General features: G+C 33.6%; 1 protein-coding gene across 1 annotated transcript; it reads left to right on the forward strand.

Annotated features, from left to right (window-relative positions):
• Positions 1–18870: 18870 nt before the first annotated feature.
• Positions 18871–56663, forward strand: MS3_00011109 (uncharacterized protein). Its single transcript, XM_012939199.3, has 3 exons — positions 18871–19664; positions 53744–53939; positions 55238–56663. The coding sequence occupies exons 1-3, from the start codon at positions 19013–19015 to the stop codon at positions 56253–56255; spliced, it is 1866 nt and encodes a 621-aa protein (XP_012794653.3). The 5' UTR covers positions 18871–19012; the 3' UTR covers positions 56256–56663.
• Positions 56664–60948: the final 4285 nt, after the last annotated feature.

The following is a 60948-nucleotide window of genomic DNA, read 5'->3' on the forward strand; positions in this document are numbered from 1 at the left end:
CTGTAGTTAGATGGATAGAACGCTTAGCCGATACAAATAGATTAGTAACTAACACATAGTGTAAACATTGATTGATCTAACAGTGTAAATAACTCGTTCGTGAAATGTGTCCTTTACAACCAAGAAAGCTTATTGACGATGTCTGTGATATTTGATTGTGTGGATCACAACCATACTACCAGAATCAATCGATACGAATTGCGGTTACGCCTCGATATCAAGTGTTAACCAGCACGAAATATCGATGAAGGCTTAGCTTCTGAAAGTTTTGAGAAGCCGAAAGTCAGATATCTGAATTGCAGTGTATTCTGAATACCTGACCCAAAGAAAAACATTAAATGTGGCAGAATAACAATGATTCACCATAGTTTACGGTTTCTCGTCAGCTACTTTCAACTTTAGGTCATAGCATTGAAATGGCTCTGATTAGTGAAGACTAACGAACTTAGAAATAATTTAGAGTGAACGTTAAGAGATGTTTTTATGTTCATTTTGTGAAAATTTATAGGCTAAAAATAAAAATATTCCGGAATACGCAAATCAGAAAATAGAAACAGAATTACTTATGAAAACCATATTAATGATATTATTATATAAGACTTGTGAAAATATTTATTAACTGGGTATAGTACATGGACATAAATGTATTTTAGAGCAGTATTTAGTCAGAGTAAGTTGTGACTGCTAAAGAATAGTTGCAGGTGTTTTGGGCTTGTTACACCCCAAAGCTGATGAAGCTAGTCTCTGGTTGTTAAAGCTGAGAGTCCTGAACATTTTTCTTTCATGTGATTTGCCTTCTTAATACACAAGATGGCTTAGCGTCGAATTTACCTAATATCCAGTGTAACGCCGAGTACAGCTAATTTTGTATGCTTAGTAGAGTAACTAGAAAGTTGAGGCCCTCTGAAAAATCCATAATTTCGAATTTTATATGAAAATTCTCTACTTTGACTGCCAGCTTATGCAAGGTTTCTGCGCCGTATTTCATACTAGAGTCCTTGGGCGAATTCTTTAACAAATTTAGGCTAACCTCGTGTGTCCTGAAAATTAACCGTTCTAGTATACCATATACTCTACGATAACCAGACAGTGGTGGAAGCATGATGCATCTCTCCATGGCTCCTCGATCCTTCCCTTTGCATTAACTTGTCGAGAATAGGTGTCGATGACTGTTATCTTCTACTTTAGAATCCACAAATATTTCAATCTACTTGACAATCTTTCAGTGGTTTGCATGTTGCCTATCAAAACTATATCGTTCTGCCTTCGGAATCTCAGGAATGGATAGTGAAATGACAAAAATATTTCTGGTGGTTGTGATCACAGTCGAGAACAAATGATACTTTACAAAATATTTTCACTTTTAGCACTCAGAAGCTAAACTTTATCTGGGGGTGCAAAAGTTGTTTGCACTGCCTATCCTTTAGCTTTTCAATTTCTAATATTCGTCTTTCCCATAACCGTCATTCTTTCGACACGGCTAAGGAAGACGTAGAATCAAATTATGTGTCTAACATGACTCGTCCTAGAATATCAAACAAAACAAATCATATTTAAAGTGCAATATACATCAAACGGTATAGATTGTGTTATGCAATAAAACGTTATCCTAACAAAAAAACAATTCACAACATATCCAAAGGGATTGTTACTAATTAAATGCTTGATACCTGAAAGTCAATGAATGTATTGCCCACAAGACTGAGTCAAATATCTATCTAAAGGAATTCAAGAAACCATATTCAGAAGGCTTTATTATTATTCATAAACATCTTATGGGCACATAAGAAACCGTGTTGGGTTTCTTCAAAAATGCAATAATATACAAGTTTCGATTACGTTATCATCATATTTTCCATACTTGAAAGAAGGAAAAAGATTATAATAAGAATACGACAGTAATAATAAATCAGGTTCTGTATAATTGAGAAAAACATTGAGTTGACTTTTGGGAAGGAAAGGGGGAAAATAAGGGAATAGAAACATAAGAGACATGAGTAGTTTCATAAGCGTGTTTGTGAATACAGAACAAGAATAAACGACTATTTATGTATCACTAAATGAGTGACAATAGCTTATTAATGCACTAAGATATGGAGCTAGGACAAGTGTTTGTGCAGTCATAGTTTGAAGTGATTCCATAAAAGTCTCAATCAAGCGCAAAGTATAACTAAGTATTAATATGTACCAGTCATATGTACATAGTGAAGATAAAACGAGCTTGAAAAGTTAATTTAAGTGTAACACAATTTGTTGTCTTTATTCCAAACTTTGCAATTTTAAGAACAGTATTTATTTAAAACGAAAAAAGGGGGAAAACAAACACCCACTGAAGACAATCAACCATGAGAGTGTAGTGAATATCAGCCTTTGAAGCAAACCATCAATCTTGTAGTTTTTCAGTGCACACGGGTGAATAAATGTAAAGTTATGTAATAGGATTCAGAGTTAATCTTGATATTGATATAAACATTTGTGCAATAATAATTTAGAATGACGCTATGAAAGTCACAGTCAGTTGCAAAGGATAATGAAATATAAATTGCTATGTGATTTATATATGTGTGTGGTGGTGGTAAAATGAATCTGGGAAGTTGATTTTTTAAGCGTAAAATAAAATAATCTAATCTTAGTTATAGACTTTGAATGTCAAGGAATAAAATGTGTTTAGACGGAAAAGAAGGGGCGAGAACAATAACGATAATAGATAGAAAGAATATAAAATGAACGTGTAAAATTTTAAAGCCTTCAATTTGCTTTTCAGTCAATCACATAGATGGCGGACCATATTTGTATAAATCATTATTAAACACATTGGTATCCAATAATAACACAATCCGCTTTCGGAAAGAAAATCATCGAGGAGACTTGTGAACCGGGTTGTAGTTTTGGAGCAGCGGAAGTTCACCGGCAGTCTGTTCCACATGTTTGAGAATCAAAAAACAAAAAAATTCTGTGATAAGTTTGTTTAGGCTCTTGGAATCGCTAGAATATTTTTCTTATTGCGTATATTGTGGAATGATGTCATACAGTATGAGGAGATGGATACCGAAGTATAGTAAATACCAGTAATAAGCCATTAGATGACGACAAGTTTTAATTTGATGGGCCTGATCCAGAGAGGTTGACAGAGAGTTGTTGACATATTTGTTAATAATACTTGTTGTCGGAACACGCCAAAACAGCTTTGGTGTACCTTCTTTGAATACCTTCATTTTTAATCACGTCACTGTGCCTGCAATCGGTGTAAAGTGAAACACCGTAATCAAGGGTGGGTGAGACATATTTTCTGCATAATAATAATAATCTCGACTCAATATTATTGAAGTTTATCGTTATGAATTCAATGAGCATTAGAGCTTTGAATACTTGAGATGCAATTCGCTCGGGAAAGTTCAAATTGTCGATATATTTCAAGCACAAGTCACAGACAGTGTTCAGAGGTTTCAGTGTATGTCTGCGTATAGCCAGATTTAGGTAGTCTATGTATCGAGGAAACATATCCAAAATGTATTGCAAAGGTCGGGCTCGAAATTTAGCAATAATCTTTCATTCATCAGAAAAGATTGTGCGAGATAAGTATAATTGTATGTGGAGTGTGAATAATGTAAAAACGCTTTTACGAGACATAACGGAGTTAACGAGCTTCGAATGATCCTGGAGTCTAGTTGTGTTGAGTTCATTCTATCATTTCCTTTTACAACTAAAAATAACGGTTTTGTGAATAAAGTTTTATCGCTTTAATCCTTCTCTCGGATTCTGAGCGTGATCAAATTAAATTTCATCTTTGCAACCAAAAACTGCGGTTTTCTTTTTATCAATCAAATGTGTCTACGTCACTTCTTCATGTAATTCAATAGTTGCGTTACGATGCCTGCCAAGTCGGCTGTTTATAAGAGTGAACACAAACCAGTGAGTACTAAAGCATCAAGCGAAAACCAGTCCTGTGCACTTATTTTCAAAGAGTTCTTCAAGAAATACCAAACAACGACACCGAAGCGATTACGTATTTTGGATGCATATCTTATATATATACTTCTAACCGGCATTATTCAGTTCGTGTACTGCTGCTTAGCTGGAACTTTTCCTTTCAATTCGTTCCTATCTGGATTTATATCTTGTGTTGCTTCGTTCGTTTTGGCCGTTTGCCTAAGAATGCACGCAAACCCTCAAAACAAGAATGTATTTGTCCCATTCTGTCCTGAAAGTGCTTATGCGGACTTTATTTTTGCTCATATTATTTTACACCTCGTCGTTTTTAACTTCATTGGGTGAACATTTTGTCTTCCATCAACATAGGAATCTGATGGAATTGTAATCTAATGTGTTCTTTAATTAGTTTCTTTGTAAATTGCTTTTTCGTGATTGATTTTTCGAACGTATCAATTAGTGTGTGCATTTCCAAGCAGATTCATGTTTAATTTTTTGAGTGTAATTGAACCACATTTCCTAAAGTATTCTGTGTTCTCCTCGTAACGTGTGGAAGGCCACAATTTTGTTGTATACGCGTTAAAAAAATAATAATCACTCAGTTATATTTGGTTCAGTATGTAAATTATTTGAAGTCTGTTCAGACTACCGTTTAGAAATTACTCAATTAATGTTTACGTAAGCTGTCTAGGGATTCAATTGGGACCTTCGTTACTCGTGCCAAACCACTAGTTCCATATTCTGGGTATATTCGTAGTAATTTAGAAAAAGGACTAGGAGCTGATTAGTCGAAACATACCATTATTCAATAATTGTATTGGCCATTGGTCCAAGTCTTTTCAACTAAGTTTATCACAATGGCTCAGCTGTAATATATTTCCCTTTAAAGGTTGATTTATTACTAATCTTGCCTTACGTTTAAGTTATCTTTCTCATTTCTTCCTCATGGAAAGCTCGTGTTTTGTTTTTTATTATAGTCTATGACGTTGTCTCTTATCACAACTTGCATTTAATGCAACTTCATAGGTTTCGTTCGACTGCTCAATACACATTCGTCCTCTGTAATGCCTTAAGTATGACTAACTAATGAAAGCTTTTATGAAAGGGAGTTTTTAAATTGGTCTGCCTAACTGCATAATGTTGCAAATGTTTGTGTGCCCTTGTCACTTAATTTTTATCATTTGTAAAGATGACTTTTAATTTACAAAAAACCCGTATATGCTTACTGAAAATCACTTTTATTTATGGTTGTTTCGGTGTTGTATTCACTGAGCCAATTAACTTAATTACATAGCTTTGTTCCTCTGGATGACACCTGCTTCGTGTTCAAGTTAACTTTATAGTTATTCCACAGTCGTTATAGTATTTCTATCGAACAATTAGAAAACGGATTTGATCTAAAAGATGTGTACGTACTCTATACATTTCGAACACTCAGGTCATATATTTATTTAAAAATTTCTATGTGGAAGCTAACAAAGGTCAATTAAGTATACGTGTGTTGAGGTTGTCCGAAGTGTATCGCGCAAATAGGTCATATTTTTCGAATGAAGTCTGACTTCTCATTGTTCTGCAAAATTTACGAAACGGACTGACTGGTTCATATTATTTCGTTCTGATGTCATTGTGTTTGTAGTTGAGTCTTCATCGGCGTTGTTGTTCTTTTTATCCTTTTGTTCATTCTGACAGTCTCAATTGCTATATGGCTTTGTTATTAACTAACGTATACTAATTTAAAACCTTTATTCAATTAGTAGTCGCGTTATCATGATTATAATTGTCTGGTTGAAAATGGGTTGGCCTTTGTAACTTAAGATTTCTTGTCCCTTAGTTTACATTTTATTCAGCTACTTATCTTCCAGACATTGTGGTATTTTTTATTGACAGAAATTGCCTCAGTTTTTACAGAAACTCACATTTGATTACCAACCTATTGGTTCTGGCGGTAAACCTGCAAAGTTATCTGTTAATTCGACTGTGGGATTTAGCCTCACGCTGTGTTGTGCCATAAAAATCAGGCCATGTGGAAGTGTCTGGTGGTTAATCCAAGTTTACGATTAGAATCGTGTTTAGAAGTGATTTTTTTCCGATTCATACTTTCCGTTTGTTGATACAATAAATCTGCTATTTTTGGGCTACGGAGAATAAGGAAAATGACTTTCATATGAAAAATTGATTTTCAACCAAGGGAATATATTCTCTTAAATCTGAAATAAATCACTGAGACGTTATCTAAATTAAGAGTAATAACTCAAGAATTGTTGGGTCGAGTTGACTTAAAATATGAACTATAATAGAAACAGGGTTATGAGATCAGATTTTTGTCGCTAGAGATACTATGTATTCTGCTAACGACCTTCGTACTAACGAAAATTAACTGTAAATCCATCGTTTCAGAGTCATATGTTTATCTGGTTTGTTCAACTTTGTGGTCGACGTACTTTTAGAGATAACACTCTTCTCATCTAAATTTCCAGGGGTTGAACGTCTACCGGGAGGTTCACTTGTTGACTTAGAATATGCTGATGACATAGTTTTATTTGTTGAAGACGCTGACAGAATGCAGAGTCTTCTGACCTTTCTAAGCAACAATGCAAGCATGTTCGGCATGCGATTCTCTCCCTCGAAATGCAAAATGTTGCTTCAGGATTGGGTTACATCGACACCCGAACTAGTGATAGGGAGTGAAGTAGTTGGGCGTGTCGACCGCTTCACTTATCTTGGGAGTCTCATCAGCCCTTGTGGTCTGGTGTGTGACGAAATCTCAGCACGGATACATAAGGCTCGACTAGCTTTTGCCAACTTACGTCATTTATGGCGTAAGCGAGATATCCGTCAATCAATCAATGGACGTGTTTACTGCACAACAGTTCGTTCCGTCCTACTTTATGACAGTGAAACATGGCCGGTAAGAGTAGAGGATATTCGTAGGTTACTAGTATTCGATCATAGGTGTCTTCGAAACATTGCTCGTATATCCTGGGACTATCGAGTAAGTAATGCAGTTGTTAGGAAACGGGTACTAGGTAAGGATGGCAAATCACTTGATGAAGTAGTGAAACTTCATCAGTTGAGATGGCTGGGACACGTTTTATGTATACCCAACAACCGACTGCCTCGACGTGCCATGTTCAATGGTATAGGAGTGGATTGAAAGAAAGCTAGAGGCAGCCAGACCAAAACATGGCACAAATCTAATGAAGTCACTGACAAGTGGACTGAATCATGTTGGTAGGTGTGGACTACCTGGTTGGGGACCACGAGATGATAGCGGCCGATGGTTAGACCCTGGATGACATGGCTCAAAATCGTTTGCAATGGCGCAGGTGCATACACTCTTTGTGTTCTCCCAAATTCTAATCTTCTGGATTCTTCATGTTCCTTTTTTCCTCTTTCCAAATTTATTTCACTGGATTATACTCTTTAAATAACATCTTCAAACCCTAATCTTCCCGATTAGTGCTTATACTCTTGCTACCTCTACCACCACGGGATTTGAATCGACAACTGCATCTCTGTGTTAAGGTGGTATGGCAACTCGAACTGATGTACGTACGTACGAAGTTCTACGTTGTTACTGACTGACTGGTTTGTTAAATGATGTCATCATTTTTAGAACAATTGACAATATGAATAACAATTGCCAGATTACCATTAGTAAATCTCAAGACATCATGGGGTAACGAGTAGATTTACAAGCCGTTGGATATGATCCTATTATGTACAATATCGATTCTAAAGCTGCAGTTTCAAATTCTTCGCATTCAGTCTAACTGAACGTTTATAGACTGGTACGGCTAATATGTGAATCCTGCTATATATAACTTAATTATCCGATATAACTTTAATTTAGAGATTTAGGTATCTGACTAGTAAATCATAAATTTGAGTGTTGTTTCATTGTTGCTTAAGAAAATATGCATCATCTCTAGCTTTTTCTCTGTGTGATTCCAAGCCTTACATATCGAATTAAATCCGGTTACACAGTTCTTACTGCTATCGTCAAAGCTTTTTCCAGCTAATTAACATTAATATACCATCTACTTATTAAGCAACTAGCTTTTTAGGTGTAATGTCCTGATTGATCATCATCGTTATCCCGTCGATCTGTACTATTTCAACACTGATTCTGAGACGTTAATACAAATAAATTCATACTACTTTAATTTAGATATAATCTAGGGAACCAACACTGGTAAATAACATTATATATTAGCAAGAAAATATCGACAATGTTTCACTTGTATACGATTATCCTGACTTGCCTATACATAGAACTAATAACTGCAGATTGTTGCGTAATAAATACTAAGGTTGTTAATTATACAGAAAGAATTTGTAAAACAAATCAGTTCATCTGTAATAGAAGCTTAGTTTGATTTCATTACAATTTCATCTGACAACAGGACGTACATTCTATTTCTCCTTTATGTAAATTTACTTGTTAAAAAATACACCTGAACCTGTTGTGGTCCATAAACGTTTCCTGATATGATTTCATTTCAGTTAACTTTCCATCATTATTTTATACTAATATTATTTTTACTTTATAACTGACATTGAGAACAATCTCAATCCAATAATAATATTAAAGACAAAGATATTAGTGGCTAGCAGTGGAGTCCAGGACGCGCGTTTCGTCCTACTTGGGACTCGTCAGCTGGGTGTACCTGCATCTGAGTTGATGTTCACCCTGGGACTCGAACTCAGTACCGTTCGCTCCAAACGCCATCGCGTTATCCACTCATCTACTGAGTCGTGATAGCCACTTACTTGTGCAATGGGGTGAATTTAAATTCACTTGGTATTGTTTGGCTTGTATCTTCCCATTGAGGTTTAAGACTGTAATTGATCAGTCTGTTATTGGCATATGTGTGATGGCATTTGAAGCGAATGGTGCTGGGTTCGAGTCCCAGCGTGAACATCAACTCTGAGGTGCACGTACATCCAGCTGACGAGTCTCAAATAGGACGAAACGCGCGTCCTGGATTCCACTGCTAGCCACTATCCATCATTGCTTACAAAAATCTTGGGAATCAAGGCAATATCGAGGCATACTCACAGTATGCACATATGCCAATATAACAGACTGATCAATTGCAGTCTTAAACCTCAATGGGAAGATACAAGACAAACAATACCGAGTGAGCTCAAGGATATTTATAAAAATAATGATGAGTAATTAAGAACTTGATTCAAATAGTGAAGTGAAGATAATCATTATGGTGTTGATAGAAAACCTTTGATAAATAAGTTTACAAATGTTGATATGAAATTGACAGATTACGTAATGGCAAGTAAATGAATCTAGAAGTTGTGATATCCGATCAAACAATCACACGGGTTACGTATTAAAGAGGTGACTATGTAATCTGTTACTTGAAACTAAAGAAGAAAAAAAACCAGTACAATTCTATGCATTAATGATGCGTTATTTTAACTTAAACTGCCTCAAATCAGCTAATATTAAACACAGACCATGTGTTATTGAATTATTCAGACTAGTGTTTAAATTACAATTTAATCGATAGGATTCAATTAGGTGCTAAGGCCTGGACAAAAATAAAGTTGGTCGTCATTCAACAACTAACTAACATATTTTACAGGTTGAAATCATGAGTCAGTTGAAGCTAGACCACCATTGAAAACCTGGAAGCACTGGACGGCCGTTTCGTCCTGGTATGGGACTCCTCAGCAGTGCGTATCCACGACCCCGCACCACGCGGGGCTCGAACCCAGGACCTACTGGCTTTGCGCGCTAGCACTTAGCCACTAGACCAGTGAGCCGGTATCCAACGGTGTTAATGTCTAACTTCAACCAATCCACGAAGTTGCGCCACCGTACCCCATTGTCTTCAGTGAGTTGTTATCTCACAACAGACCGGTTGAACTCCACTGGTAACGGCTTCTCACTAGAACTTCAGGAGTTTTTCCTGAAGTCAGTCACTAGTGAGCAGTTGATTATTATTATCAGAATGGGTTTTGTGGAGAATTTTAGAAATTTCACAGGTTGAAATCATGAGTCAGTTGAAGCTAGACCACCATTGGTTAAGTGCTCGCGCGCGAAGCCAGTAGGTCCTGGGTTTGAGCCCCGCGTGGTGCGGGATCGTGGATGCGCACTGCTGAGGAGTCCCATACCAGGACGAAACGGCCGTCCAGTGCTTCCAGGTTTTCAATGGTGGTCTAGCTTCAACTGACTCATGATTTCAACCTGTGAAATTTATAAAATTCTCCACAAAACCCATTCTGATAACATATTTTAATTTTAGAAATACTAGTTGAGTACTATCTGTGAATGTCTGTATTTTTCTATTGTTGATGTTAGTGGGCTGACAATTTACGCATTTGCATCACTGGTGATGAATAAGTCTTGAGGGTAGCTAAGAGACTGAGGAAGTTTGGGGAAGATTAAAAAGCATTTGTTTGTTCAGGGGATAAATAAATAAAATCAGAGATAAGAACCATTTCTTCTAAACTCTTTTAAAGTTTTAGTAGCCCTATATCTGACTCCAGTTAGATCGTATGATGATCGATATGAGAACATACATGCCACCAACTGTCATGTTATCGACTTAATTCGCGTTAGAGGATAAACGTAATAGAATATGTAAAATACAAGAATGAAGTTTGAATACATATATTTCATACACTCATTGATATGAACAGACAATCACGAGAGCGAAGCAAAATGATGCACAGTTGAGATGGTGAATAAGACAACTCGATTTTGTAAAGCGTCACTCAATATTTATATTCAGACAAAAATAAGCTAACGACACGTCATGAACAGTCTGAGCAATTAACACAGACGATCATATAAAAAACCGGTCGGAATTAATAAGCGAATAATTGACAAGGTAAAAATGTGACTTGAGAAGAATAAATAAGTTGGTCTGTCCAGAAACTAGAATAATCTATGTAAGCTTGACATGGTACTACTAGCCACTACAAGATATTATAGTATAAACAAATCTAACTAAGATTATTTTCCTAACCTTATTTCATCATACAAGACAGCACAAATTATATGTTAAGTCACATGTAATACATCAAGAAGAATGAAAAGCCATTGTATGGATCAGTAGTCAGAACTATAGATCGTGAGGATGAAAAAACCATATGTATGCTAACCATGGTAGTGCAAATGTAAATGAATCTTTAAAGTGAGATGCACTCTGCATTTTCTTAACTACCCCATTTATCAAATGGAGAATAATAAAAGTGTAAGAAGTTTTATTCTGAAGTTCGAATAATAATGTTTACAACTCACATATATTTATGGACTGGCAGAAATATTCGGACAGTGATTCTAGTGGCATACCTCATGGCTTTGAGATAATATGTAAACTGTTACGTTCTGCATGGAATTTCACTGTTCTAATAAAATGGGGCAGCAAGACTATAATTGATGGATAAACCAATTATATTTAAGATAACAAGTCTCAAATTTTAGCGCGAAATTCATTTACTCATTTGGTTAAATATCATTTTGGCATTATAACTTATGTCAGTTCGTCATGATAACATCAACACCCTAACATTCAACTGTAAATCTTAATCCTAATTCCTCAAATTGATATATATCACTCATTTAACACTAATAAGTAAGTAGACATCCTAAGGTCATTTTAGTGTTGCTCGAGGGTCATCCATAAATTATAGTCTCACCACAGATGAACCAGTGTAATAAAATTTTATGACTGTAGAATACTGTAAGAAAAACATGGATTGATAACTCATTGAATATAAATCTAACCATTGTTTGGGATCAAACAAAAAGGAAGTCATCAATGTTTAACGATAAATTAGTAATGTCTAAATGGAACTGTTATATACCAAAATCCTAAATTTTCCTGAGCTTTGTTTTCTGAAGTGAACGGCTTTGTCGTGGGACTTTTATTGTTCTATTGAAAAATGCCATCAGCACAAATTTTCAATTAGAAGTGAAGTATTCAAATTCCTACACATGTGTGACTGCTTGTTCTGTTGACCTCAATCTTGATCAACTATTGTTAAGCTTAAACTTGTTATTATTTATCATTTTATCTTGATTGTATTTTCTTTTGATCTGATTCTTGATTCTATATTTGTTCATGTTTTATCTGATTGGATTGATTTCGATCTATGTTTTTGACTGTTGATTGACCTGAGTGCCAAAGTAGAATATTCATCGAGAACATCAAAGAAGTTAGATAATTGCTGTTAATGAAATTATCGATAAATTGATTGAATATAAAACTCCAATTAGGTTAAGATCGCAGTAGGTTTATAAAGTTAATGAATTACTCTTGTATGGATAGTTCCAACTTTTCTAAGTGCATAGTGAGAGCTTTAATGACGCGTTGAAGATAAAAGTTCGCTATCTTCTGTAGACTTTTATTTACCTTGTAAACTGGTCTTTAGAATTGAATCTATCTTGACTGGATGACTCATGTTGAATGATTTCACTTCTCATGACCACACTAGTTCTTTTTGTCTGGAAATATGCAGGACAATGCTCTTAGACCCTCATAGAGATAGTCGTTTAATTGAACAAATCCAGTTAACGAACAACATAAATACGATCGAAAATTGACTTTTCTCTTGTCGATCAAATTAAAATATTGATACATGAACTTGATCTTAACTGGTTGTAAATAAACACTGTATAATAGACCCACCAGAAGCGGCTTATGTTCTATTGGAAAATAATCCAAACAAGCTTTTGGTGGCAATAATAAACTGTGATTATTCACTTAGATAACCAGTTCATGATTTAAACATCCAGTGGAGGAAATAAGTTAGTCATTGCATTGAAAAACTTTAATAATAATATTTATTTCAATAGTTGAGATCATGTGTCAATTGAAACTAGACCACTATGAAAAACATGGAAGCAATGGACGGCCGTTCCGTCCTATTATGGGACCCCTCAGTAGTGCGCATCCACGACACCGCCTGGCGAGATTCGAACACAGGACGTATCAATTTCGCACTCAAGCGCTTAATCACTAGACAACTGAGCCAACTGGTATCCACCGGTGTTAATGTCTAAATTCAACTAGTCTACGAAATTGAGCGACACATCCACCACTGCCATCAGTGAGTTACTATCGCACAGCTGATCCGTTTGAACTCCACTGGTCACTGCGCACGGCTGAGGAGTCCTACAATAGGACGAAAAGACCATCCACTGTTTCCAGGTTTCCCATGGTGGTCTGGCTTCAAGTGACTTATGATCCCAACTATTGAAATTACTAAAATCTCCACAAAACTCCTTCTGATAATGATATTTATCTCTAGACGTATTAGTGTTCACTGTAGAATTCTTGACTCTTATTGTGCTATACTAAACTACTTACAAATAGTTAGTAGTTTAAACCACGTTTATCAATTTATAACTTATGTTCGTAACGAATGGAATTGTTTTGAATTAACGTGTCTGTGTATGGTCTCATTTTTCTCTTAAACCTATCATATAGGATCCTATTTCTCCCACTTCTCATCATTAAACTCCATTGTCCAGTCAATTGGATGAAACTTTGCTTAGTTCGACTTTTTTACTTAACTGCATTTGCTGTAAATTTGTCTCGAGTTACTTGTCCGGAAGGAAACTTTCGCTTGTGTTTCACGGCCGCGTAAATAAATACTGAAGACCCGGGTATTTGCGGTTTACAGTTTGATAATTTTTCAGTTCGTTTTTGATATCAATACCATTGTACATTTAAAAAAACTAAAATTCCTACATACGGCTGAAGCAGTAACCTTCCGGATTAAGAAACTGGAGCTATGCGTACAACAGAAATATCTTCAATCACTTCTCCCCCCTTGGCGAACCTCAATGCCATTTATTCAATAGTAGTCTTAGCTATCGAATGACCTAATTTGACTATTGTACTTACGACCTTTCGTGGTTAAACATAATTGTCTCTATTATAGGATAGTACAATCCAATCTGTGTACCAGTAAGTGGAAATTGTGCTGATGCAAACTGTCTAAAATCTATGAGATGAGTATCAGTTTATGTGCTCTCTACATATCCTTGAAGCATTTTTATCTGTCCAGGCGATATGACAGGTTCGATGATACATGTAGTTACTTAATTTGTAAGATTCTCTAAAACTTGCTCAGGGTGACTTAACCAGCTAATGCAGAATAATAATTTGAAAAAATTCAATAATAATCAAATAAAAATGTCGAAAGGAAGAAAAAAATACCCAGAAACAAACCCATGAAGGGAATTAGAACCAAGGAATGATGAAAAGTTGGAAGTATTGTTTCTGCTTGCAAAGTTCGAGCTTGAGTTCGTGGATTGTCAATGCCTCAGACTTGCATGAAATATTGATTCGACACCCCTTTGATCCAATTCCTTTGACTCTGTAGATTGTTTTAAAAGAGGAATCCTCTGGAGTGATATGTCCGCACTTTATTAAATGCTCCTGTATTGAACTAGTGATTGTTTTGTATTCTCCTTTTAAAAGCCATGCCACGTAGTACTCTGAGATGTGTTTGGAAAGTCACCACTTTGTGCGGCCTATGTAACATGCCTCACAGGAGCAAGTAGATTTATAGATGTACATTGATGTGGCCCAAAGCTGAAGTTTACCCTCAACACATCCGTGAATATTTGGCCAGCTTGAGAAAACGATTCAGAGTTTAGCTGAGTAGAACCTTTTATTCAACGATTTTGAAATCCGTCAATATAAGATTCCAGAAGCAGTGTCTTCTTTAGATTCCATATTCATAAACAAAGTTTTCTTCTGTACTGTCGACGCTTTTTCAAAATGAAGTTTAGGTGTTAAGCTGCTATCGACGAATCTAGGTGGACAACCGTTCGTAATGAGAGTCTGTTGAATTCGAAATATTCGAAATCTGTTGTGTCAGTGGAACAGATTCGCTTGATCCTAGAGGATAGAGAGTGAATCAAGTTCCACTTCCTATTCAATGGAACCCAGCTGTGGAAATTCATGTACTGACCATTCCAGGTCGGTTTTCTATGTATTGATCTCTGTAAAAAGCCATCTGACCTTCTTTTCAATCGGAAATCAAGAAAATGAAATCCCTCGTTTGCCTCTGCCTCCAACGCTAACTGAATTGAGCAGTGAAAATTACTGAAACTATTCAAAATTTCACTGAGGCCTATATCTTAAAAAATAATGAGTGTCATCCATGTATCTCTTATGTAAATGAAATCTTTCAATTATTGGTCGAGGTACCGTATATTCTAAATTCAGTTTCTGTTTGGGAAGGACAGGAGACTTGATGGCCTGTGTTAGTCCTGGTAATGGTGATCTCTCAATTGATCCAACTTTCTTTTGAAGGAGTCGACGGATGGAGCCTCAACCACGTGCTGAGGTAATGAATTCCACTCGTTGATGATTCGATGGAAAAGTTGATAGTCAGCTGACAAGTAATTTGTTCTTGACTTGTGAACTTTTTTGGAGTGTCCTCGTAAATTATCTGTTTTGGAAGACAAGAAAAATGAGGGCATATCAGGTGCAGATTTGGCACTAAGCAATTTGAAAACTGTAATCAAGTCGCCTCTAGTTCTGAGATATGACAGCGGGAAAGGCTCAGCTTGGCCAGTCGAGCTTCATACGGAAGCTTCGCTATTCCGGGAATCAGCTTAGTTGCCGTTCTCTGAACCTTTTCCAGAAGCTCACTGCCTTTTTTTAAGCAGGGGCTGGCCGCTTGTATGCAGTACTCAAATTTAGGACCTACGAACACTGTATACAAAGTCAAAAACGTCTTAGCGTCGACATGACTAAAAGCCCTACGTATTGACCATAACGTTCTAAAACCTTTGGCGGCTATTGCACGGCAGTGTGTAGTAGTCTTAAGGTCTTGGCTAACGATAACCCCTAAGTCATTATATGTCTGGACGACAGGTAGCTCAGTGTTATTCATCGTGTATGTACCTGTACCTTGATGACCGATATGCATCACAACACACTTGGAAGTATTTATCGGCAACTGCCAGGTTTGAAACCATTCAGAGAATTTCTTCAAGTCATTTTGGAGTTCTAAGCTATCACCCTCACATCGTATCGTTCTCCATATCTTGACATCATCCCACTCTCATGCGATACACTGTCGATAATGGCAAATGGAATGGCATTCCTAATGAATAGAGCTACTCCCCCTCCTTTACGCTTTTGTATTCTGTCGGCCCTTACTAACGTAAAATCCTCGAAATCAAGTTCCAAACTATCTATAGCCTGTGTCATCCAGGTTTCTGTAACTGCGATTATGTCTGGCTTCGTAGAGTCAATCTGTACAACTAGTTCCGATCGCTTATTAAGTAAGCTTCGGGCATTAGTGTAACATATCCGAAGCCTATTTAAGTGGCTTCGTGCTTCACCCAGATTGGCTTCCGCATCATTCTCTGTCGAAGCCTTACAACCCGAAAATTTACAATTTTCAGGTCCTTTTCGTCAGCGTCTAACCTAAGTTGTAGTTCTTTTTCGGCTTCCCGTCTTCTAACACGGTCTGCCAATGGTAAGTCCTTACGGATAAGAACTCCTGAACCCTTTAATTTGTGTCCATTCTGTAAAATTAAGTCGCGTTCGTTCAAACATTTGAATACTACTTTAAGCAGTCTGGATTGATTTGGTTTCAAGTTCGCTAGACTCCCTAGTCTATACACCTTTAGCAAGGTGACCTCGGTGATATGTTGAGGCATGAGTTGATTAAGTAGCTGTTTAATCAGCACAATATCATGCTCAAAACGAGCTTTTGCTTCAGAGCTCTCACTCTCCTTGATTCTATGAAAAATAACTGACCTGTCGCTGTGATCAGCTTTCGATTTTTCGACTACTTTTACGGGTGCAGGAGTCCCTTTTATATCGCTACGTTGTTTCTTCCTTACAACCTGTATTCATTCGTCAACGGTGCTAGGAGAAGCAACAACAGTTGCGTTAAACCTACTGTTGGATTCCTGAGGGTTATCGACGACCTTGGAGGCCAGGTTATGTTTTCCGCTAAAAACCGATCGAGCCTTGCGATTGAGGCTTCTAGGCGTTTCCTGTGAGATCCCATCTGGGAGACGGGGAACAGAAGAACCTACTTTTCTTGAGTTTTTGTTTAAGACAGACCTCTTTGGAGACTGTTTTTCCTTCTTTGATCGGTGTGAGTCACCTATTTTCGAACTCACCTGAGTTTGCTTCATATCAATTTGCGTGTCGACAGAGCGAGTGTTGTTTGATGTGTCCCGACTACGCTTGCTAAAACACTTTTTTGCAGCATCTAGCAGTGAGATGGCCTCGGTTAACAAGCTGTTTGCATCCGAACAGCACTGTTGACAAAGCCAAACGCAGCCTTTTTTACTGAACATTTTGAAAGCTGCAGGCGTTAAATTCGTGCAAACTTCGTGGTACTAGCCTTTGCACTCATCGCACTGCATGCCTCTTTCAACGGATAACGACAACCCGGATTCCCCATGAAACAATCAACCAAGAGGCGACCCAATGAAGAACTCATTGCAACTCCATTTGTTTGTCTATAGAAGTAGCTCTTTTAGATAATGTTTTGGGATACAAATATCAAGGTCATTATTTTCAATATAACCACAAAAAACAATTCCTGTGAGAGGAACATTTGTAAAGAGAGAAGTGACATCCGATGAGATCATTTCCTCCCCATTTACATTGATATTTTTTAATTGAGTCGACAAAGTCAAAGGAATCAACAGAGTTGTATCGATTAATGTGATTTTTAACGGGTTGTAAAATATCAGCTAACCATTTAGCAATCAGGTGATATGGAAAGTTATTTATATTAAATATATGACGTAAAGTGACATTCTTATGAACTTTTGGGAGTCCATGCAGTCTTTGTATGACGGAACCCGATGATTTAAGATGTTCATACAGGTGACAATTAATAATAAATTCATCTTCCTTAGGATTTTAATTAACATCTGTTACGTTTTCTCAATTGCATCCTGTTGAATGGGTTTTTTTGGAGAATTAAACAGGATAAGATAATATCGAATATAATTAATATGATCCGTAAGGACAATTCCTGCACCCTTGTCTGGGCGATACAACACTAAATCATGATTTCTCCGAAGATCAGATAATTAAGATTTATGGTCTTTTGGTCAGTAATCGACTAATTGTAGGTATTGTGTTTACCTGTTGATTACAACAGTCATCTCTATATTCTCCTGTTACCCTTTGATTATTGTGTAAACTCATTTGATAATAAGAGTCTCGAATCAATTTATGATATAATCTTTTCTATCTTTCTATAAACAAATATATTTACCAAACAACTAACTATGAATGTACAGCTTAAGTAAATGATTTTGTCGAAAAGAGAAGTTTCTTCACTGAATTCTCTTTATTTTTATTTAATAGGAAAAAAATTTATATTATAAACCAACCTTACACTTATACACAAATCAGATAAACACATCTCTTTCTTTATCTAGTAGTTGAATTCATGAATTCATTAAAGCTAGATCATCATGGAAAACCTGAAAAGCACTGAATAGCCTTTTCAACCTAATATAGAACTTCTCAACAATATACATCTAAAGATTAAACATTCATACTGGATTCGAACCATATAAGCAAACTCATAGATTCACATTATTCATCAATCCTATACTAAGATGAAACATTCATCTACTACTTCCAAATTTTCCAATAATAGTCCACTTTTACTTAACTCCATGAATTCAACTCTTCATAATCACTACAATCTCCATAATAAAAAACAACAACAACAAGGACACTCCTCTAATCTCATTGGTTTATCATCAAGATCATTTCTCATATCTATTTCTATGTATTATCATTCTGATTGGTCAGATTTTTTTATTACATACGAAAATCCTATTGGTCAATTCATAATAAATAATTCTTTTTCTAATCTGATTGGCTAATGAAAAATGAAAAAGAAATTTTTCGCGGTATATATCATTTGATTTAAATATAAAAGAACATGTATATATATCAACAATTTTTTATTATATATAAATGATATATCTAATTAAAAGTCAACTGGAACATCATTGATTACATTATAATATACATAAATATCATTATTATTATCATTATTATTGATTATTATCATTATTAATAATCAATAAACAATTATGAATGAAGAAAATTCTATTAAAAATATCAATATTAATCATAAATCAATAACCGAACATGTTAATAATAATCATTTATTATCAAATGAATTATCATTAGAATTATTACATCATCTTATAAATTATTATATAAAACAAAATTATTCTAAAAATAATATTGATTTTATTCAATTTATTATATCTAATTGGAATATATTCAATGAACAATATAAATTAATTATTATAAAAACTTTATTAAATTATATTAAATTATCTACATCAAATGATAATTTATCAATGATATATGATCAATTAATGAATCATAATTCAATAAATATCAATATTATTAATAATGATCAAGATTGGTCTAATCTATGTACATTGAATCATTATGAATATAATTATAATGATAATAAAGATGTTTATCATATAACTACTAATAATGAACCTATTCATAATAATAATAATAATAATAATAATTCAGTATTGAATATAGAATCACAATCAATTGAAGGGAATATGAATTGTATAATGAGAAATTTACAAGTTAATAATCATAATCATAATAATAATAATAGTTCATGTTTATTCCCATCGAAACCACCATATTCTTATATTGCATTAATTGCTATGGCAATAAAATATGCACCAGGACAAAAAATCACTTTAAATGGTTAGTTGTTTATGTGATCAATTGTATTACTGATATATGTATATAATGTGGTATGATAGTAATATGTATAACTCTCGAAATGCTCTCACACGGCCACGCGTATATAGCCTCTGCCAGGGAAGTCCTACTCACTACCTTCTTGCACCACGGGTGTTGTTTACGGAAATGAGAGGACGAAAAGCGAATGTCCGGCGCTTTAACCAGATTTCAAACCAATGGTGCACATGGGCTCCAGTATCCTGAGGGAACAAATGGCGTATGAACCAATCGTTGGTCACCGGCTACCATGGAACTGCATCTTCTTACGATGCTCCACTGCCTTGTGGATCAGACCTTCAGGTCGAAGGATCGGGGTGTGGCCCCCTAAGAAAACCATCTGTTTCGGTTTGGGCACTTGGGCAGTATCATAGCCCACACACAAATAAAGTGAAAATGGCTTTTGTGTGGCGTATATATATATATTTGGTGCCATCTTGTACCAATATTTATGTGTTTAAATAAAATAATAAAATAAAATAAAGTATAACTCGTATATTTTACAGTATTATATAATCTGTCCCATTTGGACGCTTTTTTTCAATGTTAATTCTTCTTGAAAAGAGTAAGAATAAAGATTCATTTTATTTCGTTGATTCTTGTCAGTTGCTTAGAACATAAAAGTGTTTAGTTAGAATTTATGTTGAAAACCTATTAGTATGACAATTGTGTAATATGTCTTCGATATAACTTCCGACTAAATACTTTCATATTGTCAACAGTTGACGAGAACCAACGAAATAAAATGAATTCATGCTATTTTTGTTAGTATCTTTATTTTTGCTCTTTTCAAAATGATAAAGGGAAATATATGTGTAAAATATTACTTCTCCACCACCACCCCTCATCTAGTTGCCATGACAATTAATGTCTACATAATTAACTTTACTTATAAGTGAAGAGTTATTGTTAGAGCTCCTGATTGTTTTTTTTTCTACGGATGAATTTCATTCATTGATTTAAGATGGTGATATATTTGCGATACATATCTTGGATTTTATCTTTTGGAGAAGCTAAACATGAACTGTCTCATTAAAATAATAAATAATCAGTTGATATTCTATGGTTTATGTTGTGTTGTGACATGGCTCAGAATCGACCACAATGACGTAGGTGTATACACTCATTGTCTTCCCTTAAACAATGAGATTAAAATCGCTCCATATCTTTCTTTCTACGAATTAATCCTTTCTTCCTGTACTATATCCTTATATGCAATCTTTTTTTTATATATATTACCACCATTGAATTAAGTACTTCTATGAATTCGGTGTTTATATCTTGTTGTGGTAATGAAGTATGGCAACTTGGACTGATGCACATATGTGCCTGATCCTACTCTGTAGCTGGCTGATTGATTGTGCAATGGATTTCAGTTTTACAAATTCATTTTCATGCTGATGTTTCATCGAAACTAATTGGTTACATGGTTCCATAGAAGAAAACTGAATTACAATATATGTTGTAGTTTACTTCAAGAGATATTAAACGGTTAGACATAATGATTAGGAAACTCTATTGATTGACCTTTATCAACAATACATATAGCTATAATCTTAATGAATCTGATGTGTTTATTCAAAATCACTCTGATTTAGTTTCGTCAAACCTTTCAATGGAAAAAAACCATACCATATAATTATTAGTTTTGACTTCCCTTCAACAATCTGATAACAAACAAATTAAACGTATTTAATCTTTACTAGCTCTTTGATTGATGTTGATCCATGAAGAAGATTACTTCCACTAATTCTGTCATCTATATAGTCATGATTAGAGTAGATTTTATAGTTTATCACTTTAGTTTTATTAATTAAACTACAATTCCGATTAGGTTTTATTTGGTATTTGAACAAGTCCAAGTAAACTATTGTGTATTTCTCTATAGACTCTGAAACCTTATTTCAATCCTATCCATTATAATTACAGATCAGTTCAAATAAACATTAACCATCACAGAATGATCTAGATGTATAAAATGAATTATGACTTATTCGAAAATTGTATAAAAAATAAACTACCTGATCCACAGATACTGACTGAAATCAATAATCAGTGTTGATATATGTAGATATCAGTATAGGGATTGTGGAGATTAATAATTTGTTGATTGAGATCATGAACCGATTGATGTTAAATCACCGTTGGAAACCTGGAAACACTGGATGGCTGTTTTGTCTTAATGTGGGACTCCTCAACAGTGCGTATCCACGATATGTATGATTATAGGATAATAAAGGAGCCTATGAATTTAAAAGAAGTTAATGATACTTATTAATATCATTTAACGAATACACTTTTTAGTTATGAACATTTCAGGTCTAACTAATTTAACAAAAAAAACATCGATGAGTATTAGGCTACCATTGAAAACCTGCAATCACTGAATGACCGTTTCGTCCTAATTTGAGACTCGTCAGTATATACTCATGAGTGATTGGTTTTATGAGAGATAATTCTCAAAATTCTAATGAAAATTCATAACCAATGAAGTTAATCCATATTCGATAGAGACAGGTATAGATGAATGATTGTATAAAATCATGAATCAATTGAATCTAGACATTATTAACATCAATTCAGTAGTTTAGAGGTTAAACATTCTCGCATCTAAATCAAAGTTCTTCAGTACAGAATCATGAATGTACATTGTTGAAGTAGTTCAATACTAGAACGAAACATGATTGTCTAACATTCATCGATTTCATGATCTTAATTGAAAACTTTACCAATCACTACAACTCTATATTGATAAATATTTATTCTTTAATACCTTTTTTTTGAACTTTCAATACTACCTGCATCATATGGTGACTCATTATCATTATCATCATCACCAATAATAATAATAATAATAACAGTGAGCCTTGGTCACAGTTATACGTGATACCATAACCGAATAATCACTAAGACTTAAGATTGAATATTTTAATCTTTGATAACTCAGTAATTATAATTATAAGAGAGAGAGAGAGTGTGTGTGTGTGTGAGAGAGAGAGAGAGCAGTTTGACCTAGAATGTGTAAATGTTGTGGTTATATGTAAATATTTATAATAATTGTTAGAATTAAAGTGATTTATTTCTATGGTCATTAAGATGTTATCTTCGTTTAATTTGAATAAGAATAAAGTATACCTTAATTCGATGTTCAATGATCAGTCAGTAGATCCTAATAGAAATATACTAATATATGATCGTCGTTACAATTTACATCAGGAAACTAACAATGTGATGAATAACGAAGCTTGAATAATAGTAACAAACATGAATAGTGATTAGTAATGGAATCCAGGACGTATTTTTCGTCCTATTTAGGACGCGTCGGCTGTATGTATTTGCATCTAAGAGTTGCTGTTCAATCTGGGAGTTGAACCCAATGCTATTTGGCTTCATACGCCATCGCGTTATCCACTTAGCTACTAAATCCTGATAGACACTTGATTGTGTAAAAAGGGTGAAGTTGAAATTCACTTGGTGTTATTCTAATTGACTCATTCCATTGATGTTTAAGATTGTAATTGATCAGTGTCTTATTGGTAACATTGAGGCAATACACACAATATGCCAACAAGAGACTGATCAATTGCAGCACGAAACATCAGTGAGATGATTCACATAAAACAATATCAAGTGAATGTAATTGTATTAGTGCTTGTATGAAATGATATAAATGTTGAATATATACAAAAAGATAGACAAGGGTATATGTGCCTGTAATACTGGCCGAAATTTTGTGGTATATTATTTAACATCTTAAATCAAAGATTTTAAACTTGATGTAAATCACAACTAGAAAGTATGCACCTGTTGATTAGAATACAATTAGTAGTCAACAGTATGTCCAACTAACTAAAAACGTGGCATCAATCCTTGAAGTCACTAATTTCTAGTCTTAGCCATGTTGGTAGATGCAGACTATCTGGTTGAGGTTCGCGTGACTATCATAAGTAATGGTTGGAGACTCTGGGTCACATGGCTCAAAATCGATCACAATGACGTCGGTGTATACACTCTTTATCCTCCCTCAAGCCATGAGATCAAAAGTGTTTTATATCTTTCTTTCTACGAATTAATCCTTTCTTCCTGTACTATATCCTTATACACAATCTTTCTCTTACATATTACCACCATTGAATTAAGTACTTCTATGAATTTGGTGTTCATCTTTTGTGCTAATGAGGTATGGCAACTTGACTGATGCACATATATGACTGGTCCTACGTTGTTGCTGACTGACTGATAGTATGTCGAACTAATCAACAATTCCATTCCCGGACTTCTTGTCCTTCTATTCTTAAACTTCTCCTGTTCTAATCACTATATCCCATTTCATAATATTTATTAGTATACACTTTTAGTACGCTTTATAATATGACTTAGTACAAATCTGTTTCCCGGTATAAATAGGTATTATCATCATTACTATTACTCTTGAATGTTGTCGTTCTTCTGAATGACATCATCAGAACATACATCAGGTAGAAGTGAAGTAGTCGAATTTCTTCACATATAGCTTACAACTTGTCCTATAGACCTCGATTTTTGATTGGTTATTGTTAACCATGAACTTGTCATTGTTTACTTCTTTATTTTGGTTGTATCTCCTGTTGGTTTGATTTTGTTGGGGTCTTATATTAACTTATAGACTCAAACTCTATTTAGCCTATATCCGTTTGAATAATCAAACATGTATACTATTTATATACTATACTATACTATATATACTTATACTATATATATACTATATACTATACTTTATACTATTCACAAAGAATGTATATTTTAAACTTAAGTTCTTGAACTTGTCAGTGATTATAGAGTTACCATGTTTTTGTCATTAGTTAATCTTCACTAAACATGCTAAGTATTTTCAGTTTAACGTATCTATCCATGATTACATCATACTTGTGTGGTCTCTAAATGCAAGTTATGTATTTACTAAGTTATACGTGTTACTCTTTTGTAAATAGCTCTTATCACTAAATGATGTCAACTGAACAATAGAAGGGTTCGACAACTATCTCATCTTATCTTAACGTTTATTACACTTGCCTATTTGCTATCTTATATTGGATCGGATCAGCGGTAGCTTTTAGATTATATAATTAGCAAAATACCATTTATCTACTGAGTTATTGAGATCGATTACTCATTCAAATCGTAATCTAACTTAGTTATCGTACTTTGGTGATGAATTTTAGAATTTTGGAAATCTATCTAAAAACCAATTACTTCGACGATTAGTTAGGTAGCTCTTATAATAAATTGATATGAATAAGAGGATTGATATTAAATAGAATATGTTACCTCATAGAACGAGTACATTCTCCAGACAATATCTTGCTAAGAAGATAAAAGGAGAATCCAAGCAAATCAACAGCTGAAGTTATAAATTCATTTCATTTCACTTAGCATTTTTTTAGCGAGTTAGTTTTCTAAGGAGTGGGGTCGTTGACCCCATGCTCAACTCTCCTTCTTTATCTGGGCTTGAGACCGGTAGTAGCCCCAGAGGGACTCCAGACGGAGTTCTGAAGTTATGAATACTTTGTCAATATTAATCATTGTGCTCCATTAGGAATTATCCTTTCAAATCATTCATACAGTTCAACAAATATCTTTATGAGGATTAATTAGTATATAACGGTGATATTTCAGTAGAAGATTGAGAAGGAAAGAACGGGAACGGAACGTAATTGGTATAAAAATGCATAAACAATGAAATCAGAGACAACTGACTGATATTTGCAAAAGGAGCAGTCAAATTTGAAACTATGGATTGATATTTTGTAAATGAAGTATTTACTGTATGGTTCTCAGATTTTAGTGAGATGCTCTGTAATTCCGTGTCGAGTACATTCGATTGCCCTCACTCGTGTTCTTGTTCACTACGCCAACTATTAAAATTACTATAATATCCACAATAATCCCCTTCTGATATTAAATATAGATATTTACTAAGGCATTCTCAACACTAGATTTATTATCTAATCAAAATCTCTTACAGTTAGACACTGTTATTAATCAGCTTTCATGATCACCTAGTTAACATTGTCATGAATATCAGCTAAATTATTCTCATTCTAGTCTATACAAAGAAAAACAAATTTCTTTCTTAACCAAGTTTACCTAATCTATTTTAAATTAACATATTTACTCGGGATCTTCTAAACTACAACGTTTCGTTTTTACATGTGTCTTTACATGTTAGTGTTTTCTTCAACGAGTTAGGTTCCTACGGGATGGGGTCACTAATCCCATGAGACTGGCAGTAGTCCAAGAAGGGCTCCAGTCAGAGTTGTCTTTACATGTACACCGATGAATGAAATATATATTATCTCAGCAGCTTTATACTTAATTTTACGATCAATAACACTTTCTACGCTTACACATTTATTATCTGTAATGCCCGTCCTCGCACCCCCACCCACCCATTGAATGTTAACCATAATAATAATGATAAAATCTTTTAATAGTTAAATTCATGAATCATTTGAAGCTAGATCACCATGAATCACGTGGAAGCAATAGATGACCGTTTCGTCCTAATGTGGGACTCCTCAAAAGTGCACATCCACGATCTCGCTTCGCGAGATTTCAACCCATAATTTATCATTTGTTCACTCGAACGCTTAATCACTAGACCACTTAACTAGTCGGCATCCAATAGTAACAATATTTAACTTCCATTAATCCATGAAATTGAACAACACATCCACCATTGTCTTCAGTGATTTACTATCTGATTGAACAGTGAAAAAAAAAACAACAACAACAACTTAAAGAATGTTCACACAATTGTTTACTCTTTAAATAAAATAAATCAACTATCATCAATATTGATATTGTTATTCCTTCTAAATATTTATTAAAACAAAAGAGAACAAACTATTTGCATAACAACAACAACAACAACAACAGATTCATATTTCAAGTAATAAGGTTTAATTTAATTAAGAATTTATTCATTGTTATTATAACAACAACAACAACAAAAATCATTCTATTTAGTTCATTAACTATTTCATTATTGAAAATATTACAGGTAAGAAATTATGTTGCTACCCACCAAACCAATCCACCCACCCACCCACTCAACCATACACACACGCACGCACACAGTGTTACGTATGTGTGTTTGTGTGTGTGTGTGTGCATGTATATATATTCAATTATTATGTAATTATTTTAATAAAATTTGATAAATATTTATATTAATTTCTTTATACTCAAACTAGTTATCACTTTTATTTTGCATAATAATAATAATTAGACACAATATAAAATGGAATTACAGACAATTTTTCTTTATTAATTAGAATGTACAATATATTTTATTATTTCAATAGTTGAAGTCATGTATCAATTGAAGTTAGATCATTATAGAACTAATGAAAGCATTAAATGGTAGTTTCGTCCTAATATGGGAATCTTCAGCTGTGTGCATTATGAATTGGTTGAAGTTAAACATGAACACCACTAAATACTGACCGGCTAAGTGATCTAGTGGTTAAGCGTTCGAGTGCACGATTGATAGGTTCTGGGATGGAATCTCACGAAGCGGGATCGTGGATATGCATTGCTGAGGAGTCGGCCATCTCAGTGCTCACAGGTTTTCCATTGTTGTCTAGCTTTAATTGACTCATGATCTCAACGTTTGAAATTATTATAATATCTACACAAACCCCTTCTAATAAAAATACCATGGTCAATTGTTTATAGACTTAAAAGATCAGCCTTAATCTTTTTTTTAATTATCAGAATTTAGTTTTATTTACTTTTTTGTTTGTTTAATTGGAGGTACGGTGTAGTTTTTCCGGTCTTGTTTAGTATAAAGTATCTGTTTTTATATTTCGACTGTGAATAATAATAATAATAATAATAATAATAATAATCTAGTAGCTCAGTACGATGAAGAGTTGGCTGATAGACAGACAGACAGACAGATAACAGACAGACAGACGGACAGACAGACAGACAGACAGACTGACTGACTGACTGACTGACTGACTGACTGACTGACAGATAGACTGACTGACTGGTATCACTCGAATGTTTAAGTTATTTCTTAAAGGAATTAGTGCGGTGTCAGCTAGGAATTATGATGTGAAATTATATACACTAATCGATATGCGCTAAGATGATCGATCGATTAGGTTAGTATATATTCTATCTTAAATTTTTCAAGTAAACAGTTGTAGAAAGAACTTTTCAATGAATTAAAAGAGACAGTTCAGAAACATAGATTTGAAATCTTGTAGAAGTTAATACATTTGTCAGAATTAGTGATACATAGTTCATGTGAATCATAACAATTCTGTCATAACATTTAAGCATGATTTATCTTCAGTTGCCTTGACATATCAGAGAAACAGTTAGAGATTAATATTTTCCAAATAATTATGATCAAGTTACTACAATCTTGTAAATTTCTTCCGTAGAATTCATTCATCTATCTATCTATCTATCTATCTATCTATCTATCTATCTATCTATCTATCTATCTATCTATCTATCTATCTATCTATCTATCTATCTATCTATCTATCTATCTATCTATCTATCTATCTATCTATCTATCTATCTATCTATCTATCTATCTATCTATCTATCTATCTATCTATCTATCTATCTATCTATCTATCTATCTATCTATCTATCTATCTATCTATCTATCTATCTATCTATCTATCTATCTATCTATCTATCTATCTATCTATCTATCTATCTATCTATCTATCTATCTATCTATCTATCTATCTATCTATCTATCTATCTATCTATCTATCTATCTATCTATCTATCTATCTATCTATCTATCTATCTATCTATCTATCTATCTATCTATCTATCTATCTATCTATCTATCTATCTATCTATCTATCTATCTATCTATCTATCTATCTATCTATCTATCTATCTATCTATCTATCTATCTATCTATCTATCTATCTATCTATCTATCTATCTATCTATCTATCTATCTATCTATCTATCTATCTATCTATCTATCTATCTATCTATCTATCTATCTATCTATCTATCTATCTATCTATCTATCTATCTATCTATCTATCTATCTATCTATCTATCTATCTATCTATCTATCTATCTATCTATCTATCTATCTATCTATCTATCTATCTATCTATCTATCTATCTATCTATCTATCTATCTATCTATCTATCTATCTATCTATCTATCTATCTATCTATCTATCTATCTATCTATCTATCTATCTATCTATCTATCTATCTATCTATCTATCTATCTATCTATCTATCTATCTATCTATCTATCTATCTATCTATCTATCTATCTATCTATCTATCTATCTATCTATCTATCTATCTATCTATCTATCTATCTATCTATCTATCTATCTATCTATCTATCTATCTATCTATCTATCTATCTATCTATCTATCTATCTATCTATCTATCTATCTATCTATCTATCTATCTATCTATCTATCTATCTATCTATCTATCTATCTATCTATCTATCTATCTATCTATCTATCTATCTATCTATCTATCTATCTATCTATCTATCTATCTATCTATCTATCTATCTATCTATCTATCTATCTATCTATCTATCTATCTATCTATCTATCTATCTATCTATCTATCTATCTATCTATCTATCTATCTATCTATCTATCTATCTATCTATCTATCTATCTATCTATCTATCTATCTATCTATCTATCTATCTATCTATCTATCTATCTATCTATCTATCTATCTATCTATCTATCTATCTATCTATCTATCTATCTATCTATCTATCTATCTATCTATCTATCTATCTATCTATCTATCTATCTATCTATCTATCTATCTATCTATCTATCTATCTATCTATCTATCTATCTATCTATCTATCTATCTATCTATCTATCTATCTATCTATCTATCTATCTATCTATCTATCTATCTATCTATCTATCTATCTATCTATCTATCTATCTATCTATCTATCTATCTATCTATCTATCTATCTATCTATCTATCTATCTATCTATCTATCTATCTATCTATCTATCTATCTATCTATCTATCTATCTATCTATCTATCTATCTATCTATCTATCTATCTATCTATCTATCTATCTATCTATCTATCTATCTATCTATCTATCTATCTATCTATCTATCTATCTATCTATCTATCTATCTATCTATCTATCTATCTATCTATCTATCTATCTATCTATCTATCTATCTATCTATCTATCTATCTATCTATCTATCTATCTATCTATCTATCTATCTATCTATCTATCTATCTATCTATCTATCTATCTATCTATCTATCTATCTATCTATCTATCTATCTATCTATCTATCTATCTATCTATCTATCTATCTATCTATCTATCTATCTATCTATCTATCTATCTATCTATCTATCTATCTATCTATCTATCTATCTATCTATCTATCTATCTATCTATCACAAACTAAACACATCTAGACCATCAATGAGAATCAGAAAGCACTAATCTGTAACTTGTTTTTAATATGAATCTTTGCAAAATTGTACACTCATAAACTCTCATCCAGGAATCGAACTCTCTCATGTATACACACATTTAACCTTTAAATCACTAATTCTGTTATCTACTTCTTTTAAGATATTCTACCATTTTACATGTATTTAATTGTCTAAATAAATGAACTGCTCATCAGTTATATGATACACCGTTCACACGCACACATGCACACATAGACATACACACACGCATCACACACACACACTTGTAAAACACAATGCAAACAAACAATTAAACAAGTCTATAAATATACATAAATAGTAGTAGTAGTGAAATAAAATTAAATACAATATACATTTATGTATAGAGATTGTTCTAAAGAAGTGGGGTGGGGGGCTGAAGACAATGTAAACAGATGAATATAGAGAAGAAAATAAATAAATAAATAAATAAATAAACAATCTGGTAATGAAAAGTAAATAAACAGTTTCCGAGACAAACACAAATGTGAATGATTATTATTTGGTTTGTTTGTTTGTTTGTTTGTTTGTTTGTTTTTATCTCATCCAATCGGATTGAGATGTAGGTTGATTTGTTTACCTATTTATTTACTTAGTTGTTTATTTATTTATTTATTTATGTCTGTTTATTTACTTTAGTTTGTTTACTTATCCGTTCATGTTTGTAATTTGTTTACTTTGATTTATGTTGTTGATATGATGATTGTTTCTTATTTGTGTATATAAAGAAATTCATTAGACCTGACTAATTATAGACATTTTTTTTAAAAAAAAACTTTTTTCTTTTAATCATCATTTTAGAAATGGTCTTATGAAAAGTTTATTGAATTTAAATGGTTTAATTATGCTGAATTGAATGAATGTAAACTCAGAGAGAAATAAGTTTCACAGATTGAAATCATGGGTCAAATGAAGCTAGACCACCGTGGAAAACTTGGAAGCACTGGACGACCGTTTCGTCCTAGTATGGGACTCCTCAGCAATGAGAAGGGGTTTTGTGGAGATTTTAGTAATTTAAATAGTTGAATACTGTTTGAGTAGATACAGTTAACCCATTCTTATAATAATCATTTGCTCACTAGTGACTGACTTCAAGAGGCAGTTCCTGGAGTTCTAGTGAAAAGCCGTTACCAGTGGAGTTCAACCAGGTCTGTTGTGAGATATCAGCTCACTGAAGACAATGGTATACGGTAGCGCAACTTCGTGGATTGGTTGAAGTTAGACATTAACATCACTGGATACCAGCCGGCTCAGTGGTCTAGTTGGTTAAGCGCTCGTGCGCGAGACTGATAGGTCCTGGGTTTGAGTTTCGTGGGGTGCGGGACCGTGGATGCGCACTGCTGAGGAGTCCCATACTAGGACGAAGCGGCCGTCCAGTGCATCCACGTTTCCATAGTGGTATAGCTTCAATTGACCCATGATTTCAATCTGTGAAATTTCTAAAATCTCCACAAACTCCTTCAGGAATAAGTTTATCCAATTATTATGTGTATGTGAATTTGTAATGTATATATGATTAAAATAAGCTTAAACACCAGAATATTTTTTAGTTAATATCATAGAGTGAACTGCCTAAACAAAATACTTGAGACCTGTTGGTTAGACACTGTCAGCAATAACCTACTATGGAAGAGAACAAATCAGATTCTAGTGGAGGAAGAAATTAGGAAGAAGCGTTGGAAGTGGATAGGACACACATTGAGGAAAGCACCCAACTGTGTCGTAAGGCAAGCCCCACATCGAATCCTCAAGGCCAAAAGGGAAGAGGAACAATAAAGAACACATTACTTAAAAAACTGGAGATAGACATGAGAAAGATGAACAACAATTGGATAGGATTAGAGAGGAAGGCCCAGGGCAAAGTGGGTTGGAAAATGCTGGTCGGTGGCCTATGCTCCATTGGGAGTAATAGGCGTAAGTAAGTATGTAATCGTAGAGTGAAACTAGAAGGCATTATACAATTGTTTCATTGTAATATGGAACTCCTCTGTAGTAATCAATTCACAATCACATGGTCGGTTGAACTCACAACCTTCAAGTCTAGATGAGAAAGCTCAACATCTAGACTATTGAATAGAATTCAATAATGTACATATTTAACTCTGATCAATTCACTATATTGCTTAATTAATATCCATTGTCGTTAGTGAATAACTTTCTCATAATAGATGTGGTCTAGTTCTATTGATTATAGTTTCTCACTAGAACTTTGAGATTATCTGTCAGTTTAAATCACTCATGAACATATAGTTTTTATTTCTAACTTGTTTGTTTATTGTTTTTACTAGATAGTTACGTGGTATAAATTGCTTAGTAGGTAATTTTATTATTTATTTATTTATTTAAACACATAAACATTGGTACAAGGAGGCATCAAATAGATATGCGTCACATAAATCACTCCGTTTGTGTGAGGGTTAGAATACTGCCTGGGAGCCCAAACCGAACTAGGTGGATTTCTTAAAGGTTCACACTCCGAGCTTTTGACCCAAAGGTCTAATCCACAAAACGGTAGAGCAACGTCAATAGATACAATCCCATTGTAGTCGGTGACCAATGATTTGTTCATACGCCATTTATTCCTTCAGGATACTGGAGCCAATGTACACCATTGATTTAGAATAGTGGTATTCCAACTTCTCTGATTGGACTCTCAGTGTCTACCAACGCGGTTAAAGTAACGGATATTCGCATTTCGTCCTCTCAATTTCGTAAACAACAGTAATGCCGTGAGAAGGCATTGAGTTGTACTTCCCTGACAGTAGTTGTATGCATGTGGCCATGTTAGAGCATTTGTCGAAGGAGAGCTGACACTCTCCACATTCTTAGCCGTACCAAGGCATCTGATGTAGTGGGCTTAATAGATAAAGCATTTTTATGAACTTAGCTCTTTATTTAAATTATTGGATATACACTACTGAATACTTTAATGCTAAACCAAACACATCATTTCACTATTATCTTAACTTACACTAATTATACTTATCTAATAATATTCAATAATAATCAAACATGAAATTCAATGATTTCTAGCAAATGTTTAACATTGTAATCAGTACTTAGTTTATGCTAAACTCATTTATCATTCTAATCACAACGACATTGTATTAAACATGAATCATATTCTAGTCGTCTTCTATCTATCTATCTATCATGAATTAAGTAATCTGTGTTAGTTTGGTAATATACATCCATTACCATATACCATAGTTACAATAAACACAATATAGAAAGTTTTTAAAAAAAAAAGTTTTTATAAAAGATGAAAAAGTTTTTCGGTGTTTGTCTGTCTGTCTATCTATCTATCCACCTGTCACTCTGTATGTGTCTGTCTTTCTATCTATCTATCTATCTATCAATTCATATATCTGTCTATTTGACCATCTTTATTTTTGATATTTCTCAAAAAAAAAAACTATTTAATCACTAATTTATTATCTATTAATTTACTTCAATTATAAATGACAACAAAGAGAAATGGTTACCGAATGAAAAAGAAAAAAGAAGAAACTAGAGAGAAGAGTACAGCCTCTTCAATAACTTATCTAGACATTTGGTATTTATTTATTTATTTATTTATTTCTTAGACTGATGATAATGGAGCCGATGAATAATGATTTGCATATATATATATATACGTATATAGATAGTCTAGTTAGTACTGTCAACATGTTGTCATGTACCAGCAAAAGTTAATATGTTTCTTCTTTTTTTTTCTTCTTCTCAATTTGTCATTCAATCTGTCTATTTACTGATTTTTTGTTTCTTTAATGCCAATCTTCATTCAGTTTCATTGATCATATGATTAGTAAGTTACATGAACATTAGAGTAAACAAGCTATAAACATTTAAGAGGAAAAAAGAACAGCCGACAAACAAACAAACAAACAGACAAACAAAACGATAAACAATCAAATGTGATTAAAAAATTTTCCTACGTAAAGAATCTTTTCATGATTTGATCGAGTTATTAATATTAGCTCGACATACTGGTTGAAATCTCATGTTAGAATATATATGCATCCTGTTTGGATTGTCTCGATATAGCCTTAAGTCACAAGGTGTTTAAGCAAAGGTAATCGTCAGAGGATGTACATAGGCCAATAAGAGACTGATCAATTTCAGTCCTAAATAAGAATGAGAACATCAAGTGAATTTAAACTTCACCCCCTTGCACAATCAGGTGGCTATAAGGATTTGGTAGTTAAGTGGAGAACTCGATGGCGTATGAAGCAAATGATATTGGGTTCGAGTTCCGGAGTGAACATCAAGTCTGGGATGCAGGTGCATCTAGCTGAAGAGTCCCAAACGGAATGAAACAAGCCACTATTCATCTTTGCTTGAAAATATCATTGATTCTTAGTGATTCGATAGTATTTCATCTGAGAGGTGTTTTGTTAAGATTCTATTAATTTAATAAATGAATTTATGAGTCAATTGAAGCTAGATTACCATGGAAAACCCAAAAGCACTGAATAGCTGTTTCACCCTAATATGAAACCCTTCAGCAGTGCGCCTCCACGGTCCCGCTTCGCGAGATTCGAACCTAGAACATTTCAGTCTCGCGCACGAACGCTTAACCTTTAGACTACTGAGACAGTCGGCATCCATCTATTAGGAAATTTATAGCCTATGTGAGTAAATTAATAATAAGTTTATAAATCTCAAATGAAGTAGTCTATCCATTGAATCTTTAGCTTTAAATAATTCGTTAGCATGAATGTCAGTTCCTGATAAAAATTGACTTCAAACAATAAAACGAATAAGATAACATTTTTTCATTTTGGCTTCTTAACAATTATTTCAAGGTTTCTATATTGAAATATACAGTGAGATTGATTTAAGCACATTTTAGTTAATGGAATGGATATAAAATCTATTCATCATTCGTAGATTAGTTAAAGTTAAACATTAGCACCATTGAATGCCGGCTCAGTGGTCTATAGGTTAAGCGTTCGGGCGCGAGACCGAGAGATTCTGGGTTCAAATCTCGCGAGATGAGATCGTGAATGTGGACTGCTGAGGAGTTGCACAATAGGGTGTAACGGACGTCCAGTGCTTCCAGGTTTTCCACGGTGGTCTAACTTCAATTAACCCTTGATCTCAACTATTAAAATTTCATAAACATACCTTCCCACTTTATTTTTCCGAATTATATTCTAGATGTTTAGCATTCCTCATCATGATTTTTCAGTGAACTAGTTAATTTAATTTTGTTTTATTAATACGCACTAATGAAAACCTGATGCTAGACTCTATGTTGATGATAAGTGACTGACTAAAATTCGATAAGGCAAATTTCGAAATAAACTTTTAGTCCTTTGTTTTATGGTCATCAGTTTACCGTTATATTTATATCGTTTCGGTTATGCCTGAAAACTATGAAACAATAGAAGGTTCTCTCGTCCCTGTGTATGATTATTCAATAATGTGCACCCATGACATTAATGGGAGTGGAACCCAAGAATTTCAAGTCTCATGTCGAATACTCAAACACTGGTTTGGCGTTTAGTGGTTATTTCACTTATGCAGTATGATAAAGTCATTCTCATTACATTATCATGGTACAATATTTATTCATACTGAATGAGAAATTTAAACGATTGTCCCTACATACCATTGCTAACACTAGCTTTTCGTATTTATTGTACCAAAATCTTTGGGTTTATTTATCAGACTTTTTGAAATTTGCCTTAAAAATATTGTGTACATGTTGACAAAACAAAGATGAGATGTTGGATAGTTTTTGGAAGCTAGTATCTAAACTTGGGCTTTGCTATCTTCCATTCATCATCATCATCATCATCATCATCATCATCATCATCATCATCATCATCATCATCATCATCATCATAGTATGACTGAAATCTTGTGGAAAATGGTGTTCTTTATGGAAATGAACGATTATTTTACCTTAGTTTGTTACGTTATAATGTTTCTAAAACTTTGATTTGTTGAGATCATTAATCAATTGAAGCTAGACCACTATGGAAAACCTAGAAGCATTGGACAACCGTTTCGTCCTATTATAGGACTCTTCAGTTGTATATTTCATATAACAATTATTTAGTATTTACAAAAAATTTCATATATAGCAATTGATAGTAGAGATAATCAGACTAGAAATAATGATACAAATTAGATAAATTGAATGAACTTGGCTAAAGTACTAGTCAACAGTATATCTTTATAATCTTGAAAGAACTAATACATTCTATGCTAGTTGAACATGTTTCATTCAACTTCTCCAGATATTCCATTGAAGATATAATATAAAATCATACAAATAATTAAAGTTTAATTATACTTACACAATTACTATTCATGAATGATTCAGTCAAACTATCATTCTAAAATTAAGCATAATTAACTAGTTAGTACAAATTTAATTGACATCTAAATATTAAAAATAATAATAATAATAATACAATTTTTAATCTTGTCGCCCACAATGACATGATGAATGCAGGGGGAGACAGACACAGAGAGAGAGAGAGGGAGAGGGAGAGGGAGAGAGAGAAAAGAAAAAAAAACACATTCAGTCATTCTTTAATGATTGAATTCTTTTCTGACATCTATCTATCTATATAAATATAGATAAAATGTATTTTGGATCTTTTACAAGTTGACGATTATTCTAGTTCTCTTGTCAATTAAACAACAAAAACAACAAAAAAATACACAGCCATTATTTATAGAGAAAAAATAATTGTAATTTGAAGTGCAAAAAAAACAACAACAACAAACTACCACATACTCCCCTCTACCCACCCACCCACCCACACACACACACTCACCCCTTACCCACAGACACCACCATCACCACCACTTCTACAAATTCATTTTCGATGATTGAAATCTATCAAATAATTATGATTATTCTAAAGAAAAAGAAAAAAAAAATAATAATAATATTTTTTGTTTCTATGATATGGATATGGATACATATCTGTTTATGATATGAAGTAATAATCATAATATAGATTATAATTAATCACTTATGTTATTATTGTATTCATAGTCAATATTGAAATGATCATCATGAAAGTTGAGACTACTATCATTTCATACAGAAAAAAGATAAGTATATTAATAGTAGTATAGATGATGAAGAAAGAAAATAAATTTTTTTTATTTAGTAGCACATGATCATTTAATTAGTAGTGTGTCTGTTTTGAGGAGAAAAACAAAACCTTCAGTGTTATCAATGGAATAAGAAGTAACATTCAGTGATTTGAACTGATGTTATTTGGTTACAGTATAACATGAAATATATTGAGTAGTTACCAACTGAATGCTAGATGGCTGCCGATGTAAATATTAATGGGTTATTAGTTGGATATGGTTTATTTATTTTAATGTATTTAAACATATAAACATTGGTACAAAGAGGTATCAAATAGATATGCGTCACATAAATCATTCGATTTGTATGAGGGCTGGGATATTAACAAGGTGGCCAAACCGAACTAGATGATTTTCTTAGGGGGTCACTCCTGGAGTCTTTAACCTAAAGGTTTAATCCACAAGACAGTAGAGCAACGTCAAGAGATACAGTCCCATGGTTGCCAGTGACTAACAATTGATGTCATACATGTACATTATTAAGCATCGCAATATTGAAACGATACAACTCTTCATTAAATTTGGATCTTCAATGGATTTCTCAAATTAAGATCGGTTTACAATGTAAACTTTAGTATTCAACATTCTCTATCAATCACTTACACTAAAATTTTATTAATTAATTGAAATGAATAGATGATTTCACTAAGATTTCACACTATGTAATTTCAATCACTTCAAAAAGTATGCCTTCTCAATAAGTCTCGGACTCGTTCATGTGTGTGTGTGAGAGAGAGAGAGTAACTTTGTTGTATCCAATCATCTGATATTATTGATTGTGTATACCATAATATCAAAACTGTTTTGTTCAATCATGGTGATCAATTCATCCATATTGATTGTAACTAAAATATTAAGTAGAATCACAAAGTATATTGGTCCAAAATTCATGAATAATCTCTTTATTTGGTGTCAAGTGATATGTAAATATAGTTTTCTTTCTTAAATTAATAATTAACTACGATAGATATCAGTTTGTGTAAATAAACAAATTGTACTGTACAATAAATGTACACACACACACACACATACTGAATGACTGACTGACTGAGAGAGCGAGAGGTAAACTGAAGGAGACCATTTCAATTTAGACACATTATTCATCTTATCATTATTGTTTTTCATATTGTGTCCCACATGAAAAATGTGGTTTGTTTTTTCGATTTTCCTTCTAACAACAAAAGAATACCCCATAGAAAAAAAAGACAACTCAACACTGATCATATATATGTATAAATGATAGTTTTCTTTCTCTATTCCCCTTCAATGGAATCTCTTTCATATGTGTGCGTACATGCAATTGAGCAGGTACGCACGCACACACGCGCGCTCAATACAATATATAAACAAAAAAATCTAAAAACGACAATGTACTCACATACTCCTGCTCTCTTTCTCTCACTCTCCCCTCCTCCTCCTCCTTCTCCTTCTTCTCTTTCTCTTTCTCACTCTCGTATACATTCGAATAACAGATAATAAGAATAATAATAACAAATAAAGAGTGAAAGAATCAACATTAAAATCCATCTGTGTACTTTAGACTATTGAATAAATAAATAGTACGCCTACAAATATAAATAAACAAATTTATATTATTTGTTCATTTAAACAAATATAGAACATGTTTATTTATTTATTTTTCTATGTGTCACTTGGAATTGTATGCTATTTTTTGTTTCTTTCTAAACTGTCAAATATGTACATAGATAAGTAATATAAATACAAGTGAGTAGAAATAAGTAGTAGTGATATGTTTAGTAGAAATTTACAATTTTGGTGTATATGATTTAGTAAAATATAATTACTAGCTTCAACTGATTCATGATTTCAATTTGTGAAATTTCTAAAATTCTCCACAAAACCCATTTTGATAATAATAATAATCAACTGCTCATTAGTGACTGACTTCAGGAAAAACTCCTGGAGTTCTAGTGAGAAGCCGTTACCAGTGGAGTTCAACCAGGTCTGTTGTGAGATAGGAACTCACTGAAGACAATGGTGTACGGTGGCGCAACTTCGTGGATTGGTTGAAGTTAGACATTAACACTGTTGGATGCCGGCTCAGTGGTCTAGTGGTTAAGTGCTCGCGCGCAAAGCCAGTAGGTCCTGGGTTCGAGCCCTGCGTGGTGCGGGATCGTGGATGCGCACTGCTGAGGAGTCCCATACCAGGACGAAACGGCCGTCCAGTGCTTCCAGGTTTTCAATGGTGGTCTAGCTTCAACTGACTCATGATTTCAATCTGTGAAATTTCTAAAAATCTTCACAAAACCCATTCTGACATATTTAATAGTTGAAGTTATGAGTCAATTGAAGCTAGATTACTATGGAAAACCTGGAAGCATTGGACGGCCGTTTCGTCTCTTCAGCAGTGCTCATCCACGATCAATTTACAAAGTTAGACATTAACACAATCGGATGCCAGCTGGTTTAGTGGTCTAGATGTTAAACGTTTGTGCACGACACTAGTATGTCCTGGGTTAAAATCTCGTGAGGGGGGAGGTCGTGGATGAGCACTGCTGAGGAGTCCAATTCTAGGATGATACGGTCGTTCATTGCTTCCAGGTTTTCCATAGTAATCTAGCTTCAATTGACTCATGAATCCAACTATTAAATTACTATAACATCCACAAAAATCTCTTCTCTGATTACAATTACATATGCAAATTAGAGGAGGGAAAAATATGCATGAGTTTATCTTTATGAATGGTGTGTGTATTTGTGTGGGAGCTGTTTCATTTTGAATATGTAGTTTACATTAGGAATTGTTGGCGATAATTGTTTAAACAAAGTTGATCTGTGGAAGTAAACTATTTTTGAAATATTTCATATTTGATTCCTTAGTAAAAATGTATTCAGATGAAAAACTAACTTAAACTAGACAACCAGTGAAAACTAGGATATTCATTTCTTCATAGTATGGAACTACTCAGATGCGAGCACCTCCAATCCCACCATGTATTCTACCTGGTAAACTCAGGTCTTGAGCAAGTGCTTAACATTTCGACTACTGGACTGGCATCCACTGGTGTAGGTTCGTAACTTTAGTCAGTTTGTGATATTCCTTATTCATCATACAACTCCATTGGTGGCTTAATAATTGCTTTACAGCGGACACGGTTAAACTTCAATGGTCAATAATGTTCAATTATCGTCACAAGCTCACTATCCTGATAAAACTTTTTTAATTGAGATATTAATGATTTCAGTAGTTGATTTCATGAGTCACTGTCAGCTAGACCACCATTGAAAACCTGGAAGCACTGAACGACTTTTTCGTCCTAGTACGGGACTCCTCAGCAGTGCGCATCCACAATCGCACATGCGGGGTGCGAACCCAGGACTTTCGGTCTCAAGCACAAATACTTAACCTCTAGACCACTGAGCCGGCTGGAGTAATGTCTAACTCGAATCGATCCATGAATGGTTGCACGATCATTCATCCATTGTCTAAGGTAGATATATGTCTCTACCCGACATGCATTGGACTCCACTGATCATGGCTTCTCAAGAGAAATTCAGGAAATCATCTTGGAGCCAATGGTGGTCTAGCTGACATAGACTCATTATTATTAATACACATCTTAAGGAACAAAGATAGGTAATAATATGGGGTGTAGATCATACAAATTAAGTTACGGCGGCTCAGTCAAACGTTCTCGCCACGTTTTTTCCAATTGTATGAATGCCGTAATCAACAATCCCGTTTTAAACTCGTTTGAATCGAATATAAATATAAATATTAACTGTGTGTACTCACTCGATATTCAGAATGGCTTATAATTTATCACGATGCTAAATAATGGAAGTCTCAAAGAGAAATAGTTCACTTATAGACACATTGTCCCCCTTGTCTACCCTTTAACAAGTTTCGTCATTGAAAATGATGACTATTGAAAAGCATTAATGAGTGCATAATTGTTGACTAATTACAATTTGAATGTATTTTTAGGATAGATTTACTGTTATTTTGCATAAGTGACGCAGGGATTATTTCCGTTGTACAAAACTTACGGTAATGAATAACGACATTATTTCTCATATAGAGACTTTCTTTGAATTATTATTTAACAATGCAAATTATATTTCTTTGAAGTCATTAACAGATCTCACCAAGAGAATCATTTAAAATCTGGGAGAACTGGATGGCAGTCTCATCCTAGGAAAGAATTCCTAGGTGGTCTGGAGGTTCAGAGTTCATGAGCGGTACCGAAGGTGTTGTTTTCGATTATTGATTGTAAGGAATGAGAAGTCCTATGCTAAGATGAAACTTCTGTCCAATGCATCAAGGTATTCAATGGTTGTCTAACCTTAATTAGTTCCTGTCTCAATGAAATTCAGCAACCTATTTAACCTCATACTGATGAAATAAATTTCTTTGACCGTAAACTTAATCATATTTAAAGCTCTGGATATATATGTGTTCTGCTGTTAATTAATCTTTCCCAGCTAAGCAGGAGAAGTTAGTAGACCCTTCAGGAAAAACCAAGAGCTTTTACATAGAGTGCGAAACTGGAGCACTGAAGAAAGCAAAGTAAATGGGCTTTATTTAGTATGTATGTAGGGAATTCTATTTCTGTCGTATGAACGTATATTTTATAGCTTATACTTTCCCACCATATTCAGAAACTTTGTAACAACCTGAAAGTGTTTAGAGCTCTAATAAATGCAGCAATATGAGACGTGTTACTGACACAAATTCGGGTCACAATTGTTTATAGAGTGCATAGACCGACATCTGTACACTGCATAGTACATACATATGTATAGATGCGATTCACCCCAGACCGAAGCCTAGCGGTACCAATAGAAATTAATCAAATCAATCAAGTGGTAAGTCCTCATTTGACGGTACGCTCTTGTCACGCTCATACCACAGGCGAGTTTAATGTTGACCCCCGCTCAATAGTTACGGCACAATATATGGTCTCTCTGATCCTCTACCCCCAAACCTAACGGGTCTTTCCAGATTGAATCTAGTCAAGCATCAGATGGAAATTTTTTCTCTAGTACAACCTTTCGAGCTTCTCAATCACGTCTTAAGATAGATTGTATGATCACCTCGATCTCTACTTAGCTATCCACGTAATCTCATAGACAGGGTTCACAACACTTCAGGGCATCACTAAGAGGTGCAGGTCGGCTTTCCACCCTAGTATATGCACTATCATAGGATCAAAATATATTTTCACTAGCTTTCCTAAAAGTCAATATATGGGTCATAGGATTCATTTCGAACCTTGACGACTAAATAAACATAAAGCATCTATACAATTAATATACATTCATTTCATATAAAAAAAATACACCGATCAACAATAGAATCATGATCTGATCATAGTTACTATGATAATTTGCTTCTTAATATTTTTTTTTGTTTTTCACAAGGACATTAATTAATTAATCACTATGTATAGTCTGTTTGTTACCATGTTTACCATGTTCATATTGTTTTATTTATTTTTATTCTTTAAATAAGATTAGAAATCTTTCAGTGAAAAAAACAACGTTTCTTTGCACATGTCTGCCTATCTATCCATTTATATCTGTCTGTCTGTTTGTCTATCTATCTGTTTATATTCATCATTATTAACATTATAGATAACAGTAACAGTGACAATGATAATAATAACACCTTTGAATAAATAGATCCATAGGAATTGTTTGTTTTAATAGTGTAGATTCGTTTTTGCTTTGAATAAGATTTCATTTACATACTCAAAGTGAATCATTTCATGAATAGTTAAATGAATACGGGTAATATTGATGTGTGAGATTAGATGGTGGTTGGAGGTAGTCAACAGGAAACCCTGGACACGGGTTTCGTGCTACTTGGCACTCGTCAGCAAGGTGTACCTGTAATCTTGAGGGAACTGGTGCTCCCTGGCGGATTCGATCTCGTGTCACCCAGCAGTGTCGAGTCACCTAGACTGGTGGCCACATTGCAACATGATCGATAGCATTCGATCTGCACTAATAAGGACTAGACAAGCATGAGATTGATCACCACCCAGTGATCAATGAATTGTGAATATTGATGTGTATTATTATTATTTTTCTCATTTTGGTTAAGGGTTTTTTTATTTGTTTGGTTTCATTTGACTATTTCGAATATTAAAGTTGTAAGGTGAAATGTATCCATCTACATAGAAATGTATATCGATCAACTTTTATAATGGTGTATTTTTTGTTAATAAATAATGTAATTTAATAGTTGAATTCATGAGTCTATTGAAGCTGGACCACCATGAAGAACCTGGAAGTACTGGACGTCTATTTTGTTCTAGTATGAATTTAATCGAGTCTGTAATTTTAATAGTTGAGATCATGAGTCTTGGATATGCACTGCTGAGAAGTCCTATAATAGGACGAAATAGCCATCTAGTATTTCCAGATATTCCATGGTGGTTTAACTTCAATTGAATCATGATCTCAACTACTGAAATTACTATAATATTCACAAAACCCCTTCTGATATTAATCAGCAAATACTCACCAGTGACTGATTTTAAGAGGTATTTCCTAGAGTCCTAGTGAGAAGCAGTGACCAGTGGAGATCAACTGGGTCTGTTGTGAGATAGTAACTCATTGAAGACAATGGTGAACGGTGGAGCATTTTTGTGAATTAGTTAAAGTTAGACATTAATACTGTTGGATATCGGCCAGCTAAGTGGTCTAGAAGTCAAGCGTTCGCGTTCGAGACCGATAGGTCCTGGTTTTGAATCTCGTGAGGGGGATTGTGGATACAAACTTCCGTGGAGTCCCATACTAAGACGGAACGGTGATTCAGTGCTTCCTGGTTTTCCATGACGGTCTAGCTTCAATTAACTCATGAATTCAACTATTGAAATTACTATAATAATATCCACAAAACCCCTCTCTGATTATAGTAAATAATTTGGCTAGGAAAAAATAGATGAGAAAAGTGTAGATAAGTATCAGTGAATAATTGACAAAATGAACTTATTGTAGACAATTGTTGCAGAGCTGGAAACATTGAACAATTGTATCGTTTAAGTATGAGGTTGTTGCGCAACAGTTGGATTGGAAAATAATTGAAGGATATCATTAATTGATTAAGGTTAGAAATGTAAAGGATTATGTACTAATTTAGTAATCTAAAGAATAAGTGTTTTCTAAGAGATCTGGGTGTCCTGGATTCGCTCCTCTGTTAGTAGGATCGTAGATGAACACCGTTAAAGAGTTCCGTTCTAAGACGGAACTGGTATCCATTGATAGCAGAGTTGTGAAATTAGTAAAAGTATCACTACAGTAGTTAAAGTTAGACACAGACGCAGACGTGAAGGCGGGGGTTGGAAAAGCAAGGACAGCATTCTTACAATTGAAGAACATATGCAACTCAAAACACCTGTCTGTCAACCAATATCAAAATCACAATCTTCAATACGAACATCAAGATAGTTCTACTATACTGAGCTGAAACTTCAAGAACTACCACAAGCATCATCAAAAGTGTACAAGTATTTATAAATAGTCTTCTATGCAAAATACTCAATGTCCGTTTGCCGGATACCATCAGCAACAGCTTTCTGTGGGAGAGGACAAAATAGCTTCGAGTTGATAAGGAAATTAGGAATATACGTTGGAAGTAGACATGACATACATTGTGGAAATCATCAAAGTGCATCACGAAACAAGCGCTAACTTGGAATCCTTAAGCGAAGTGAAAAAGCAGAAGGCCAATGAACATATTACGTCAAAATATGGAAGCAGATATGAAAAGGATGAATAACAACTGGAAAGAATTGAGAATGATTGCCCATGACAGGGTTGGATGGAGAGTGCTGATGGGTGTCCTATGCTCCTCCACGAGGAGTAAAAGGCGTAAGTAAGCGAGAGTAATCACTGGTTTATTATCTATCAAACTGAATAATAACAAATTCACTTGGTGTGGTTTACTTTTGTCTTCCCATTGTTCTTTAGGATTACAATTAATCAGTCTTATGTTTGTATATGGGCATCCTATGCGAACTGCCTCGATATAGCCTTAAGTCACATACTTTTTAAGCAAAGATGGATAGTGGCTAGCAATAGAATTCAGGATGCGCGTTTCGTCATATTCCGGACTCATCAGTCGCATGTGCCTGTATCACAGAGTTGATGTTCACTCTAGGACTCGAACCCAATACCGTTCGCTTCAAACGCTATCACATTATCCACTTAGCTACTGGAAACTTTCAAATAGAACTCCAAATAGGATCTCACTACTACCCACTATCCATCATTGAATAATAACAAGTCTAAAGGGATTATAAGAGTTAAGAAATGAGTAAAACAATCAATAAGAGTATTATAGATACTTTTTCACACAACACTATTTTCTCCTCATCTTTTTTTTTAACTTCAGTCTATAATCTGATATGATATATAGTTAATTCATTAAACTAGTCTCCAGTTTTTTTTCTTTCTTTTTGATTAAGCAATCTAATTACCACTTGACAACTGGATCCTTCAATCTTTAATTAAGATTATTTTTCATTAAAATATTTTTAAACACAGTAACACAATAAACAATCAGTTAGTCAGTTAGCAACAATACAATAAACATTCTTACATGTATATGTATATATATATATATATTATTGCATAGTTCTTAGATGATATACAATTAAGTGAATGTATATAGTTGACTCGAAGAATAACCATAATTGATTTGAATGTCAATCATCTTAATTAATTATTAGTTAACTAGTTTACACAATCATTTACATGTAATACAAATACATGTACATATACAATACAAGTACATAATTGTAGATAAGCCTATACTTCATAAACAATTCTTCGAATTCTAATATGCACTAATATTAATAAATATTGAAATATTTCTATTTTGATAGCCAAATAGAATAGTACAAGTGTATACACTTTTGTGTAGTTGACAATTTGATTATTATTATTATTACCATGATCTATCTATGAAAGTTAGTCGTTATGAAATGATCTTAATAAGAGTATCTTTAAAAGTTAGTTACTTAGCGTTTGTTTAACGAGTTAGTTTCCTAAGAGATCGGGTCGCTAACCCCATGCTAAACCTTCCTCCTTTATCCGGACTTGAGACTGGCAGTAATTTTAGAGAGGCTCCAGGAGGAGTTTTAATATCTGTTTCTTTCTTGGATTGAACTGTTTGACAATGCTTATCTATGTTTCTATTAGAAGTTGAACCAAACTCAGGTTTTGTATAGACTTTTTAACTAACGGTAATTCAATTAATATTATCTATAGAATAAAATAATCTTCGCAAAATTTTCATTCGAATCGCACGAGGTGGGATCGTGGATACGTATTACTGAAGAGTATCACACTAGGACGAAACAGCCATCCAGTGCTTTCAAGTTTTTCATAGTCGTCTAGCTTTAATTGACTCATGATATCCAGAGAAATCCTTCTCTATTTCATTCAAGTTTGACATCTCGGTATATCTTATTTACTTAACCACTAAACATACATATATGATTAAGGATATTGTTTGTAGTATTGTAAGAAAGTCACAGATCGATTCACTAATACATGTTGAAGTGGTGGATTGAAATGTAATTAGAAGACACAGCCCAAACCTAAAGTAAGAAATGATGATCTTTCTCAGGTATCGTAAAAATTGCTTTCTGTAAAAGTTGTACTATATTATCCTTTTTATGGATGAAATGTTGAGTTTTATTGTAGGAGATTTTTTGATTGTTTGTTTAGTTTTAATGGTTTGATTGATAAACTTAACGTAATAGTTCTTAGAAAAAATGTTTGGGAAAGATTTTCTAAACTCACACGGATTCGAACTTGGAAATTTGAATTTTCTCACTGAGCATTCGGTCACTCTAACAGATTGCTGAGTGGAAATGTGGTCAATAACATTTTCTACTCAAGCTAACTCATATCTAATAGGTTTTATTTGACTGAGTGATTGAATGATATCAAAATGATTGTGAAATTCCAACATTCTTAGTTCGAGCCCATACAACATGTTCGGTAGTCATGATCACGAAGTAACAACTATAGACAAAATTTACCCAGAGTTTTTTTAAAAATCCATTACTACTTATGCATTTAAACTAACTTCTAGTTTTAGCCATGTTGGCAGATGCAAACTACTCGGTTGGGGTCCACATGACTATCGTAACCAGTGGTTGGAGACTGTGGATGAAATGGCACACAATTAATCACAATGGTGTAGGTGTATACACTCTTTATCTGCCCTTAAACTATGAGATTAAAATCGCTTCATATCTTTCTTTCTACGAACTAATTCTTTCTTCCTGTACTATGTCCTTATATGAAAATTTTCCTGTATATATTATACCATTGAGTTAACTACTTCTATAGATCCGGTGTTCGTCTTACTATGATAATGAGGTGTGGCAATTTGAACCGTGTAACTAACTGACTGACTGATTTAAACTTAATACGTATATTTAAATACGTTTCCGTGTTTTTCTTGTTGGTTGTCTGGTTTAGTTCATTTGATTATGAAACTATCCTTGTCACCATGAACAACGTCATTAGCGCTTTTATCATGTAGAATTGAGTTTTTCATGTACTTTACAGTTAGTAAATCAGTTCATTATGATGATTATGTGTTTGTTTGGGTTGCTTTCGTAGTTTTCATTATTTTCATTCGTCCTTGTATTTTTGTTGACTCTCTTGTTCAGTTGATCTCTAACCATGTGTTTGTTTTACATTTCTGTATGGAACCATAAAATGGATTTATGCTGATGTATTCAATGACTGATTATCAACCTGAATGTCACACTTCTGGCATTATTAGAATTCCGTCAATCCATAATTTTGATATTTACATAATTGAACACATAAAGCACATTGATTTTAGTAATAAAATATTGAGTCATCTTACTGATATTCTATGTTGCTGTTTCGTTCGTTGTTGCATCTTTCACTTGACATAGAAAATGAAATGAATTGATTACGTTAGCTTGTGGGTGATAGTCACCAGCATGATCAATGTAACACATACAGAATAAATAGAAAGCTCACTTCTTCATGAAGTAGTTGTCGATCAAGTTGTCCTGAACGATAATAGAAGTTTCATAGTTAGATCATCTGCTTCAAAGGATTGAACAACGTCGAAAACACCTAGCTGTGCTTCTAATTTCCTCCATAACTTCAATATATATATATGATTAGTTACTGATTTTCGGTTACTTATTAACTATTACATAGTTTGTTGTGACATGCGGTATGCGAAATCTGATACTGATATACTGTATACTATTTGTTAACCTCCCCAGATGACTACATGAGCGAGAAAGTGTATTGGAACACCGAATAAAATGCAAGAACACTGGTATATATATATATATATATATATATATATATATATATATATACCGCTCTATCCTTAGGAAATTGATCCATTGACCCAATGAGATGCACTTGACCTTTAAGTGATCTCTAATTGTCACCAATTAACCTTTTCATTAGGCTACTTCTGAATGATTCTCCATATCATAGCTCTTTCATGCTAGTTTCGTATTTCTTGATAAAACATGTATCCTCATGTATTGAACAATTGGCCTATGGCTTCTCTTGATGATGACATAATTAGAAGAGGGTTTTGTGAAGCTCATGAGTCAATTGCAACTAGACGACAATAGAAAACCTGGAAGCAATCAATGGCTGTCTCGCCCAAGTATGGGACTCCTCACGACATTCGAAACAAGAACATTTCAGTCCCGCGCACGAACGCTTAACATCTTGACCACTTAGCCGGCTTGTATCCAATGGTGTTAATGTCTAACTTCAACCAATTGCGCCACTGTCTACCAATGTCTTCAATGAGTTACTATCTCACAACAGACCTGGTTGATTTCCACTGGCCATTGCTTCTCACTAGAACTCCATGAAATCCATCTTGAAGCCAATCACTAGTGTACAAATGATAATTATTATCAGAAAAGAGTTCTAACCTTGCGGGTGGTATCGTGGTTGAGCACTGCTTAGGAACTCCATACTAGGACGAAAAGCAATCCAGTGCTTCCAGGTTTTCCATGGTGGTCTAACTTGAACTGACTGATGAATTCAACTATTAGGTAACAAAATCTTTAGGTTATTTAGCTAAATCACAATAGTTTGTATCGTTAATTTCAATTAATTAGTGATCTAATACCGGTGAAACAGTTGAAATGTATGCTATTCAAGTAATATACACTCTTAAAGCAGCTAATACTTTGAATATAAACCAAAAATATAATAAATGTAATGTTAAGGCTTGCACAAAAATCTCAATAACAAATCAACATAAATCATTCACCTATTCAACAAACAAAACAATACCTTTTCCTAACCACGAAGGGAGGTGTTCACTAACTCTTTGGTTCAGTTACCTGGTGGTGAGCCCAATATAGCTTACTCCACAGTCATGTAATGGACAGAAACAAGTCATTTAAAGTTATTTATCGTATTCCCACTAGTTTCCTTTATGATGTTCGATCTCGTCTCTTACATATAGCAAAATAAGACAATACCTAAAAGTACTAGGCATAATAGACTTACAAGACTATTGTGAATGACTTCATCCTATCATTATTACTATTATTATTATTCACTTGGTATTGTTTCACTTGAATCTTCCTGTTGATGTTTTAGGGCTGAAATTGATCAGTCTCTTATTGGCATATGTGCATACTGTGCGTATGCCTCGAAATCGCCATAATTTACAAGCATTATAAGCAACGATGAATAGTGGCTAGCATATATGCCAATAAGAGACTGATCAATTTCAGTCCTAAAACATCAATGAGACGATTCAAGTAAAACAATACCAAATGAATTAAACTTCACCCCATTGCACAAGCAAGCGGCTATCAGGACTCAGTAGCTAAGTGGATAACGCGATGGCGTTTGAAGCAAATGGTACTGGGTGCGAGTCCCAGAGTGAACATCGACTCTGAGATGCAGGTACATCCAGCTGACGAGTCCCAAATGGGACGAAACGCGCGTCCTGGATTCCACTGCTAGCCACTATCCATATTTGCCTATTATTATTATTATTATTATTATTATTATTATTATTATTATTGTTATTATTATTATTATGACAGGGTCTTTTTTAGTAGAAATCATTCAATTGAACTACTAACTTTGATTGTCCATTCCAAGCCAATGTATAACATGAAATTTTATCATAAAATTATTGACAAAAATGACAAAATTTTATCCTGGAAATATAGAAATATAATCAGTAAAATATTTTCATTGTTTAAACAAGAATTAATCAGCACCACCACCATCATCATCAGCGGCAGCAGCATCATTATCAACATCAGCATCAGCATCGTCACTATTTACAACATGTCCGAACTTGAATTTATAATAAACAAACAAATTATGGCTTATTATTACTATTACTATTATTATCATTACTATTACTATTGTTACTAATGTTATTACTGTCATTATTATCATTATCATTATCACTACTATTACTATTACCAATATTATTATTATTATTATTATTATTATTATTATTATTATTATTATTATTATTATTATTATCGTTAGTTTGTATATGCCAATGTGTAATTCCATGCGCTGTTCTTATCATCTGAAATATATAAGATGAAATGTTAATGGTTTTGTAGGCTAAAGAAAATAATAATAATAAACTAAATGACGCCATTTCTTACATCTTCACAATAAGTACCGTCTTTATTGTATCATCTCTCTTTGTTAATCATCAATATAGATTGACAGTAATAACAAGTGAAAACTAGTAGTAGTAGTAGTAGTAGTAGTTGTTGTTGTTGTTGTTAGTCATTAAGTTAAGAAATCACATTCTGATAGGTCAATTCATTTACTCACAATACATGGTAATTGTCAGTTTGTCATTCGTGATAATGATAATAATGATAATAATAACAGTAATGATATAAAAAGATAATGTTATACCTTGTGACCGCCGATGGAGCGAGCAGTGACTTATCGATTGAATCAAAGACGCGTAAAACACGTGTGAACAGCCTAAAGTTCTGATTGGCCCCGCTTTCCGCCTAGCCCAGCCAGTTAAGTCCAGAACACAAGTCTTAGCCTCTGAGATATGAATCATTATATTTCAAACATACTGAGTTTATATGTCGATCAAACAGACCACAATGTACCAATCAAATATGAAACAACATTTGTACAAGAATTAGCCAGATGTAGCTGTGAATGTGCGAGGTAGTAATCAATATACTGGTTATAACTCAAGAATGGCAAAACGTATAATAATAGTTTATAGGTTAAAATAAAACTCATAATAAGAGGGACATGAATATGAATAGTTTAGTTACTTGGTAATTATACAATAAAAATGTACGTTTAGTATTGGTCCATAAAAGAATCCCAAGTTACCATTCATTATGTTTCTCGGATCCCAACAGATAATGACAGTATTGGGTAAGTATATTAACCAAATATTAAGAAAGAATTAAAAAAAATGACTCCAAATAGAAAATCGGTTTCTTCAAGAAATAACTTTTTCGTTCGTGAATATTCCTTCATCATCATCATCATCATTTACATGCTTGAAATTTATGAGACAAATTCATTCCCAACTCTTCTATTCTTAAGGTGTTTACACGCATATGTGTGTGTATTTTTGTCAATTTTTTACAAATAAGTAGTATGTTTAACATACTTCTCTGAATAATGTAATAATATTAATCATGAAATACACTTGGTATTGTTTTTACTTGAATCTCCCCATTGATGTTTAGGACTGTAATTGATCAGTCTCTTATTGGTATATGTGCATTTTGCGCGTAATGCCTCTATATCGTCTTAATTCACAAGTATTATATACAAAGATGGATAGTGGCTAGCAGTGGTATTCAGGACATACGTTTTGTCCTATTTGGCTATCAGGACTAATTAGGTAAGTGGATAACGAGATGGAGTTTGAAACGAACGGTACTGGGTTCGAGTCACAGAGTGAACAACAACCCTGAGATACATGTGCATCCAGCTGTTGAATCTTGAATAGGACGAAACATGAGTCCTGGATTCCACTACTAGCCACCATCTATCTTTGCTTATAATAATAATAATCATTATTATTATTGTTAATATTCAAATTATATCATGTGAAATTGGCATGTACACAAGTTGTAACTAAAATACAAAAAACAAACAAACAAACAGAAATGAAGCAACTTTCATTTTAGTCTGCTTTTAACAAAATATTTCTAGTAATCTAAAATACCCTTGTTTGACAAGAAACATTTTCATGAAACATGGGTGTCACCTTTACTTCTTCTTTTTTTCTTCTTCTTGTTGTTGTTGGAAAGTATAAATAAGTTACTATCTTAATCATAATAGATGTCATATTCATTGTATAAAGGAAAACACTTAAAAGTACTTGGTAAAATAAGATTTCTTACTTAAAATTTAGAAAAGGTTGAAGTATATGAAATATAAGTAGTCAGTACAATGTTTTATTACTTTTTTCGGGGGGGGGGTGTTGTAGCAATTCTTGAATGTTTATAGTTTTGTAGACTAAATCAATGTATGACTCTTTCACTCTAGTGAGGTAATCCGGCAAATTATTTCAGTTCTTGTGAAAAGTCATTATTATTTGAAACTTGACTATATCAAACGTCAGAAAGATATCATTAATGATAATAAAAGATGGCAATGTTAAGTTACGAATTGATTTAGGTTAGACATGTACATGATTGTTGGTTTTGAAAGATAAGTGCTTTTAAAGAGAGATCAATAATTTATCAATGCGATCTATGATGAAGTAGTGAACGGTCACGGATGATCAGTACGATAGTAGGCCAAACAGTTAACCAAGCTATCCTGATTTCCAAGATATATTGAAGAAATGTATTAAATCCTAGATAGTATTTTTCTCAATCAGCTATAAGATATCATTACAATTCGATTAATAATAAACATTTTCACAGGTTAAAATCATGAGTCAATCGAAGCTAGACAACCATAGAAAACCTGGGAGCACTGGACGGCCGTTTCGTCCTAGTATGGGACTCCTCAGCAGTGCGCATCCACGAACCCGCTTCCCGCGGGACCCGAACCCAGGACCTACTGGCTTCGCGCGCGAGCACTCAACCACTAGACCACTGAGCCAGCATCCAACGGTGTTAATGTCTAACTCCTAAAATTTCCACAAAACTCATTCTGATAATAAACATTTTATTAAAAAGGCATGCATATGGGTAAAATTGACATGAATAATTGGGTTATTGAAACTAGTGTAAAGCAAATGAAGTTACCTCCCAAGGTTCGGTTAGGTTTAATGTGAGGAATGAAAAAAAACAATAAACAGAATAACTCCCCAATACTCCATTACTTTAAATCTTTCTCTCGCTGATTTTATTTCGTAATATATTGATTTTTAATTGCACAATTCTTTATTATTTATTCTAGGAATTTATCGATTTATCATGGAACATTTTCCATATTATCGTGATAATCGTCAAGGTTGGCAAAATTCCATAAGACATAATCTTAGTTTAAATGATTGTTTTATTAAATTACCACGTGATAAAAGTCGACCAGGAAAAGGCAATTATTGGACATTGTCTACGAATGCCGATGAAATGTTTGAACATGGAAATTATCGGTAAGAATAATATTGATGATAATAATTATTAATTCTTATATTGATCAGTGTTAATATTGTACCACTGAATGTTAACCAAGTGGTTTATGACTTGAAGTTCGTGGAATCTTTTTATGATGGAGGAGGAGAGGACATATATTCACTACCGATGAGCTTTATACTAAGAATGAACAGCAATCAAACGATTTGTTGATTTGTAATAGTGTATCGAGTGAAATGAGTTTGTGATGAATACAACTTCCTCTTTTTTTTGATAATTAAATTGCGCTTTTCATCATCGGTCAATTTATGCGTAGATTATTGTTCGTTTCATGTTCTTCAATTCATTCACTCATTTGTTTGCTTACTTACTTACTGTTACCAACCAACTCTGTCCTGGACTATCCTTAGTAGTTGCTCCCATGTGTTGTTTATCGACTGAATGTCCTCCTTTAATTCTCTGTGTAATGTGTTCTTTGTTCTTTCTCTTCTCTTTTTGCCTTGAGAGGTTAAAGTTAAGGGTTGGCTCGTGATGCATTATGATGATTTTCTCGGTGTCTCTCGTATCCACCTTCAAGGTCATTTCCTAATTGCCCCGTAGATAACAGCTGGCTTGTCTTCTGGTAGAGTAGATTATCTTTGATAGTCTTTAGCCAATGACTTTGGAGTATCTTTCGCAGACAACTATTTCAGATATTCTTCATTTGCAGGAATACACCCCTTGCTCTATCAATCCTTGCCTTCCAAAATGAATCAGATCCTCCTCGTTTATTTATGATGCCGAACACGTATGCAAACGCATCCTCCTCTTTCACAGATTCACCATCAATTATGAGTTATTTTCTAATCGGTGTGTTGCATTCTAGGATCCTACTCTCTCTCTCCCTTCTTAGTATTGAAGTCTACTGTTGTAGAAGCTGCAGCTATATTGGTTATCTTCAAACTCCATCAAAATCATCCACTTGAGCTACAAATCTTCTTCACAATCTCAAAATCATATAATCCTAGTCCACTTAAAGGCAGGCTTCCATTCGAGAACAACTGTGTTTTCTCCACGAGTGTCTTCGTCAGCATGTTCTACCAACAAGTGTAAGATACAGACCTCTAATCAACTGCCCAATGTGATGGAGAATAACTGAGTAAACGTTGATCAATAGTCCTTAACGTATGTTCTTTTCTTTAGATTGTATGATTCTCATGACTTCCTGTAACAAGTACCAATGAATATATCAATGACATTAGTTTAGTATGTGAGAGTATAAAATAGTTTCATATGTATATACCTTTTTCTTTTTAACAAGAAATCGTTTTTTTTATAGACGCCGAAAACGACGTACAAAATCTTCCACATTCATTACACCATCCTCTTCGTCATCATCATCATCATCACCACCACTCTTATCATCATCAACAGGGTCAAATTTGGCAACGTCAGTATATACGGCAACAACATCAGACAATGCATCATTATCATCGATATCGAAACTAGCAAAATTTATGAAATTATCTAATGAATCTCAAATACCAACAGAATCCGATATTTATTCGTCTACTTCGTCGTTTTCTTCCTCTTCTCCTTCATCTTCTTGTTCCATATCATCATTCACTTCCGCATCTGTCTCTGCTACCTCCTCCTCCGCTTCTTCTTCTTCTTCTTCTTCTATTTCATTTTCATCATCAAGAGAATCTTATTCATCAAGAATTATAAATGATCCAAGTATACAACATTCATCATTGTCTCAATGTTTCTATACACCACAGATGTATAAATCATCGTCATCATCAGTCAATATAATAGACGATTGTATATATTCTAAACATCGTTATTATTTAGATAATCCTTCAACAAATCCATTTTTACATAATAAATTCAATATAAATGATCAACATTCAACATTATGGCCTACTCATCATAATAATATACATGATTGTGAACATCAACAATTAACAATGCAGAACAATAATAATAATAATAATAATACTCCATTAAATATGGATTTATATACAACTAATTTCAATGATAATCATATAATGAATCAAAATAAATTATTATCCAATAGAAATCAATTCGTCACTGAATATTATTCATCGACGACAACAACGTCATCATCATCATCATCATCGTCGTCGTCGTCGTCATCATCATCAACATTATCATCACTATTCAACAACTGTTTACATTCATCTACATCTAATAATAATAATAATAATGCTAGTAATAGTAATGGTAATAATAATCATAATAATCTCATCAATTGTCTGCCAAATTTTTCCATTCAATCAATAATTGGCAGTAATACTGTAGATAAACAAAGTATACAGTTAAATGTTCAATAATGAAAAGAAAAATCATTCAAAACTCGAACATACAAATACTACTATTAATACTACTGATAATAATACTTTAAATGTTACTATTGTTCTTTATTCTTTTCTTTCTACCATTGTTATTGTTAATTAACCTAGTTGTTTTAATGTTTTAATATGGAATATAATAACGCCTTTTGTATTCCTTGTTTATATTTCATTCTGCTTACCTATATATGTATGTATGTAGGTAGGTAGATATTCAACCTGTGATCTATTAATGGTTTGTTCTTTAACAAAAAGAAAGAAAAGATTGAGCATCTTTCTTTCTTCTTTCTTCTCACTTCTTTTTTTTGTTTCTTGACAATATTACTTGCAAAATTACAAAATAATTTGAGAAAACGTTGTAAATCTAAGATAATACATCATTTATACCTATATGTAATCATTTTTCTTCTTCTGCTGTTGCTGCTTCTTCTTCTTCTTGATGAAAGCATTGTGTTCACTTATTCGTATGATACATTGATTGCTTACTTACTTACGCCTGTTACTCCTCGTGGAGGAGCATAGACCATCCATCAACACTCGTCATTCAACTCTGTCATGGGGCAATCCTTTCCAGGATATATACGATTATGATATGTAGCTATTGCTTAATTGTAATAGATAGATGATGTGGTATAATGTTTCGTATAAGAATGAACCAATCACAATTTTGCAGTAATAACCTTGAAGTATTGGGCTCAGCATAAAGAGGAATGACTATAGCGGGAGATTCTTAATTTTGACCTCGTACTTGGTAGCTAGCAAAAATGATAAAGGAATTATTATTTATACTGTTATAATCCATGATGGCGGACATGTTTCACTCCATCATGTTATGGACGTGTCATGTGTCGTATGGTCAGACATGATGGAAGAAAAATTACAACCCAGAAAAAGTCATGCCTTCAATAATTCTGTAATAGAAATTATCGTGAAACTACAATTTACGGACGGCCTTTGAGCGACGTTGAAGTGACCTTGAGAGTGGACATCTATTGATTAGGACTAAATGAGGGTTATAAAGCAGTTACAATTCTCATTTACACTTGATGGTTAAGGTTAAAAATTATATTTAGGGTTTTCGTCACTAACTGACATCAGCTATAGTACCAAAACTCTGTTTAGCCAAATGTATGGATGAATTTCGCGCCAAAATTCGTGACTCGTTACCTTATATCTCATTGGTTACAGTCTCGTCGAAATTATTCCAAAATATCTTTAACTGGGTGAATAAATAGATGAAAACACCGCCGTAATTACTGACTATGATACATTTAGATGATTTGACAAAGTGGAGCATATCCCCAGTGGAAGCGGGTTATCGATTTCAGGCTATGTGTTTCTAGTTTTGATTTCCAGGTCGTTTTTATCTAAGTCTTGTATTATTCCTGACTGTCGTCGATTACTTTCTTTATTAAATGTGTGTGCATTTGCTAGGTCGTCAGCTCACATTTTCTTTTGTACCTCTTTTTTCAAGCTCTCCTCACTTACGTTACTCTGTAAACTTCTTTAGTATACAAAGTAATTTCTGGCTAGATACGAACCACTACAATGACTTACACATTTTTTTCTTCGCTTATAATAAGCTCGCGAGAACACTTACAAAAAAACACAGCTTTATTCATTAGCATATATTTTGTATATAGTTAGGAATCCCTACGTCATTTATGCAAAGTAACAATAAATCTATCTTCAAACTACATTCGAATTGTAATTAGCCAACAATCATGGACTCATGAATGCTTTTCAATAGTCATCATTTTCAATGACGAGTCTTGTCAAAGGGTATACAAGGAACACAGTGTATGAACTGCTTCTCTTTGAGATTTCCATTATTTAGCATCATGATAGATTGTAAGCCATTCAGAATATCGCGCGAGTTTAAAACGGGAATATTGAATACAATATTTGTACAGTTGGAAATGACATGAGAACATTTGATCAAGTCATCGTGTCTCAATATACTCTCTGTCAAAAAACAGCTCTATGGATCAATGAAATTTAGTTACAAAATATCAGAAGGGGATTTTGTGAATATTATAGTAAATTTGATGGTTGAAATCATAAGTCCATTGAAGCTAGACCACCTTGGAAAACCTGAAAGCAAACAAAAATGACAATCTTGAATTGTATGATCCATCCACGGAGTTAGATAATAACACCATTGAATACCGTTCGACTCAATGTTCTAGAGGTTTAACGTTCGCGCGCAAGACTAATAGGTCTTGAGTCTGAATCCCGCAGACAAGATCGTAGCTGAGCACTGTTAGGGAGTCCCACACTCGGATGAAATAGCCGTCCAGTGGTCTAGCTTTAATCAACTCATGAATTCAACTATTGAATAGAACAATTGTTATCTTTGATTGGCTAAAGGATTTATTCATTTATTTGACTCACCAGTTGAACTTTTCTTTGTGTCTACAAGAAAATTTACTCTTTAAGTATTAAAATGATCAAATTGTATTAGATAGTTAGGATTGTATTATACCGATCTAAATTGAATAATCATTGAAAATCTGGAAGCATTAAACGGTCATTCCTTCCACATATTAAATTTTCCAGTAATTCATATCAACGACCTCGAGTGTGAACTTTTAACCTCTAAGCTACGGAGTAGTGACACAAACGTTTTCAAAGCTGAAGTTCTTAAATTCATTCCTTTATGTAGGTAGAATGCCTTTACACATTTATGTCTCAAGGTAAACTTTAGGCAAGGGCTTATTGTACCAACCACTTTCAGTCATTTTCCGATCATTTATTAGATAACTTCTTCATATTAGAGTGTTATTCTAAACGCTAATCTTTACTAGATTCGTTTTGTTTTTCATATCTTTTATGCTATAAGACCCTCTTCATGCTAGATAGTTGGAGAAAACTCCAGGCATTTGAAATGAAATCTATATTAAACAATATATATAACTAAAATTATGGATAACTACATCTTGTTCAACATTATTTCTGTCTTTCAAAACTAAATGCCTATTTCAATGGTTGAGATCATAAGTCCATTGAAGCTAGGCCACCATGGAAAACCTGGAAGCATTAGACGACTATTTCGTCTTATTATGGGACTTCCCAGTGCTTTTAGGTTTTCCACAGTGATCTAGCTTTCATTGATTCATAATCTCAACCATTGAAATGACAACAATATCCACAAAACCCCTTTCTAATATGAATACCTATTGTAGAGAAAAAAAAAGGAAAGAAAACAAATAAATTTAAGAAACAGTTCTCATAAGTATAGACATCAGGAAAATGTTTGTACATGTGTAACTTGTATATGGGCAGTCCCTATATGATCTGGGTTATTTTCATTTTTATTTTTTATTTTTTTGCTTTTTACTTCTCTATATCATTATCATTATAATAACCAATGTAACTATGATTTTATTGAGGTGAGGGTGGGGATGGGGTGGGGTGGGTTGGGTTGGTAAAATAAGGATAAATGATTTATTACATTATACCCAATATGAAGGGTAACCAATTAATTGCCTCAGATATAATGGGGTTTTTAATAAATAATAATAATAATAATAATAATAATAATTAATACATAGACAATAATAGTAATAATAATCATAGGAATTACCTTCAAGTTTTGTATTCAGTCGTCAGTTTAGGTGTAAATTTATGTATTAAGTAGTTGATCATTTAGTTGTGTTGTTTATATGTTCTAATGTAAATAAATAAGTAAATAGATCAACTATATATATAAATACATGGATATTTACATAGATTATAATAGAGTATATATATATTGTTATAACATATGGAGACATGTAAATGGGAACCAATTTTAAAGGGGGGTGGGTGGGGACTAGAAAATGTATGTTTGTTTTCTTGGTTTTTTTTTGTTTTGTCTTTTTTTGCGACAATTATGATAAATATTATTGATTTATGTGTATCTATTCAAGTAAAAATAAATGATAACTCATAAATCTCTAAGTAAACAACAACAAAAAAAAGAAGAGAAAAACAAAGAAAGAAAGAGACTCATTTTGAGAGGGGGAGGTTAGATAGAAGATGAATGAAGGTGAATGTTTGAAAATGTAAGCTAAATCTTGATTCAGATATTTGAAATTAGTATCATAAGATCAGTTTTGAACAAGTGTTTGATCCTAGTTTTAAAGGGAATGTTCAGCAGTATACACTCATTGACTTTAAATGCAATGGTACGGCTGAGAGTGAAGGAGAGTCATCTCTCCATCTTGAAATGCTTTCACATGACCAAGTGCATAAAACTACTGTCAAGGAAGTCTTACTAACTGACTTCTGATGGCATTACTGATGTTTATGAAATCGAGAGGATAAAAAACAAATGTCCGACGCTTTTACCAGGTTGGTGGATATGGAGAGTTCATCTAGGACAGTTAGAAAACCCTGATTACAAATCCAGTATCCTGAAGGAACAAATGGCATACGAAATAATCGTTGGTCACCGTCTACCATGGAACTGCATCTCCCAACGTTTCTCCACTACGTTGTGGATCAGACATTCAGGTCGAAGGCTCTGGGTGTGGTCCCCTAAGAAAACCATCTGCTTCATTCTGGGCACCCGGGCAGTATCCCAGCCCTCACACAAACCGAATGATTTATGTGGCGCATATCTATTTGGTGCCTCATTGTACTAATGTTTATGTGTTTAAATAAACATTGTCATCGATATGGATTATACCTA

Source organism: Schistosoma haematobium, chromosome 5, assembly GCF_000699445.3.
Source record: "Schistosoma haematobium chromosome 5, whole genome shotgun sequence".
Classification (NCBI taxonomy): Eukaryota; Metazoa; Platyhelminthes; class Trematoda; order Strigeidida; family Schistosomatidae; genus Schistosoma; species Schistosoma haematobium.

Excerpts from the sequence above, each read along its gene's own strand:
- MS3_00011109 (XM_012939199.3), top strand. The coding sequence starts at position 19,013 with ATGAATGAAGAAAATTCTATTAAAAATATCAATATTAATCATAAATCA. Across the intron at positions 19,665-53,743 it reads ACAAAAAATCACTTTAAATG|GAATTTATCGATTTATCATG; the intron begins GTTAGTTGTTTA and ends TATTTATTCTAG. Across the intron at positions 53,940-55,237 it reads TTTGAACATGGAAATTATCG|ACGCCGAAAACGACGTACAA; the intron begins GTAAGAATAATA and ends TTTTTTTTATAG.